The sequence below is a fragment of the Bos taurus genome, chromosome X, assembly GCF_002263795.3.
Source record: "Bos taurus isolate L1 Dominette 01449 registration number 42190680 breed Hereford chromosome X, ARS-UCD2.0, whole genome shotgun sequence".
Classification (NCBI taxonomy): Eukaryota; Metazoa; Chordata; class Mammalia; order Artiodactyla; family Bovidae; genus Bos; species Bos taurus.
The window spans coordinates 30,619,122-30,681,479 of NC_037357.1; the positions used below are offsets into that span (position 1 = coordinate 30,619,122).

General features: G+C 40.4%; 1 protein-coding gene and 1 non-coding gene across 15 annotated transcripts; one reads left to right on the plus strand and one right to left on the minus strand.

The window, feature by feature from the left end:
• Positions 1–6,226: 6,226 nt before the first annotated feature.
• Positions 6,227–46,463, plus strand: FMR1 (Fragile X messenger ribonucleoprotein 1). Of its 14 annotated transcripts, none has more exon segments than NM_001192150.1 (17): positions 6,227–6,517; positions 16,437–16,489; positions 20,602–20,695; positions 23,193–23,264; positions 23,541–23,689; positions 25,356–25,449; positions 25,540–25,656; positions 27,846–28,016; positions 28,112–28,190; positions 32,253–32,362; positions 33,038–33,172; positions 33,677–33,739; positions 36,331–36,417; positions 38,791–38,986; positions 40,520–40,702; positions 41,401–41,483; positions 44,041–45,561. In NM_001192150.1, coding segments are annotated over 17 exon segments (1,899 nt in total). In that variant the 5' UTR covers positions 6,227–6,466; the 3' UTR covers positions 44,203–45,561.
• A 6,072-nt stretch (positions 46,464–52,535) lies between these two features.
• Positions 52,536–52,625, minus strand: MIR11988 (microRNA mir-11988). The gene has a single exon (NR_162288.1). It is a non-coding gene; the product is annotated as a microRNA mir-11988 (primary transcript).
• Between the last annotated feature and the right edge of the window lie 9,733 nt (positions 52,626–62,358).

Sequence of the window (62,358 nt, forward strand, 5' to 3'; positions counted from 1 at the left end):
TAGGAAGATTCATTACTGATAAATTGTCACTTCTTCCCAACTTGTTCTATAGATTCAAGTGTGATCTCAATCAAAATACAGCCAAGTTATTTTGTGGATATTGACAAACTGATTCTAAAGTTTATATGGAAAGGCAAAAGACTCAGAATAGCAAACTATATTGAAGGACAAAGTTGGAGGACTGACTTTACAACTTACTTTAAATCAACAGTAAAAGCTAACACAACATTGTAAAGCAACTATACACCAATAAAAAAATAATTTTAAAAAAGCAACAGTAATCAAGACAGTGGTATTAATGAAAGAATAAATACATCAGTGAACTGAACAGAGACCAGAATTAGACCCCTACAAATATAGTCAAATGATCTTTTACAAAGGAGCAAAGGCAATCAATGAAAAACAAGTCTTTTTTTAAAAAATGGTGCTAAAATCATTAGACATCCATATGCAACAAATAAGTCTAGCCACAGACCTTATACCTTTCAGAAAAAGTAACACAAATGGATCACAGACCTAAATGCAAAACACAAAACTATAAACTTCTAGAAGGTGACAAAGGCGAAGATCTAGGTGAACTTAGGTTCACTGATGACTTTTGGGGTACAATACCAAAAGCATAATCCATGAAAGAAAGAATTGATTAAGTTGGAGTTTTCAGTGAAAAACCTCTACTCTGTGAAAGACAGGTGAAAGAAAAGACAAGCCATAAATGGGGAAAATATTTGGAAAACACAATCTGATAAAGAGCTGGTATCTAAAATATGCAAAGGACTATTAATATTCACCAATAAGAAAACAATCCAATTTAAAAATGAGCAAAAGATCTGAGCTCTGGGACAACCCAGAGGGATAGGGTGGGAAGGCAGGTGGGATGGGGCTTCAGGATAGGGGGGACACATGTATACCTGTGGCTGATTCATGTTGATGTATGGCAAAACCCATCACAATATCATAAAATAATTATCCTCCAATTAAAATTAATTAATTAAAAAATAAAAATGAGCAAAAGATCTGAATAGAGACCTTCTCAAAGAAGATATACATATAACAACAAGCGTACAAAAAGATGCTCAACATCGTAAGTCATTGTGAATGCCGCTCAGTCGTGTCTGACTCTTTGTGACCTGAATTCTCCAGGCCAGAATACTGGAGTGGGTAGCCTTTCCATTCTCCAGGGGATCTTCCCAACCCAGGGATTGAACCCAGGTCTCCCACATTGCAGGGCAGATTCTTTACCAGCTGAGCCACAGGGGAAGCCCAAGAATACTGGAATGGATAGCCAATCTCTTCTCCAGGGGATCTTCCTTATCCAGGAATCGAACCAGGGTCTCAGGCATTGCAGGCAGATTCTTTACCAACTGAGCTATCAGGAAAGCCCCTATTAGGGAATTCCAAATTAAAACAAAATAAGATTCCACTGCACACCCCTTAGAATGGCCAAAATCCAGAACACTGACAGCACTAAAAGTTAGGCTGGGCTGGTGAGGATGTGGAGCAACAGGAATACTCATTCATTGCCGGTGGGAATGCAAATGGCATAGCCAATTAGGAAGACAGTTTGGTGGTTTCTCCAAAACTAAACATCCTCTTACCATAGGATCCAGCAATCACACTCCTAGGTACTGCATTTACCCATATGAGTTGAACACATATCCACACAAAAATGCACACATGGATGTTTATAGCAGCTCTACTCCTGTCAAAACTTGGAAGCAATCAAGATGTCTTTCAATAGGCGAATGGATAAATAAGCTGAGATACATACAGACAACAGAATATCATTCAACCCTAACAAGAAATGAGCTATCAAATCATGTAAAGACATGGAGGAATCTTAAATGCTATCGCTAAGTGAAAGAAGCCAATGTGGAAAAGCTCCAAACCGTATGATTCCCACTCTATGACATACCGGAAATGGCAAGTGTATGGAGATAGCAGAAAGTTTGGTGGTTGCCTAGAGTAGGGGGTTGAGCTGATGAATACATAGGTGAAGCACAGGTAATTTTTAGGATGGAGGAACTATTCTCTATGATACTATAACGGGGGATACATGACATCATTCATTTGTCAAAACCCATACACTATACAACCAATGTACACGTGTGTGTTAGTCTCTCAGTTGTGTCTGGCTCTTTGCGACCCCACGGACTGCAGCCCGCCAGGCTTCTCTGTCCATGTAATTCTCCAGGCAAGAATACTGGAGTGGACTGCCTTTCCCTTCTCCAGAGGATCTTCCCAACTCAGGGATCACAGCCTGGTCTCCTGCATCGCAGGCAGATTCTTTACTGTTTGAGCTACAGGGAAGTCCATCTAAACTAATATATGGACTTCGGGTAATAAGATGAATCAATTTTGGCTCATTGGTGATAACAAATGTACCACAGAAATGCAATATGTGAATAATAAAGGAAACTGGGAGGGAGGTATCAGGGAAGCAATATGGGAACTCTTTTACTATCTGCTCAATGTTTCTGTAAATCTTAAACTCTTCAAAAACATAAGGACTATGATTTAATTTTTTTCCTAATGTCTAGTTCAAAGAAGATGTCAAAGTGAAGTGAATGAAGATGAATGTGTCAAAGAATGTGTCATGAAAAAAGTGAGGCTTTAGTTGGGTCCAAGAGAGTACATAGGATTTCAAGAGTTAGAAAGGGCAAAGGGTATCTCAGTTGGGATTGAGGCAGGAAAAACATTCAAAGGGCTCAAATTTCAAAGCAGCAGGAAATAACACAGAATAAATCAATGCAAAGACAACAGGTAACAATTTAATGGAAGCTAGGGGCCAAGGCAAGCCTAGAGGTGCTGAAGCATCATTCTCATATTGGGTAAATGTAAGTACGGTAGCAGATTTGACCCAAGCTACATCCTCAACATGGATTCACTCATTTCATAAATATTTAGTAGGTACGTGCTATGTTCCAAATGCTGTGGTAGGCACTGGGAACCAGCAGTAAATAAAAAAAAAAAAAATCTCTGTTCTCACTGAGCGTACATTTTAGTGATAGAAGACAGAACTTACCTGATGTTTTCAAGAGACAGCAAAGAAGCCAGTATGGCTGGAATGGAGATAAAGGAGATAAAAGGTGAGAGACAGAGGAGATAAGTGAGGCCAGTGACTGAAGGGCACTGAGGCCAGAATGAACAAGGACTTTGGCCTTACACTGAGGCATTTAGGGTGCAACTGGAAGGTTCTGAATAACAGAGTGACTTGATTGACACCTGAATAGGGTCAATGTCTGTGCTGATAACAAACAGAGGCTAAGAGTGACTGCAGGGAGACCAGGGAAATTGTTAAAATAATCCAGGTAAAAGAGGAAAAGGACTTGAACCATGGTTTTAGCAGCACAAGTGGTGAGAAGTGTGGACTCTGAAAAGATTTGCTGATGGATTCAATGCATGAGAGAAAGAGAGGGTCAGAATGACTGTTTTAGGTCTGAGCAATCACCTGGAAGAAGGGGTTGCTAGTGACAGGGAGAAAGAATTTGGGAGTAACAAGGTCATGAGTGGGACTGAGCCCGTGTCTGAATTCAGCTGAGCTGTCTTGAACGTGGGCATTTCAAGGACCTAGAGATAAGAGCAAGGCTGAGACTGAGAGTTAACTGGGCAAGACCAAGTCATAGTACATAGAGGCAGTGAGGATAGGCATGAATTCATTCATCCAAGATTTCCTAAAATCAACCTCTGAATGTGTCAGGGACGTAAAGATACCTAAGACATCTCTCCTGCCCATAAGGCACTCACAGTCCAACAAAGAAAACAGAAATGTAAATAAGTGATGATAGTACATTAAGCATCCTAGGTGAGGTATTCAACATCAACTGAGTCCCTTCTATATGCTGAGTTGTGCAGTGAGAAACAGGAGGCATGTACAAAGTCTTTAAGAGCACAAAAGTGGTTCTTGCAAAGGTTCGTAAAGACACACACAAGGATTTTCACCACAGAGTGACATAAAGGAGTTGGCAGTATCCTAGACGCCCATCACTAGGGAAATTGCAGGAATGTGGATATAGCTCAAGAACGTAGCATTGAGTGAAAACAGTGGGAAATAAGAGATTTACAGTCCAGGACCATCTTCATAAGTGTAAAAGGCATGCACGAAACCCCATGTCTTAAATGATCAAGAATCCATACCAAACATATTGCAGTTTGTATCTAGAAGATGAATGGGAGTGGGTATTGAGAAAGACAAGGACAAATAATTTAACCAAAGTAAAACAATATAAATAAGAAAAGGGCCTTGCAGGGACTGATGATGACAACGTGCTGAGAATTGTGGAGCAGAGTAAACTCTCTGCACCTGAGATACAAATAACAAGCTAATGGGAATCCAGCCGATAACCCTAATGAGAAGATTTCTGGGGGCCAAGAAGCACTGGGATACATGAAGGCACGAAAGTGCATCAGAGCTTCAGGGAACAGCACCAGGTTTAGTGTTGGTTGCAGTGGTTATGAAGAGCTGATAATATTTGAATGCCTGGAGTAAACTGAACAACATCCTACACGTGGAAGTTACAATCATCCGTATCAATCTGTCCCCCTTCTTTATATCGGGTTTAAGGCTGATGCTCTGCTCTGCTTCCATCCAGTCAACAGTGATAGTCTCTTTTAGCTGCACTGGGATCTTTGCATCTTGTGACGACTCCAGAAATCCTAGTTCAACAAATCACTCCTGTTTATGTGGCCTCAAGGAATGTGGCCTTGATCTGAGGCTTTCATGCTGGAGCTCCACCAGAGGCAAGGCGGCTGCTCTGGCCAGGAGTGGGCTGGGAAGGGAACTGGAGGCCCAAGGATGCCTCGCATTCTGGGGCATCTGCCTGGGGCAGTTCAACCGCCTCCATCAACTCAGTGCTGCCAGTTAACTCTCACTGGTCACATTCCAGGTGGAGTTTCCCAGCCGTGACCACCCTCCCCCCACCCCACACTGGGTCCTGCACCACTATCATAGGTGCACCTATCCTTCAGAGCCTTTATCACAGCTGCCACTCCAGATTTTCTTTTCTGATAATGTATGATCATCTAGGTTCCTCTATGTTCCAAGTTCAGTGAAGGTGGTCTTTTATTTTTTTTCACTTTTTTTTTTCTTTCACCAATGTTTCACTAGCACTCAGCAAGCCGTCTGGCACATAGTTGTTGTTTAGTCACTAAGCCGTGTCTGACTCTTTGAGACCCCATGGACTGCAGCCTGCCATGCTGCAGGCTCCCCTATCCGTGGGATTTCCCAGGCAAGAATTGGAGCAGGTTGCCATTTCCTTCTCCACTGGCATAGGGTAGAGGCTCAATAAACTTCTCAGCGGAATACAAGCCTTCGAAAGGAAACCGAGGTCGAGGTGAATACAAGCATGGTGCAGAAGCAAAAATGTGAAAAATTTAGGGTTTGTTTTACTGTGAGGGGTAAGCGGGGAGAGCTGCAAAGAGGTGCACTGGCCCCTGTAGATAAGTCACCTCCAGTGCAAGGCGGGCATGTGGTAGGTGTGAAACAGTAGGGAAATTAACTGTAAAGAAATCAACGAGTGTTTAGCGCATTTTTTAAAACCTGTGTCAAAACGGTATGAAATAGAATAGAGGGAAGGGGAGCACGTGCGTCAGAGTTGCGTCTGAGGAAAGACATTTCCAGAGGTCCTGACACAATCCACTGCCCCTCCTAGCACACGGGGCGGCTCAAAATCTCCTGGGGAGGGGAGAGCATTACTGTCACCTTCTAAGGGTCACACAAGCCCGGTCACCACTGTTGCCACTGTTACCAGTTTAAAGTCTTCGTCAATCTAATGTTTCACCTCTATTCTTGTCTCCCACTCCACCTCCAGCTCCATTAGGCTCTGCCCCACTTAAAAACACAAAACAAAAACCACCTCCGACCCAAGCCAGTCCAGATCTGGAGAAGTGAACACTCTTGTTCGCTATGGGAGGCCCTTTCACACGCCCTTGGCTTGACCCCCAGCCCTCACTAACGGAACGGGCGCTCAGGACCCTGCCAGGCCACGCCAAAAGGCGCGACCTCGGCCAGCGGTGCGACCTGTCGCCGCCCTTCCCGCCTTCCCGCCGGCCGCCGAGCCCGCGCACGCCAAGCCCGCGCGCCTCACGTTGCACTCGGCCCCCCCTGGCCCATCCAGAGCAGCGCGCAGGCGCGCGCTCCTGGGCCCGCCAGGGGAAAGAGGGCGGGGCCGAGGGGCCGAACCCGCGGGGGGAGGGGCGGCGTCGGTCACATGACGCGGTTTCACTGTTTACACGCGGAGCGGCCGGATCCTTCGGCCTCAGTCAGGCGCTCGGCTCCGTTTCGGTTTCACTTCCGGTGAGGGGCTGCTTCGGAGCGGGCGGCGAGCCGAAGGCGAGCGCAGGCGGCAGCGGTGACTGCGGCGCCGCTGCCGGGGGGCGTGCGGTAACGCGGCGGCGGCGGCTGGGCCTCGAGCGCCTGCAGCCCACCTCTCGAGGGCGGGCTTCCGAAGCGAGCAGGGCGGACGAGAAGATGGAGGATCTGGTGGTGGAAGTGCGGGGCTCCAATGGCGCTTTCTACAAGGTACTTGACTCCAGGGCAGGCCCCATCTTCGCCCTGCTTTCCCTCCCTTTTCTTCTTAGACTCGGCCGGAGGCAGGCCTGGAACCCTCTTCGCGAGCGCCGCGCCCGGGGCCCGGGGCGCACTCGGCGGGATGTTCTTGGGGAGGGAGGGAAGGACCGGACTTCGGGCCTTTGGGAAACCCCTCGAGCCCCACTGCCTCTCCAGTGTGAGGCCCCAGCGTCTGTCGGAATGAGAAGCGAGCAAGGAAAAGAGGGTGCCCTTTTGGGAGCCGAGCCCCAGCAGGGAGCGCTGGGGGTGGGCGAGGGCCGACGGCAGGTAAGAGATCCGGGCGGGAAGCACCAGTATCCGCGCGAAGTGACGGTGAAGGCTTATTTCTGTTTTCTTAAATATCCTCTTCCAGTGGGATCCGGGCCTGACGTGTGGGTAGTTGCCGAGGAGCGGGGGGCGCTTCCGTCAAGCCGCCTTCTGCCTTGCAAGGAGGGTTTGCGTTCTCCTTTGCCTTCTCTTTTCCGGTCCAGCATTGGGACTTCGGAGAGCTCCACTGTTCTGGGCAAGCGGTGTGAAGAAAGAGTAGTAAGAAGCTGTAGTTGGTACCAAATCACAATGGCAACTGATTATTAGTGACTTCTCTTTGTGGATTTCAAAAGAGAGTTTAGATTCAAAAGTTTTCGGGAAGACCCTTACATATCCGAGTAATGGATTGAAGACTTCGGTAATCTTGAATGTTTGCGCCCCCCCCCCCCCCCCGTTATAAATATTCTGGAATACAGATGCTTCAGCGTCTAAAAACATTGGCAACTCTGCTACTTAAGAAAAAAAAATTAACCCTCCAAAGGCCTGGATATATGCCATGAAACTTTAGAAAATGTACTAAGCATGTATCATTCCTATGGAATTTTTTTTTAAGTGAGTGGAAATGATTGTTTTGTGCTTCAAACGCTTGATTTATCTTCTCTGAACGTTTAATGTTGCAGCTAACTATATTGTTGCGGTTTTAAATAGGCATGCATGGCTTTGGTTTTGCTACGGGCTTTTTAAAAGTTACAACATTTCAAATCTCACTAATATCTTACACTTTCAAAAAGAGAATTAATAATAATTTCATATGTCAGGTGGTGCCTCTGTTGGTTCATACTTGCTGTAGATCTAGCAATCTAAGTCCTCGTATCCTCTTGAATGTCTCTCTGTAACTTCGGTGGGCGATGTCCCACCTTACTACAGTATTTTGGAAACAGAAGGTGCATATGGAAGAAAGTGGAAATTAAATATTGCCATTGTCCAAGCGCCATTCTTAAATCTACATAGAAAAACATAAACGTTTCAAACTAGGAATAGGCAAGTAAACACTGACTTGACTATATATGTGTTTACCTATTTCATGGAGAAATTTGGAGAGCATTATATTTCATAAGTGAGTCAAGTATGTAAACTCTTCCATGCTTTTAGCAAAATGATAAAATCTTTTGCTGTAAAAGGAGGAAAAATTTAACCCAGGATTTTTGTTCCTAAATCTCACCAATATAGAATTCATCCAGTTAACTCTGCAGTTTCTGGTTGCATTTATTTCAGTGATCCATAATTATTGCTGGTTAGTTTGTGTAGAACCCTTCTGTTTCCTGCTGCTGCTGCTAAGTCGCTTCTGTCGTGTCTGACTCTGTGCGACCCCATAGATGGCAGCTCACCAGGCTCCACAGTCCCTGGGATTCCTAGGTTGGTAGTTTTGCCCACCAGATTTGGAACGCTAAGTATAATAAATATGAGTAGGGGCTAAAGGTGGAGCGGTAGTCTAATCTGTGATATTAGATCGGATATCACTCTTACTGTCTTTCAGTGGAGTTTGCTTGCTATAGAGGGCAAGCACATCCTAGTCTTGAAGGATTTATTGTTCTCTTCCAAGCAGCCTATGATTTGCTTTGTGATTTTACTTGCAAACTGATTGGAATATAAGAAACTCCCTCTATCTCTCCTCTTTATCACGCCCTCTTTTTTGGTTTTTTTTTTTTTTTTTTTAACAAAAGTTGCTTAATATGAAGGTGAATAGAAAGAATGGGTTGTCTGTTCCTTGAGGGGAAATGTTAAATGGTGAGCAAACACATGCAGAAAAATTGCTGAGATGCTTATTTAATTAAGGTTTTGTTTTTAAGAACGCCGCAAATGGTCTGTTGATAGAAAAATAGTTTCTAGAATGAAAAAGGTTTAAATTCTTATCAGACTCAATACTGATTTGAGTTATAAAAGTAAAGCAAAAGTAAATCAAGTTGTCCAGTGGGATGGACAGAAAAGATGGGAAGTAAAGACAAAAAATGCACTATTATGGAGAAATGTTACATTTACGAAAAATTAGAAACCTAGGTTCACCGGATTGAAAAGGCTTAAGAAACTAAACAACTCGAAGGACTTCAGTATAATTGCATTCAGACTTTGATTTGCCTACCAGAACCACCATACTGGAAGGTGCAGTTCTCTGTCTTCTGAGCACATGGTCCACATTTGCAGTATAAACTGGATAGAATGTATGCTGGTAACAGGTAGGTTTATTCCTCTAAAAAATTAACTTAAACTTCAGATTCAGAATTAACAGAACCATGAAATCTAAACCTAAGATCATAACAGCTCATTTCTGTTTTTCCCTCTGGTCTTTATTCTTAAAAACTTGAAAGTTAAATTTAGTAACTGTCAGAGCCACTATTTTTATGCTTAGGTATTTCTTTGACTTTGGAAAAGTCATGAGTACACCATATAGAGCCTAGGTTACTTAAGACATGAGAACACTTGAATTATACCTCACAAAATTTTTTACAAAACATCTCCTAAACAAAGAATGTTGAAAAAGGTCTTTATCATCAGGGCATCTGCCTAAAAATGTATGATCAAGAGGAAATTTTTTAAATGAACATTTTCTTCATATTTTCTCTGAAGTCTTCTGTACTTCAAGGAAGTACAACTTTAGGTCAACTGCATTTTTTTTTCTTCCCAGTCTAAACACCCTTTTTAGTGTTTTGGAAGCAGCATTATTACCCTTTTGAGCATTTTCCAACTTCATATTCAAGCACTCTGAAAATCTCCATAGATTATTAATTAAATGTAAAATTCAGTATTACAATAGTTGGATTTCTGATTCCTGACCGCTATGAGAATGTGGTTCCTGACATAACTATGAGCATTAACTGTTAACAGATACTGAGAGCTTTCTAGGTGTCAGGCACTGTTCTAGGTGCTTTACCTCTTTTAAATTTGTTTAATCACCTCCCACAACGGTGAGGTACTATTGTTACTCCCATTTTAGGTAATAGATAAGGACATAGATGTACAAAGAGATGAGGTAGGTGACTTATTACTAAGTGTCAGAGCCAGTAAGGGTCAGATTGGGGCTTTGAGATGAGGTACTCTGACTTCCTGAAGCAATGAAATTTAACTTAAAGAAATGAACTGGATTTCCTGGTAGCTCAGATGGTAAATAATCAGCCTGCAATGCAAGATACCCAGGTTCGATCCCTGGGTCGGGAAGATCCCCTGGAGAAGGGCATGGGAAACCACTCCAGTATTCTTGCCTGGAGAATTACACGGATAGAGGAGCCTAGGACGCTATAGTCCACGGGGGTCCCAAAGAGTCAGACGTGACTGAGCAACTAACACTTTCACTTTCAATTTTTCATTGTACTTTTTTTAATTGTAATTGTTACTATAACACTGTCTTAACATTATTCTGGACTTCACAGGTGGCACTAGTGGTAAAGAACCTGAATGCCAACGCAGGAGGCGTAAGACATGCAGGTTCAGCATTATTCTATAAGTTCATACAATGACATCATGAAAATACTCTGTTTATATGTAGGCCTCCTTTTTAGTAACTCCGCACACAGTAATTCTTCATGTGAATGCCTGTTAATGAAAGATAAAGTTTGAAATCTTTGATTTTCCTATAATAATTGCTTTTGTTATGTTAGGGGCAGGTAAGAACTGATGCATTCAAAAGAATACATAGGCACAGGAAAATTAATAATTCATTTCATACTATTCTTTCTGTACCTGTGTGTTGTCTTTGGGTCAAGGTGAACCAGAAAGAATGCATTTTTCTCAGAATTTGTGGTAAATGCCCAAATGAAGTCAAGTATTCCTAGTCATGCACTGCGGTTGGAAGAATTGTTGAGGAGTTTTATTGTACTTTGCCCTCTCCGTTGTTCATTCTCATATGTTGTTAGCGCCCACATTCAAAGGGTGGCAAAGCAATAACTCACTTTGTATGTGAAGCCTTGGCTTTGAATCATATTTTATCAGATTTCATATGTCCTTGTCATCTTATCTCCTACAGATTTTCTTGAGGAGGGATATTTTGCGATGCTTCTAAGTTTTCTCTAATGAGAATCATCATTGCACTACATGAGCTGTCTTCAGTGTTAATGTAATAGCTGTTCATTGCTGGTCAGTGGCTTACACTGAAATTTCTCTACACAGTCACCCCTCTCAATGTTTGTGAGAAGAGTTTGCCAAGGTGTGAGGTGTAGTGGGAGAGTAAAAGTTCACCAAAATGGGGACGGACTTTCTTTTGGTTTCATCAGTCTGGGTGATGTGATGTTGGAATTAGATAACTCTAGTCATGACACGCTTTGGCTAGTATCATGTTATGATTGCCTCTTTGGCCCAGTTGCCAGTAAGGTGGGTGGGACCCCATAATGATTTTTTTTTAAATTTTGTGTTTATTCCCCCTGATGATAAGTCCGTGTGTGTCTTTTTTTTGTTTTTGGAGTATAGTTGCTTTGGGTGTCTTGTCTTTAACTGCACTTTTAGCAGTTTCTCAAACCCCAAAGGTTTTTGTTACTTTTTTTTTCTTCTGAGTGTAAACGACCTGTTAGTACTTAGTATCTTTGAGGAAATATCCTTTTCTTTTTCTGTCCTAAGTTTTAATATCTTTTTTAAATGTATGATTTTTTGAGATGTAACTTTTTCAAGTGCAAGAGTGTTTATGGCTTTGCATCTTTTATAAAATATGCTCCTCTCTGGTTTACGTGTAACTTATCTTAGTGCCAACTATGTGTTAGGCCTCATGCTAGGCACTAGACATGTGTGATTTCTTTATTCACGACAGCAGACAGCAAGTCCAGTTCTGTATCCATTCCTTACTTATGCAGACAAGGCATACAAGGCCCAGAGACCACTTCTTGGAGAGTCCCACAGCTATTATGTCATAAAATCAAGATTTTGAACTTAGCTCTCATTCACAGCAAAACTCGTTTTTGTTTTGTTTTTCCTCAAAGGCTCTTTTCTTTATTGTTGTTGTTTGCATTTTTTATTCGTTTTGGCCATAGACCAATGTGGGATCTTAGTTCTCCATCCAGGGCTTGAATGTGGGCCCCCTGCTGTAGAAGCGTGGAGTCTTAACCCCTGGACCTCCAGGAAAGTCCCCACAGCAGAACACTTAACCACCAAGTTTACTGACTTTTGTAAGAGCCCTAGTTCTCATCCAGTTCCATGCAACTCTCTTCCTGTACTCATTCAAACCCTTTCAGTTGCCTTCTTTGGTATCCAACCCCACAGAAATTCCCTCAACCTATCTTCTCATCAACTTTCATGTGTGGATAGGTAGAGAGTGCAACCAACCTTAGTTTTCCACGTTGGTGGGTGGGGTGATAGTGCTCTGGGGGCAGCCAGGGAAGGAAAGGACATGATTATTGGGATAAGGGAGGAGCAGGGCCAAAAAGGAGAGTTATTGGAGAAGGTATGATGAGAAACAGAAAATTGGGACCTTTGTTGGCATTTTAGCAAAAGGCCTCTGAAGTCACAGGAGACCTTTGTGCTTAGCGAGTGTGTGAACCAGAGGTAACCTATGAATTTCTTTTATTCCACTAAAAATGACTGGTTTTGAAACAATCATGCAAACATCCATATATAGATAAGCTTCATTAACTCGAAAGCAGTGGCTCTGGTAGGCTCTGATGATTGCTTAAACCATTTTTTACACTGTATATCTGGAATTGTTTTTAAAGTCTTTGAGAGCTGTTTTTGTTTTTTTAAATAGTCACAACCATTGCAGATCTTCCTCCTTTGAAGGAATGTTTAATTTTAGGAAATAGGCAAATGCGGTGAATGAGTGTGATTAAACTGTGCAAAAACTTTGTTGCAAATAGAAAAACAAGTTAAAATGTAGCGGTGAAATAATGAGATGAACTTTTAGAGTGCTTTCAACGTGGATTTGAAATCATTCCCCCGGATTTCTAAGTGTCGAAATCAGTGCTGTGCACAGATCTGTCCATCTGTGGTGATGCAATGTGCTCTGCCTGTGCTGTCCTCTGCAGTAGGTACTAAGCCTTGTGTGGCTTTTGAGCACTTGAAATGTGGCAAGTATAACTCAGAGACTGATTTTTAATTTTATTTACTTATACTTTATTAAATAGAAATATTTATATATGACCAGCAGCTTCTGTGGTGAACAGTAGCACAGTTTAGACAAGGGCAGTAGTAGTGGAAAGATACCTTATTTAGTGAGAACAAATTTTCACCCAGCTGTAACAAGGTTCTCTTAGCTGACTAAAGGACTTAACATTTTTAGCATTTAATATACAGTGCATGCATGCTCAGTCACTTCAATTATGTCTGACTCTGTAACACTATGGACTATAGCCCACCAGGCTCCTCTGTCCATGGAATTCTCCAAGCAAGAATACTGAAGTGGGTTGCCATGCCCTCCTCCAGGGGATCCAACCCAGGAATGGAACTTGCGTCTCCTGCATTGGCAGGCAGGTTCTGTACCACTAGAGCCACCTGGAAAGCCCCATAATATGAAGTAAGGAACTAATATTTGTTACTGCCGTGACATGCAAACATAAAACTTTAGACAAGGATGAAGACAGAGGCCATGACATTTTTCGGTAAATAAGGGATTAGCTCCTAATAGAAGTCCCACCCTCAAAAAGCAAATTGTTAATTTGGTATTAGCCATCACTGTCAAGATGGGAGAAATTGAGGGCAGGGGGGCCCTGTTCTCCCTTTCTTTGTAATTTGTGGAAAACTAATTACTAAAACTAAAAAGGTAATTTTACTTTAGAAAACTAAATGTCCAGTTCCTCCAACTTTACTCAAAATCAAGCCTTTCTGTTTCTATAGTAATACTGAGGCAAACCCCTTAGAGCAGTACGGGCATGCGCCCTTACAAAATCTTGAGTATGTTTTAGGATATCATGGTCAGTATTTAACTAGAGTTCTCAACACTCTGTTGAAAATGTGTGTGATTTAAATATAGCTGAGGGAAAATAAGCAATATCAAAATGATAGGAAGAAAATGTGAATTCCCCCCACTTGAGATGAACAACTATAAAAATACAGACATACGTTTAATTTAGAAATAATTATTTAGGCATCTTGGATATAGCAGAACACCTAGATTCCATTACAGTCCACCTTGATCTTACAAGGAAACTTTCTTTTAGCATAGCTTTGCTTTATTCTTTACAGCATAATTACAGGAGTTTGGTGTCTCTGTTTAGGTTCAATGTACAGTCAACCCTTGAACACTGGGGCTAGGGTACCAAAAGCAGTTGATAAATGGTTCACCCAAAGGCAGGAAGGTGAAATAGCTTGGACAGAATCAAGACTCAAACCCAAGTTCCTTTGATTCCACATATTGTGACCTCTAATTGAACACAAACTCCGCCCCCCCTTTAGATAATTTAAATGTCTATGAAGTGAAAATATGGGTACTACACTTACTGGAAAAAAGTCCATGTGTAAGTGGATCCTCACAGTTCAAACCTGTGTTGTTCAAGGGTCAACTATAAATGGTTTCCAGAGCCCTGCCTTACTTGCCATTGTTTTTCTTAGGAGCAGCTATTTAATAGAAAAGGAAATGGCATCCCACTCCTGTATTCTTGCCTGGAGAATCCCATGGACAAAGGAGCCTGGTCGGCTACAGCCCATGGGGTCGCATAGAGTTGGACATGACTGAAGTGACTTCGCACAGCTATTTAATACTTGACTGATATGTTTTAATTTGATATTTTGAGAAGTTTTAGTTTTTAAACAATGCTTTAATTTCTGGCCTTTGACAATGTATTTGTTTATCAAGATATTTGCATTGAATCATTTGTTTAACTCATCTATTGGGCACCTACTGTATACCAGAAATTGTGCCAATTACTGAGGATACATAGAGAAGTTAAAGAAGGGTCTTACTCCAAGCTAGCTGTCTTAAGTCAGGGGGATTTACTACTATATTTTCTTGTAAGAGTTGTATAGTTCTAGCTCTAACCTTTAAGTCTTTGATATTTTTTAGTTGATTTTTGTATATGGTATAAGGTTAGGCCAAAATTTATTCTTTTGCAAGGGGATAATCCAGTTGTCCCAGCACCATTTGTTGAAAGCACTGTTCTTTTCCCCCCATTGAATTGTCTTGACTTCCTTTCCATGGAGGATTTATTTCTACCACAGCCCTAGCTGTTTCTCCAGGTCTGAGCCTTTGTTCCCACTGCCCGTTTAGGCCTGCTGCATAAGAACCTCAACCTCTTCTATTTGTCTTCCCTGATCAGCATCCCCACCCAGCCCCATCCCTTCAAACCACACAAATACTTTTCCTCCTGGAGGCTAGGATAAGAACCCTTTAGGCAGTGATCTATGATAATAACTATTCAGTGAACCCTTAATAGGTACTTTGAAGTTCAACCGTAAATAAAAGACACCCTCAGGAAGCTTACCTTTGGTACAAAAATGGGCAAAATACTCTAGTAGGGTAGTTTATAGTGGGGGATACTCATAAGATGCTCTAAGAAGTTTGAAGGTGAAATTGAACTTAGTCTTCTGGGTTTTCCCATAGGAGGTGACATCTGAACTGAAATAAAACCCATAGGAGATAGCTCAGTGAAAAGAGGGGAAGGACAGCAGGCAGGCAGGAAGAGAGGCCCAAGTAGTTTAGCATTGCTGGGTTACAGCCTCCAAAAATGCTCACCTCGGGTCACCACGGGCCTTCTACAGCTGGAGGAGTTTGACCAAAATCCTGTAGACAGAAACCACGAAAGCACAGAGACATGCCCAGAACACGCTGGAGTAAGAAGCTGGAATCTCTAAAACCATTTTAAAATGAATTAAGATATAAAGCCCCTTGGGTTTCTTTATCCTTTATCCTACTCCTCTAATTGTCACAACAAAAAACAAAGCCTCCTTTCCTGCACCTATTAAAAACTTAATTTTATAGAATTAAAGACAGCATGCTGATTAAAGAATTCTTGATAGTTAGCTGTTTTGTTATGTCATTTTATAGAATTAGGGACAGCATGCTGATTAAAGATTTCTTGATAATTAGCTATTTTGTTATGTCTTTTGCGGATTATTAGCAATTGCGTCATCAGATTTAAAAGATTTAAACGTCTGTACTTTATATTACTATTTTTTCCACCAAGTGCCTGTGAGATTGAGAATTTAATTAAACTCTAGTAATTGGACTTTTTAGTGGTATTAGCAGCATATTGTTAAAGAGAACTTAGTGTACTTGTGTTCACATAGATTTGAGATTATATTTAGTTATTTACTATTGTATTCTAAAATTGTATTAAGGAGAAAAAGATAGGTTACAACAGATCTATACTGACTGGTATATAGCTCTGTAACAAGTTTCTTAGTTTCTAAAACTTTTAATCTAAAGTATACCTTCAGCTTTGCATTGTAATTTTCAGTTTATTTATCTTTCTATTAGACGCTGAATTCTAGAGCAATTCTTTTTGCTCTATTTTAAATAATCAGTATTCCTAGGGCCTACCATGCTGTAGGTATGTAAATACAGATGTGATTCATGAATGAGTGAGCCTCGCAAACTAACAAACTTAAAGCTTCATTCTGTTGTTAAACATAAAATATTTGTATCACTGTAAAGTGTAACTAAAAATAAAAACGATACTTAAGCTTAGAAATTAATTTAACTGTGTTTTTTTAATAGGCATTTGTAAAAGATGTTCATGAAGATTCAATAACAGTGGCATTTGAAAACAAGTAAGTGTCTTGATATAATTTTAATATTTAGGTTCTTTAACATTTTATGCTAATTTTTCCTTTTACTCCTCATTAAAAAAAATTCAAGTCTAGTTTGAGTGTTTTTCAGGAATGGATCTTCATGTTAACTGACCAGGAAGTTCGTGAACAACTCAATATTAAACCAATGGAATGACTGTTCCTGCTAATGACCTTGGAGATCCCTTTTGTATAATCTTGACCCTTACATCTTAGTTCCTTTAAATGTGAACAAAGAAACCAGATTGTTCTGTGCTAGTAACTGAGAGTTTGAATAGAAATATTTGTAAATATTAAAAGATGAAAGTGAATGGATTCATGGGAATCCATTGGGAAAGTTGATGTGAATTTTGTAATGTTAAATCTAAAACTGATAGTTTTAGTCCTTTGGTATATTTTATTAGAAATAATTATGTTTGCCTATTAACATTTTTTATCTTTCATAAATTTAAAATCATCGAGAGCAGTAACTGATCTTTTCTGTTTACTGTTAAATGAGTACATAAAAATACTTAGAGGCCTAGGCACATTAGTTGTATATACAAAGGCATCAATAGTAGAGGTAGATGTTAACATTTTATTGGGGAGACAGGTCTTTTGACTAAAGTTTTTGAATGCTGTTAATGAGAGGTATTTTCATAGTAGCGATTCAAGATTCTAAAGTACGTATAAACTCCTTTGCCAAACCCAAAAATGTGATCATGATCTTAGGATTTTACTAAATTCTCAAGGATGGTCAGCAGTTATGATGTTTGTTTTTTATTTACCAAGAGAAATTAATTGTTGTTGTTCAGTTGCTTAGTCATGTCCGACTCTTTGTGAACCTATGAACTAGGAGCATGCTAGGTTTCCCTGTCCTTCACTGTCTCCCAGAGTTTGCTCAGACTCATATCCATTGAGTCGGTGATGCCATCCAGCCATCTCATCCTCTGTCGCCCTCTTCTCCTCCTGCCCTCAATCTTTCCCAGCATCAAGGTCTTTTCCAGTGAGTCAGCTCTTCGCATCAGGTGGCCAAAGTATTGGAGCTTCAGCTTCAGCATTAGTCCTTCCATTGAATATTCAGGACTGATTTCCTTTAGGATTGACTGGTTTGATCTCCTTGCTGTCCGAGGGACTCTCAAGAGTCTTCTCCAGCACCACAGTTCAAAAGCATCAGTTCTTTGGCGTTTAGAGAAATTAGTAGTGTATCAAAAACAGATTACAAATCTATAGAGAAAATAAATAAATTAGTGGTCGCTTGGGGCTCGTGGGAGTGGAAAGCCATAGCCAGAGTGTGGGATTTCTTTTTGAAGTGATGAAAATGTTCTAAAATTGACTGGTAATGGTGGTGGTTTAGTTGCTAAGTTGTGTCCGACTCTTTGCAACCCCATGGACTGTAGCCTGCCAGGCTCCTTTGTGGGATGTTCCAGGCAAGAATACTGGAGTGTGTTAACCATGCCCTTCTCCAGGGGATCATCCCCACCCAGGAATAGAACCTGGGTCTCCTGCACTATAGGTGTATTCTTTACCAACTGAGCTACCAGGGAAGTCCCTGGTAATGGTGGCACATATCTATGAATCTACTTAAAGTCACTGACTTGTATGTACACTTCAGTGGATGGCTTATAGGGTTATGTGAATTATATCTCAATAAATCTGTTAAAATACAGTATCTGACCAAGACATGGTATAAATAGAATGTTAGCAGGATCTTTTAGCTACCAACAGGACAAAGTACAGTTTACCCTTGACCAAGGATCATGAGTTTGAACTGTAAAGGACCAGTTGTATGTGGATTTTTTTTCAGTAGTAAATACTACAGTAGTACATGAATCAGAGTCATTTGAATCCATGATACAAACCATAAATCTCTGGATATGGAAAGTTGACTATAAATTATCCATGGATTTTTAACTGCACAAAGAGTGAGTTAGTGGCCCTAACCTCCAAGTTATTCAAGGGTCAACTGTAGTAGTCTCGGATGCCTAAAATTTAAGGGGACAGATAAAAGGATTTAGAGTATCCAATCATATTTTCAGTTCTAGACAAATGGTCTTGGTCCAAAATACAAGTTTGGGTAATAGAATACCTTTCTTTGAATACATAGAGCCAAAAGTTTCAGAATCTGCTTCATTACATGATTATCCATGCATTATAGACTGGATAACAGCATCATGCCTCTAACAGAGGAATCTTTAATAACTTGGAGAGGAATTTTTTTCTTGTACTTACACTCTTTATCTGCTTGCTTCCATCATGAGGTAAACACTATTTTCCATAAAGGGAGAGTTTTCTTTATTTGCTACTCTTTTAAAGTATTAAGCAAATACTTATTTCCTCTATGCATTTAAGAATGTGTTTGGTTTCTAGTTTTTACAGTGGTCAGTTCTCGTATGTTTTCAATCAGATTTCTACTATAAACTTAAAATTATTTTGTCTTTGGACCTTTTAGTTCTCTCCTGTACTATAGTTGTGTACAAGTTTCTCTTCTTACTGTCATGCTGGGAATTTGAAATAGATCAACTTTTTCCTTGTGTTTGTGTACTATGTATGTGATTCAACACTGGGTTTGAGCATGTTACCAGAATTTGATAGGTCCCTACCAAAGTAGTGTCTTTGCACTCCTTTGCATTTCCTTTTTGTTTTCTGATTTTTTAAAAGCAAGCATACAAAAACAAACCTGATGTTTTATAAAACTTCAGCTTATATCCTTTCTTTCCTTTCAATGATAAACTCCTATAATACCACATAATTTTAGATGTCTTCTTTTTGTCTTCCATGTGTCACATTAAAAAAAAAAAGAATTTGAATTTTTATCTCTGTATCCTTAAAATAATTCTTCCTTCTTTGGAATGAAGAAAATTATGTACTACTACATGCTTTACCAATAAAATTTAGCAATGAATCTGTGATATATATGTTTATCTGTAACATTGATCACTAATTTCAGTAAGTATATTAAAAAAAGTTTTTCTGCAGTAAAGACACTTTTTTGTTGTTGTTTTTGGCCACACTGCACGGCTTGTGGGATCTTAGTTCCTCAACCAGAGATCAAACCTAGAGTCCCAGCAGTGAGAGAGACGAGTGCTAACCACTGCACCACCAGGGAATTCCCTGAAGATAATTTTTTTTTAAGTTGCAGAGTTTTCAAGGGTTTATAATAATGCAGAAAATAGGTGCAGTGTAACATAGGCCTGAATCAGATTTCCACAAATTCTGACTTTACCTTGCTATCTTATATAATAGAATATAAAAAAAAAAATCCCCCAAAACAAATAGCAAATTTCTTGATAGGATTTTACTAAGAAAGCCCTTTAACAGAAAACCCAGAAATGACTGCTCTAGCAGTTGAATCTGCCAGCGTTTTGCAGAGTTTATCTTTTAATATTTCATATCATCATGATATAATAATTGGGTGTTTTCAAAATTGTTCCATATAACTTTAAATGAAAAAACATAGGCAACTTACTGAACTCCTGTAGGCTGTCTCCATTGGGTTTCTGTGGTTTAGGAGACCCCACCCGTCCAGTGCATGCTGGTACGTCATACTGATCAGCAGCCAGCTATCCGTGGCAAGAGTTGACCACCTCGCGGGATCTAAAATTTAAAGGGGGAAAAGTGAGTTGTGAATTGCTAATGTGCTGACCACCCCATTTTGCTTGGAAATTAGAGGGCATTAAGATCAGTTTCTGTGGTTGTTGGAATGTGGTTAAAATTCCTTTGCAAGTAGAAGTATGGTGATGACATTACTAACACATACTGATACTAACGTATTAAAGCACCAAAGGAAACTGCTGTCATGGCCTGAATTTTAGAATCCTTAGAAGTTGAAATTATTGGAAGAAAGACTTGTTAAGTTGTAATGTTGATCTATTGTGTTTAGAGAAATACTCCAAATAGAACTACAAGGCTGCTGTGTTGCATGCAGACTTTGTTGAAATGTCTGTATATTACCATTATGCCCCCACTCAGTGAAACACTGACAGTTTTAAAGCATTTGCTTCTTTAAACTAGAAAAACAAAGGGTTATACTTAACCAAAGGTTGATGGCAGCATAGTCATCCCTTCCGTTAAACCAGAAAACGTGTTAAATAATTGTGTTTGCTTATTTGCAGCTGGCAGCCAGACAGGCAGATTCCATTCCATGATGTGAGATTCCCACCACCTGTGGGTTATAATAAAGATATAAATGAAAGCGATGAAGTAGAGGTAAGTCTCCCCACCATCAAGTTATTAAGCACTGAAGAACTGGGAACATTTAACTTGTTTGCGCCGTTTGTATCCCTTGTCTTTAATGCTTTTCAGTCTACCTTGAGAATTATAGCTCTTATGCAAATAGGCTTTTGACTGCACCATCCTAGTAATGATTTGACATAATACATTATTGATGCTTAAATGTGGCTGCCTGAACAGCATTCAAGGCACAGTTTGGAAAGTCACTGATTTCCCTTGTCCACTAGGATTTCTTTTCCCCATTTCCTCAATTTCTGAATCTTGTTTGAATAATATATTGTTAGTTTACAACCATGTCCCCATTTTAAGCAAAATGAGTTAGGAAAAGAACCATGCCTTTCAATAGAGCAGCATCCTAGGATTTCTTTAAGTAGTGATAGAGCCTTCTGGGATATTTTTAAAAACTCATCTACGAGTTTTAGTATATATACCTATAGGTAAAATATCTTTTCACAGGAGATGCTGTGAACTAACTGCTTATGTGCCAGTAATGTCTTTGACCAAAAGGTGCTATGGAGATGTAACACATTGACAGAAAGATTGTGTTTGTGATTTCTGTAGCCACTGGAAATTTTTGTGAGACTTCAGGAACTTCGAGTCAGCTTTATGTTGTAGCTGGCCTGTGTAGTATCCTCTTCTTCACCCCCCTGCACATACTCAATTTTAAGGCGCTTCTCTTCTCCACAATGCCTTGTTAATGGTAGCAGTTTTATTTGCAGGATGATGGAAGCAGCTAAGAATCCATTTGTGCAGGTCGGTGAGGTGTACTAGGTCCTTGAATTCTTATTTTCTGTGCTGGGTACAGATGGTGCAGTGAAACAGAAGAGGCCCCAGCCTTTAACAGGTTCCTGTTCTAGTGAGGAGAGTTAATATTAGGGCCATTGTGAATAGGCCGAGAAAGAAAACCAAGGATGGAAGGTGATGTATGGGCAAGAGTGCCATTTTAAGGAGTGCTCAAGGAAGGTCTCGATGTCCAGCCTGTGTTCTTTTCTCAAGTGCTCTTTATTTACCCAAGATGTTCTCAGTACTTAAACTAGGTGAAAGGAACTGGGTTTGGTTTTGTCAGGACTCAAGTAGAGAGTACAAACACTGTACTTGAGGACCTTTAGTTGTTCACTTCCCCAGGAGACTACATGCCTCCTGAGGTCAAGGACCAGGACTTTTGGTCTGTCTGTATCAGAAGGCCTCATAGTAGTGTTTGGGTTGATAAAAGGGACTGTTTTTTCTTTATAGTGCTCAACTGAGTCACATGACCCCACTAACAGTGATACATAACTGAGGTTATCACTAGCTAGAGCAGAGATGAAAGGAATTGATGGTTACAAGAAAATGTAGGTTCAATCCAGTTATATTTAGTCACTGTATTGTATAACCATTAACTTAGGTCTTTTGGTCTGTCTACACCAGGAATGCTCATAATAGTAATGGATAGAGGGGACTTTTTGCGCACTTTAGTCACATGACCAATGGGAACCAATGAAAAGCTGTTGTTAGGATGACAAAACAGTTAACAAATAACTGACATTATTTCTCTGACTAGAGCAGAGGTGAAAGGAAGTAATGGGGGCAAGAGGGAAAGGTAGGTTGAGTTAAGTTGTGTTTCATCACTGTGTTTTGTCACTATGAACTTCAGTAGTAAAAGGGGGACCTGAGTTGTTTGTCTTCTGTCCTTTCCTCCCCATCCCCTTGTCCTCCCTGTCTTCTTTCTACTTCTGAGTATTTCTGTCACTCACCATGTGTCTCTTTCCCTATTAACCTTGATTTGCTAGTGTCTTCACAAAAGGTTCCATGCTGCACATCATAAGTGAACTTTGAAGTGGTCACCAGAGAGATCAGTTTAGAACTGATCCACAGTATGTGAGAGGAGAAAGGTGGTATCCAGAGGATTGCCAGTGTAGAGTTGTCCATTTTAGTGGAGAAGGGGACAGGAGACCAGAGAGTGACCCATTTAGTGTCCGTTTAGTCCCAGGAGACATGAACACCAGGTGGTATCCTTAGTGGGCTGAATAGTCAGTGGCCTTACCCATTTAGTGACCATGAGCCAGGCAGTAGGCCAGGGTCACTAACTTCCAGCTTGTTACTTGCTTATTAAAGTAAAACAAAAACATGTTCATCTTTACATGTTTAGATACATTTTCATAGCTCATAAAGTACCCAAAGAAAGCATGCCCAGCTTTATAAGTGGTCAGCTTTTCTCGAGCTTTCATATTCAGAATACTGATGATTACTGAGGCAGCACAAAGACAGCACAGAGAAATAGGGAAGCATATTTTACAGTACTCTTCCTGGTAACCAGGTAGTTTCTGAATGTCTCTGTCTAGAAGCAGGGGTGCAGTCTGGTTAAAAGTCTACAACTTAACAGATTTGCAAGATACCTAAGGTCATTTTAAGAAATTTTCCTTGATGTCTGATAATTTACAAATTTCTGAATGATTTTAATCGTGAAATATTCTATGTTGTAATTTTTGTGTAGGTTTATTCCAGAGCAAATGAAAAAGAGCCTTGCTGTTGGTGGTTAGCTAAAGTGAGGATGATAAAGGGTGAGGTAGGAAAATGCCTATTTCAATTGTTTTTCTTAACACTCTTCTCCTTTTCTAAATTCAGGTATATACATTTCTGTTTGGATTTCTATTTGAAAGTAATAGCTAGCTTGATTACCTTATTTAAATGTTTATATGTTGAGTATGTTTTGTGTGTTTCAGTTAGTTGATCAAATAGCTTTTTTTCCCTTTAAAGAATTTTAAAAGAACTGAATAGGTATAGCTTCTTGTTCTTAATTTAAACACTATGATCAGGAATGACTTTGATTTCTCTCTCACAGTTTTACGTGATAGAATATGCAGCTTGTGATGCTACATACAATGAAATTGTCACAATTGAACGTTTGCGATCGGTCAATCCCAACAAACCTGCCACAAAAGAGACTTTTCATAAAATCAAACTGGATGTTCCAGAAGACTTAAGACAAATGTGAGTTGATTTGCAAGAAAGGCTGAGAACTTAGAGGAGCTGTGCAATTAATTTAAAAGAATAATACATTTTCAAATAATAGGAATCAATTTTTAACCTCAGTGAACTTTGACATAAATGGCTTACAAAAGCAGTGGAAAAAAAAATTTAGCTTTTTCTGGTTATGTAATCAAGCCAAGGCAGGAGGAGAAGGGAACGACAGAGGATGAGGTGGTTGGATGGCATCACTGACTCAATGGACATGAGTTTGAGCAAACTCGGGGAGTTGGTGATGGATAAGGAGGCCTGGTGTGATGCAGTCCATGGGGTCACATAGAGTCAGACACAGCTGAGCGACTGAACTGAATCAAGCCAACATTCCAGTTGTTTAAACTTACTTGGCCACATAGATAGCTAATGTACATTTTTTTTCTAACATAAACATTCATCATAGAATTTTAAGATTTTTAAAACTGATTAATCCAGTTCTGTCATAAGTTACAAACCAATTTCTAGGCAATGTTGATTTCTCCAGGTTTTTTTCCCTTTTAGCTAGTATTCTGAGATACGTATATAACAAGTAGGGCTCAAAGAAGCTTCCAAAGGTCTTCTCTCATCATCCTTGATATGAAGTAATGCTTAAATAAGACTCTTTAGAGAAGAAAGAGCATATATTAAATTTGATTTAGACATTACACTTTAGATAAACATTAACTTCTATTAATAGTTCAAAATGCATAGAAATCCTACTTCTTAATTATAAAGATTGCATATGTATGTTTGTGCCTTCTGATTCATACACATTTTCTTCTCAAGCTAAAATTGATCAGCACTTTTTCTTTAGAAAAGAAACAGCAGAACAAAATTGGATACCCGGTAGCTATCCCCAAAAGTTTTTAACAGTTGACTCAAGAAAATTAGTGACCTACCGTATGTAACTAGGGCTTCCCAGGTGGCTCAGTGGTAAAATAATTTCCCTACCAATACAGAAGACACAGGAGATGCGAGTTGGATCTCTGGGTCCCGAAGATCCTCTGGAGGAGGAAATGGGAACTCACTACAGTATTCTTGCCTGGAAAATCCCATGAACAGAGAAGCCTGGTGGGCTCTAGTCCTCGGGTCACAGAGAGTCAGACACGACTGACCATGCATGCATCATGTATAACTGAAATCAGGAAGCCTGCAGAGGAGAGTGGTGGTCAGTCTCTGAGTTGTGTCCAAACTCTTTGCAACCCCATGGACTGTAGCCCACTAGGCTCCTCTATCCATGGGATTTTCTAAGCAAGAATACTGGAGTGGGTTGCCATTTCTTCCTCCAGGGGGTCTTTCCAACCCAGGGATCAAACTCTGGTCTCCTGAATCTCTTACATTGCGGGCATATTATTGACTGCTGAGCCACCAGAGAGGTAAGTTCCCCTAAAGATGTCATCTTTGATTATCTAGGACCACCAGTAATTTCCTAAGAGCATAACTGGTTTTTTCCTTTCTCTATAATCTCAAATGCTTGATTGGCCTGAGAAGCCCAGCAAAGAAACTGAATTTACAGATGGATATAGCATATTTTGCATAAATCAAGTTTAATATGAATCTACAATTCTACTAAGTGCAAATGTCTCTGCATATATTTATACCAGTAGTTGGTAATCATTCATCTTAACTTCACAATGGTTATTCTTTTTATTTCTAGGTGTGCCAAGGAATCTGCACATAAAGACTTTAAAAAGGCAGTTGGTGCCTTTTCTGTAACTTACGATCCAGAAAATTATCAGCTCGTGGTTTTGGTGAGTGTTTCTGAGTTGTCTATTTTGGTGTGCTTCATTTAGGGCATTTGCTTTGATCATAACTTTTTTTTTTTTTTAAATATCCTTCAGTCCATCAGTGAGGTCACCTCAAAGCGAGCACACATGCTGATTGACATGCACTTTCGGAGTCTGCGCACTAAGCTGTCTCTGATACTGAGAAATGAAGAAGCCAGTAAGCAGCTGGAGGTATGTGGTTTTCCCTAGCGATGCTTGTAAGGCTATCTAGAAATGATAACTGTGTGGTTACAAAACATGACTTTGGGCAGCTTGTCCTTTGTTTATTGTTCTTAGCAATTCCTTGTATTCTATATTTTAAAAAGTTAAACTGTACAATGCATAATCATACTAAAATTTTTATGCCTGAGGTTTCAGAATTAAGCAGCAGTTTATGTATGTTAAGGAACTTCTGGCCAACTCACTTTTTGCTAGAAGTTCATCAAAGCTGCTAATAAAGTGAAGCAATGCTGCTCCCATGTAACATGTTATCATTAAAGTACTAGAGAGTATTTAAATATCTAATCATATTCCTTTCATTATGTATGTTTATCTCTGTTTAAAAGGGTATAGAACTTCTTCATTCTAATTGGTTGTCACTCTTTAAAACTCCTGTCTTCAGATTCCTGCCAGAGGCTCTTTCCCTAACTTACTATTTCGTCTTTTAAGGTGCATTTTATCTACTTTTATTAATCTTCCAATAATTTTCATTACCATACATTTATTTTCATTGATAACTGTTTAGTACTTCCATCCATTACCATAGAAACTAAATGGATTTTAGTGTAATGTGCCAACTCCAGTATGTAATTGTCAGATTCCAGACTTCCTCATCATTATTCATTTCATTAGAGGGAAAACACCAAGCAGTTGAAATAGTAAAAAAAAAAGGAGTTCCAGACTGCATTTGAAGAGAAAAGGTGACCACTACTAAAGGCTGTATTCTTGTAAAAGTCTGTAAAACTTGCCACCTTCCAACTTAATTGAGATTGCTGAACACCTAGCCGGAGAGGAGACATTCATATCTCCTTTTGCTCCTTTATTTTCTTTTTGGCCATGGAGGTCTATTTAATTACTTTTTACTCTCATTCTTTCTTGATGTCCCTGTGTTCACAAGTTTGTGGTTTCTTTAGTGATTCTCTCATAGCTTTTAGGCCAGAACAGCCTCCTTACTTTCATTGTGAGTAATATGGAAATATACTCATTTACCTCTTCTTAAACATCTGATTCTTCTTAAATGATCTGTTATCATAACTTTGGCTTATCATTTATCAGTGAATTATCAGTGAAAAGAATGAACCAGGTGAATCAACCAGGAGTCAAAAAACATGACCTCTTGAAAAGTCCTAGGAATATTTGATTCACTTTTTTACTCTAATCTACAAAAAGGATTTTATACTTTTAAAATTGTTTATAGTAGTTAACATTCATTCAGATTATCAGGTATGTTTGAATAATGAGAAACTAGTGTGCATGCCTATCTTTCCTCACTACTAATATTAAAGAGATCCACATATTCAGATAAGAAATTTCCATTTTTCAACATGAGCCACTAATATGTTTGGTTTTCATTAATGGCATGCTAGAACTAAACATTAAATTTTGGTAATACTGATGATACTATCTAAAGAGAGTGATTATCCACAAGTTTTGGGGTGTCAGTATAATGTAGTTAAGTCATCACTGAATATAAAGAATTCATCATACTTGTGGATCCAGATCACAAGGTCTTACAGACTCTGATCTTGTTTTAGGTTGCAGACAGATGTGTAAGATAAGTTGTAAATCTCTGACTTTGTAATTATTCAGTTTAATGTACCAACAATTTTTATGATTCCTTTACTCAGGTTTGGGGGTGGTGGTAGGAGGGTGTCCTTTTAATGTTCATCAGAGAGGTATCTAAACCCACAGTATCTAGTGATGTTATATAAATGGCACCATTTCTAGAAAAATATACACACCAATATCCTTTAATAAAATGAAATGAATACAGTGTTCTGTGAAGATGGTATTTAAAATTTTTTTTTACTTAATATTGAGTCTGTCAGACCCAGTGAGCTGGTTTTTATTTGGGAACAGTTGATCTGCTTCTTAATTATTACATTGATGTCACTGGTTAAGTAAGGCAGCCTTGCAAATAGGTTTTCAAAGGTTACCTTGGAAAATTGTCAACAAGCCCTTTCCTGTTAACAAAAATATATCAGATGACATAGACCTTTAGTAACCTAAAAAGTACTTAAGCTGTGCAAAATATTTTCTTAAACCTGTTAGTTTCCAATAGAAACTGATACACAGGGTCAAGATAATTTACGTGGCTGACCTAAATACAGTTGTCTTAATAGTTGATAAAGCATACTAATCAGATGTGCATTTCTCTTCAGAGCTCAAGGCAGCTTGCCTCAAGGTTTCATGAACAGTTTGTTGTACGAGAAGATCTAATGGGTCTAGCTATTGGTACTCATGGTGCTAATATTCAGCAAGCTAGAAAGGTACCTGGGGTCACTGCTATTGATCTAGATGAAGATACCTGCACATTTCATATTTATGGGGAGGTAAATATTTTACTAAAGAGTTTTTTCTGAAATAAAAACAATATTTCAGATAGCTCATCTTCTGTTGATTTAAACCTTTTCCCCATTTTGATTAGGATCAGGATGCAGTGAAAAAGGCTCGAAGCTTTCTTGAATTTGCTGAAGATGTCATACAAGTTCCAAGGAACTTAGTAGGTGAGTCACAAATTGCTTTTGACACGCACTACAAAACAAGTTAGGTAAAGAACTTACTTATGCTCATAGAATTCCATTGTCACTCATTGTGGAGTCATTTGGCTGAAGCTTAGTCTTTGAAATAGAGTCTATTGCTGCAGTATACAAAAAAATACTGGGTTAAATACACTCAAAGATTACATTTTCAGAAGGCATACAAAAGATACTGCTTTGCTAGTTCAAACCTACTGGTTCCTGGAAGGATAAGTTTTGCACAGCCTTTTCGCTGTATATATTTATATGTTAAATAATGTTTTTTCAAAATGAATGCCATTTGGGGCCTTTTTATAATTTAGAGTAGATTGGTATTTGATCTCTCTAATGGGGCTATAAAATTAACAGTTACCTCAGCGTTGAAGATCTGAATATAGGTTATTTAAATCTAATAAATTCCAAAGCTAGAAGTAATTCTGAATGTCTCTTGGGCTTTCTGCAACATCAGCTGTAATTCTTCATTTTGACTTGAGTTCGTTTCATGACCATCACAATCATGTGTAAATAACATAGGAGCTCTCCACCCGTGCTCTTCAATAGTGCAGTTATCTTTAGTAAAATCTATCAGCAAAGTGGAGTTTTATCAGAATACTGCATATGTTTTAAATTTATCAATAAAATTGGGACATACTACATTTAAAAAATATTTTTGCTGCTGCTAAGTCACTTCAGTCACGTCCGACTCTGTGTGACCCCATAGACGGCAGCCACCAGGCTCCCCCATCCCTGGGATTCTCCAGGCAAGAACACTGGAGTGGGTTGCCATTTCTTCCTCCAGTGCATGAAAGTGAAAAGTGTAAGTCAAGTCGCTCAGTCATGTCCGACTCTTCGCAACCTCATGGACTACAGCCTACCAGGCTCCTCCATCCATGAGATTTTCCAGACAAAGTACTGGAGTGGGGTGCCATTGCCTTCTCCAAAAAAACATTTTTAACTTTGGCTAATTACAAAAAGTAATGCATGCCCTTTGGAAGGTTTAAAAGAGAAAATAAGGACTCTGTGCATTTTCTTCACATACTTTCACTTCTACTTAGCTTGCTGTTTTTGTCAGCATAGAATTGTAAACATCTTCCTATGCCATTATAAAAACACTTAGAATAGTATTTTTCACCCAAAGAAAATCAGTTTGAGGATAAAGTGTAAATACTAGTGAAATAATGCAGAATTATTTTCTCAACTATATACTACATACAGTCAACTAAAGAGCATGATGATGTAATGTCACTGCCAGTTGTGTGTATGGGAAATGTATGATTAGCACTCTCCTGATTACCTCAGGAGAAGTGGGCTTGTGAATGGTATTTTTTCCTCTTATTTACAGATTGTCAAGCAGTTGCATACATTTTATAGTTAGAATGAAAGTGAAAGTGTTAGTCACTCAGTCGTGTCCTACTGTTTGTGACCCCATGGACTGTAGCCCGCCAGGCTCCTCTGTCCATGGTATTTTCCAGGCAAAAATACTGGAGTAGATTGCCATTTCCTTCTCCAGGGGATCTTCCCAACCCAGGGATTGAACCCGGGTTTCCTGCATTGCAGGCAGTCTTTACTGTCCGAGCCACCAGGGAAGCCTTGGGGTCACAGAGAGTCAGAAGCAACTGAGTGACTAACACAACAATAACAATGGAACTGAAATTAATTATATTTTGTTCCTTTTATTCAGTAAAGTGTTTTCTAAAAACCTATCACTCAAAGTGCTAAAAAATCAGATTTCAAACAAGATATCTCTTATTTCCCACAAACTTTTCTAATAATTTGCTTGTTCTTCACCCATTTTGACATTGAATTTAATTGTTCAGTCGTAGTTAATACACAGGATATATGTATTTATATAAATACATAAAATTGTATATATCCTATCTATCTATATATAGGATTGTTAAGATATTAGTAGAAACATGTGCCAAAATCTCCTTTTTCCTTTTGCTAACTCATTTAAAAGACCTTTATTAAAATCAGCATCAATTCATGAAAATGTGCTACAGATTTAAAGAAAAAAAAAATGGGAAGACTCCATGTAACTTCCCTCCTCCTTCTTTCCCTTTTCATTTGAGGGGAAGAACAACAGAAATAAGTGCAGAAACACCTAGGTCAGGAGTCCTGATTTAGTGTGTCAGTTCTTTTCCCTGACCACTGACCAGGCAGAAGAGGTTGTGGGGGTAAATGAGACTGGCACACACAGCAGGAATACCAAGGCTATTCTGATTTGAAGAACCACAAGGTCTTGCTTTGAGAAGGCTTTCCCTGCATTTTTATCTAGGATTGGCTCAGCAAATTTTCATTCCTGTTTTTTTCCTTTATTGTTGTTCAGTCGCTAAATCATGTTTAACTCTTTGTGACCCCATGGACTGCAGCACGCCAGGTTTCCCCGTCCTTCCACAATGGACGTGAGTTTGAGCAAGCTCTGGGAGGTGGTAAAGGACAGGGAAGGCTGGCAAGCTGCAATTCATGGGCTCGGAAAGAGTCAGACGTGACTGAACAACTAAACAACATGTCCACTGAGTCAGTGATGCCATCCAACCATCTCATCCTCTGTCTCCCCCTTGATCTTTCCCAGAATCAGGATATCTTCCAGCGAGTGGGTTCTTTGCATCAGGTGGCCAAAGTTTTGGAACTTCAGTCCTTCCAATGAATATTCATTGGATTCATTTAGGATTTCATTTAGGATTTCTTTAGGATCCCCATCCCTACCTTAGATGAAGTGGTGGGGACTTCTTTGCATCAGGTGGCCAAAGTTTTGGAACTTCAGTCCTTCCAATGAATATTCATTGGATTCATTTAGGATTTCATTTAGGAATTCTTTAGGATCCCCATCCCTACCTTAGATGAAGTGGTGGGGCAAACCCATTTATGGGCATGGCCAGCTCAGCTTGCTTTAAGTACCTGGGAGTGCCCTTGCAATTGGATGTAATTCATATGTAGATTTCTACAATCAGTTGTTTTTAGTATTTGGAATGTCTTGTTTTGCTGGCTCTGAAAGCAGTCATTTCCCAGCTAAGTATATGATTAAATTTTTTAAAGTGAGAGAGATTTGAGTGCCTCTCTATTGCTGGTGTTTGAAGTCTTCAGAGTTTTAACAGATGATATGATAAAACTTAATCTGGAACTGGTTTTAAACTTTTTCATTGTGGTGTTAAGCTAAAGTGTGATTTCTTAATCTTTTATTCTGTAACTAATCACCTTCTAGCATACTAGTTTAATTTGTGAGTCACGCACAAGAGTAGTAGTCCACTAACACATTGGCCTGAAGAATGTGTACTTCTAGATGAATGTATAGCTGCTTATGGGCTTCCCTGGTGGCTCAGACGGTAAAGAATATGCCTGCAATGCAGGACATCAGGGTTCGATCCCTGGGTTGGGAAGATCCCCCTGGAGGAAGGATGGCTACCCCCTCCAGTACTCTAGCCTGGAGAATCCCATGGACAGAGGAGCCTGGCGGGCTACAGTCCATGGGGTCCCAAAGAGTAGGACACAACTGAGCGACTAAGCAGCAGCAGCAGCATAGCTGCTTATGCCGCTTTTAGAGTGTCTTATAAATGTGCCGTATAAAATTCTAAAAATATTTGCCATGGGCAAAGAAGCAGGTGTAAATCAGATACAGATAGGATTGAAATTGTGAAATAAGCAATTGTATTTTCTATTATTTATCCTTTTCGTTAATTCTTTTTATAGAGCTTTGCAGAAAGAAGGATACACACCACTCTATCTGAACATTTAAAGTGTGCCCTTGTATGCCAAATAAGAGCATATTTTGAACTGCCTTAAAAATGCAAAATTATCCTGACAGTTCACAAGTTGTGACTCAATTCATACCAGACCAAAGGAGTTTGAACTGTGATGACTTCATAGAATGAAAAACTGTGTTTGTTTGTTTGTTTTTGAAAAAAGTCTCTGTTTTGGTTTTGAGATAGAATTCAAATTATATGAAATTTTATACATATATAAAATGTTATAGTTTACAGTAGGGTGTGCTTACTGGTTTGAGGTGTGTGATTTTAAAACCAAACATGAATTATTCATTTTTTAACTTAGGCAAAGTAATAGGAAAAAATGGAAAACTGATTCAAGAGATTGTGGACAAGTCAGGAGTTGTGAGGGTGAGAATTGAGGCTGAAAATGAGAAAAATGTTCCACAAGAAGAGGTATGTTTCTAGTGCATGTTTTTGGTTTATCTAATAAAGTCTTTAATTTGACACAGTAACTTAGAGGCCTCTAATATGCACATAATGTGAATGTAAAACCTCTGTCAGGCATGCCAGCTAATTGGAGTTATAGATGACGGCCTCTTTCTAGTCTCTGATGCTGTGATTGTGTATTAGTCCCTTTAACTCCTTAAGTCTTATTTCTAGATTTTTAGCATGGGCCATCACAAATGTAAAAACAAAATCTGAAGCACACTTCAAATCACTTAAGTTACTGGTAGAGACAAAATTGGGATACTAATTAGGTTTTTGGCTTTCATCTTTTGGCTTTTTTAGTTTGTGTGTTTGTGTTGCCTTACATTTTTTGAAGTATTTGGGATGGAGGAGGTGAGGGCGTGCTCTTCTATACAATGATACTGTTTAAAATAAAATCCTTCCAAATTGCCATAATTTTCATATGTTGTCTAGTCTTTGCTTTTGTGAAAGGTTCTTTTAACTGCAATCTGTGTGCATTTTTATTGCACAGTTTTTGCATTCTCTAAGTTTGTTTACCAAAACTGTCTATAATAGTTTCTGTTCTTAAAAAAGATGATCATTGATACAATAATGGTGCTAAGTAAAATTTTAAAAATGGATCCTTTTTTTCCTCTTTTATGTTTTGTGTTTTTCACCAAGGAAATGATGCCACCAAATTCCCTACCTTCCAGTAACTCAAGGGTTGGACCTATTCCCTCAGAAGATAAAAAACATACAGATATAAAGGAAAACAGCACTCACTTTTCACAACCTAACAGCACAAAAGTCCAGAGGGTAAGAAATAATTGTCACTTGGAATTATACTGTAAGTAATTTCTTTGCCCCAAATGTCACAGTTGTTGTTTTGGGTATGTTGTCTGGTTAGGCTTATAGACTATTCATGCTATATCTGTTTCAGATCTGATTGCCAGCTTACAAGATATTACAGACCAATGAGATAATTACTTTTCAGTTTATTCACAGTGACAAATCTTATGCTGTAAACATAAAATATGGGGTTGCATTTAGTGGTCACATTTTTCTTCTGAGGGTGGACTTTCATTTTTTCATGCTCTAGCTCTTGAAATTTTGCAGGTTATAATATATCCAAATGTACCTTGTGTTAGATGCATAAATTGTTACCTAAAGCCATATTTTTAAACTGACTTTCAATATTTGAACTAACCGAATTGTTTAGAAACGAATTTAGAAGTCCTACAGTGAAAGTCCTGCGTTCAGGCTTCTGTGTATCATTTGTTATAGTTAATGACATCACTTGCATTCCTTATACTGCTTTAGGTGTTAGTGGTTTCATCCATTGTAGCAGGGGAATCCCAGAAACCTGAACTCAAGGCTTGGCAGGTAGGAAACCATTCCTTGAAAAATACATTTTAATTTTATATTTTAATGTTTATTCCCCTTGTTAAGAAAGACTTTCAAATGATCATCAGAATTGGGGCATGGTGGAGGTGTGTCTGTGGGTTTTTTTGCTCCATTGCCCTGGGGAGAAAGCTGATACTCCTTCCTGTTGCTTACAAGGCCTTTTTTTCACAGCCACCTGACCAATATCATCTCTTAACCACTCCTCTTCCTTGCACTGGAGAGAGGCTTGAGCCATACTTAGAGTTGTCCAAACACTGCTGTCTACTGCTTGTTGCTCCTAGATACATGCATATGCTTCCTCTGCCAGAAGCCCTCTGTTTTCTCCAGCTTGCCACCTTGCTGTGGGCTTATTCCATGTGCCTCTTTCCTTGTGTACTTGCCATCAGGTCCCTCCCCCTGAGCTCAAGAGCCTTTCTCCCCTTTGATAATCTGATGTGGTCATCCCTGTCTGTAGCACTTAGCACATAGATGTTTACTTGTTTTATCCTTACATTGTTAGTTTCTTGAGGGCATGCCGCCTCATCTGGCCTGTATGAACTGTTGATGGGAAGAAAAGTTATGAGTAACAAGAGATTAAAAGCGAAAATAGCATTTTATAAAGAGAAATGTAACTGCAAGTGGATTGGACATTCCTCTGTGCGGGGGAGTCCAGTTCTCATCCCAGATCAGGGGATCACTTTTTCCTGGTATCTACATTGAAGGTCACTGTTCTGCTCTTGCCTTTCTTTGTCTTAACTATTCTGGTCCACTAGTGCTGTGCTTAATAGAGTGGCACTTGGGTACATCATCAGTTTGGAAATGTTGAAAGATAATTTTGCTTTTCACTATTTGCTTCAAAGTTGATCAGCTAAATCTGTGGCATTAAAGCTTATTTTGATAGTATGTGATCCAAGGAGCAGGGCATAGCATTTCATCATAGGGCATTTTGGAAAATAATATGGTTAACTGCTTTGTAAGAAAGTCAGTTGGGGAAAAAAACTCAACAGTCAAAAATGTTTTTGACAAAAAAAGATCTGGGTCATAGGCCTGATTAATTCCATAGTTCATTCGGTGAAAAAAAGAAGCCCATGCGTTTTCAGTGGCACCTGATTCTTCAGGTGGTTCTAGTTACTAGGAAGCAATGACTTGCCTACCAGACGGATGCCAGTTTGCAAGCAATATTTCCTAATTATTCAGTCTTGTACCCTCTGAACAGCCATGTTCATGTGGAAGGAAAAAGAAAAAAACCTATTCCAACCCCACATACGTTTAAGGTGCTATATACTGAGTGCAAGCAAACAAAAGCAGCCTAGCAGTACCAACACCTATTGAACAAATGCTCTTTTTAAAAGAGTGATACTTGCTAAGTTTCTTGGCTTCTTTCACCTAGAAAATTCTAATATATCTACATCAAAACTACTGTGTACTTTTCTTTAGTCACTTGTGACTATCAGTAACCATGAGAATTTCATCAGTAGTGAAATACTGAATTATTCTCAGCTTTGAAGGTCATAATTGCCAGCTGTTAGTTTACAGAACTGGCCTGCTGCTGCTGCTGCTAAGTCGCTTCGGTCGTGTGTGACTCTGTGCGACCCCACAGACCGCAGCCCACCAGGCTCCCCTGTCCCTGGGATTCTCCAGGCAAGAACACTGGAGTGGGTTGCCATTTCCTTCTCCAATGCATGAAAGTGAAAAGTGAAAGTGAAGTCGCTCAGTCGTGTCCGACCCTCAGCGACCCCATGGCCTGCAGCCCACCAGGTTCCTCCATCCATGGGATTTTCCAGGCAAGAGTACTGGAGTGCAAGAGTACAAAAGTACTGGAGTACTGGTGCCATTGCCTTCTCCGACAGAACTGGCCTAGGCTTCCCTATAACTTGCCGCAAGAAACAATTTTTTTCCCCCTCATTTCTACTGATGAGCTAGAAGTACACATTTTTAGTATACTTGTTTTTCAAAAAATCTATCCTTAAAGTTGTATCATAGGGAGATCAAACTTTCTTAATGGTTCAGTCCTTTACAGTGTTCAGAGTACATTATATTGAAATGTTAAATTTTATGTTCATGAATATGCCCAGTTTCCCCCCTCTCACAGAATAATTACTAAGTGCACATTAATTTAGCCTAACTCTTTTTGTTTGTCTCTTATTTGTACTCTGTTGACTTGGTTAGCAAAGTTGATTTAGTTTTTATTTTTGTGCCCTAGTATCTAATTTTAATTTGGAATTTTGTCTAAATAAAACCTGCAGTAATTTAATAAGAGTATTTTAAAGTACTTATTTTGTTTATGTGTCTCATTTTCAAACTTGTATAATTTTGAGTTACATAATTTATAAGCTTGCCAACATTTAATAGTGTTTAAATCGTAGTAACCCTGATGGATTTAATGGTTGCTATGTTGATCTGTCCTTATACACAGGAGATGTGTAAAACATACTAACTACTCTTGTTTTTATGTATTTCATATTTTCAACAAACTTTTCTGTACCTACCGTTTGTCAGATCCTGTGCTAGGGATTTAGTCATTATTTGCATATTTCAGATTGTAATTCATCATTAATTTTATAAGATTATTGTTGTCATTTCTATTTCAGGGTATGGTACCATTTGTTTTTGTGGGAACAAAAGACAGCATCGCTAATGCCACTGTTCTTTTGGATTATCATCTGAACTATTTAAAGGTGAGAACAGGAAGAACTTTAACTTTGAATCTTTTTGCGCTAAAATAGAAATACTCCATAGTAAATCTTAACACAATTAAGATTTCTTCTAGCCTGTACATGATAATGAAAGACCTAGAAAAGATAAAACAAAAAAACTCATTTTGTTTAGCTTATTGTGTTCTTTCTGAAAACACAAGTCAGTTTTCCATCATTTAAAGAATCAGTATCCCCATTCTGAAGAAATTTCCCTATTTCCCATTATTCTTCTGTTAAACCCTCATATCCACTTTAGACAATCCTGTCTAAAATCCTTTTCATCCCATTGATCCTTTCTAGCCCTTGAGAGTTTGTTCCAGGCCAAATTTTATGTCTGTAACACTTGCTTTGTTGTCCCCTTTATGTCATTTATCAGGAATAGCCCAGAGTTTCATGAAGTCCTCTGTTTAAATGTGTACCCTTCATAATTTTCTCTATACTCCGTTTTACAAACTAGAAGCAATTTATGTCTCCTTGTATAAATGCTCATTTTAGTTGGTATTTGTACCACTGTGCCTACTCCAGCTTAGAATCTGGAAAGCAGGAACCAGGAGGCTGCAGGGCATAGCAGTAAAAGCAGTGGATTGGCAGTCCAGCACTTGATGGTAGTCTTCTGCCATGACCAGCTCTGTGTCTGTAGGCAAATCACCTCCCTAGACTAGGTGTTTTTTAAAATTTATTTTGGTCAACTGTTCTGTAATTCAACAAAATAGAATTTTACCAATGTCACTTTTATAATTCCATCTTTGTATCCACATGTATCAGAAACATACTGTAACGGGTACTAAATATTATTTTTAAAGTAATCCAACTTTCTGTTGTATTTATGAGGCTATCCTGTTAAGAATTTTTCTGCTGACTTCTTAAATAAAATGAAGCAATTTATAGTTACATGTAAATAAGGAAGAAAAACATAATAGCTAGGCACTTCTTATCCTTCTTATGGTGGTCAATTAATAATTGAAAATGGAGAGGTTTCATCCAGCAAGGTTTGTGTGGGTAGGATACCCCATTGATTTGCTTATTCACCTTTGTTTTAAAGTGTGTCTTATGTGTAATCTGTTGTATGTGTTTTTCTTCCTATTCTTAGCTTAAATAATGTTGAAGACCTGGAAATTTAAGGTTGCATTATGTCAGTCCCTTGTTCTTTTAACCAGTGTTCTTTAGATCTTTTGATTTATTCTTCACAATTGAATATCTTTTTGGATTATTAGCAGCTGTCCTGTTGCCATGCTTCCCATCACCAGATCTTCCCTTGAGTGGGCTTGGCGTCTCTCACCAAGTGATGACTGCTTTGCCCCCATGGGATAACCTGGACTACCATTCTGTTTTGCAAGATCCACCCATTCCATGAGCTATAACTGTACTTTTGGAGTAAGCCACTCACTCAGCGGCAGTCTCTCCTTTAATTAAGTCCTTTGTAAAACAATGTCTGGTTCAGAGCACAGATGGCACTCATCTAGATCCTTACCTGCCCTTTTCCTGAAACTGCTATACTAAGATTTTAAGAACTTAGCTTTACAGGGGCTTCCCCAGTGACTGTTCATGTGGACAGTCCCTATGATTGCCTCTGCTTGACTGAGACACCCAACCACTACTCTAGTTGTGGATCCAGTTCCCTGCAGCTAGTAAATCGATGTTTATGAATAAATTGGAAGGAGAAGGGTTAGAACTGAGACATCATCTGGTTTTGACAGAACCTAGCATATTGGAAGCATTGTGTGTGAGGGTCTATTAGTGGACCCCAGGTATATATTTTGATCAATTAACTTTATACTGTTCATCATATTTGTTTTAGCAGAGTTGTAGTCTTTAAGAGGTTTTCAAGGCATGATATCCAACTTTTTGGGTTAACTGTTAGATAGTTCCTGTTCTTTGAAAGTAGAAGATGGCCCACATTCAGTGTTTTATTAATTAAGATTATTTATAATGTGTGATTTTTAAGCTTAGCTGGTTAAGTCTTAAATGTCATTTATCTGTATTCATACATTTTAGAGTTATTTTATTCAATAACCTATTATCAAGAAGTCCCCAAACTACCATATTTGTGCCTTAGCAGATCTATTGGATAATATTGCCAAATTAAATAACTTTAAATTCTGTCAGTATAATTTTAATGCTGAGTATTTTTGTTATATCTCTTAATTCTAGACATCAATAATACGTTACCTATAGTAATTTTCTTTTTAAGGAGACCGTTCGATTTCCTGATAATTCTGTGTAACAGTGTTTACTATTAACTTAGAGCTGAAATTGAAATATTTCCAGTATACTTTTTATCTGATGAAAAGGAGAAAGGTTTTGTTAAGTAAAATGTCAAATTATTTTTACTGTTATCTTGTATATTTTAAATAGGAAGTAGACCAGTTGCGTTTGGAGAGATTACAAATTGATGAGCAGTTGCGACAGATTGGAGCTAGTTCTAGACCACCACCAAATCGTACAGATAAGGAAAAAGGCTATGTGACTGATGATGGTCAAGGACTGGGTCGAGGTAGTAGACCTTACAGAAATAGGGGGCACGGCAGACGCGGTCCTGGATATACTTCAGGTACAAACTAAGCATTTTACTCAGTAACTTTATCTGTTCCTAGACTTAATAGCTGCTAATCTCTAATATTCATTAGAACTCCATTGTAACAATTTCTCACTACATGGTTTCCAATTCACAGTGGGTCAAATTGTGTTGCAAGACACATAGAGTGAAAAACCTGATAATAACCCATAGAGTTCACAGGGCAGGTGTGAGTTCTGTCCACAGTGTGACTGGGGATAAATCTGCTTAAGCCCTTGTATGCTTTTCCTAAGGCCTTTCCTGATTTTATTACTATATAGCCAAAACTTTTTTTCATTTGTGTACTGTGGCTCATGTTTTGTCAGGCATGTGCTGGTCATACTTGCTGGATGGACTGTGTAAATCAGGGGTCTGCATCCTGTGGCTCATAAGGTGATTTTGAGTGGCATGGCCAAAGTCAGCCCTAGGCAAAGTCAAGAAGTAGGCGAAGCTTCTCTTTGCCTCCCCAGCTCTTTGCTCAGTGCTTCTTTCTTCTCTCCCAGTACCTTTCACTGAACGCTGTCCCACTGCCCGTGCCTACTGTCTTGCTCAACTGTGTATCTACTATGTAACTGGCTAATGATGGTATAAGGTATAATCCATCTCACAAATATTTGCGTTTCAAAAAGGAACTCAGTAAGATGGAAAAGCCTTCAAGATCCACAGGAATGAAGCTATAATGGTGAAGCTATAATTTCTCATTAGCTCCAACAGAGGAAGAGAGAGGTAGTAGAGTTGATGTTCTGGAGTGGGGGAGAGAGCTACCTACTCCTAAGGCCAACCTTGAACCTGAGCCCTCATCCCTTTCCCAACTGTCTGTTCTTGATGCTTTGGAAGGTCCCCTCTCACCAGGAAGTTCTTTTCCCATCTCCCATCCCCTGTGTCATTAACCCACCCACTCAGGCATAATAAGTTCACTACAGTAAATTCTTTCTAATGATCAGTTATTCCTGTGGGAGTGGGAGGGAAGGTTGTGGACCAAGCATCAGACAAGCATATCCCCATTCAGCGAGGTCCAGTCCCTGATCCCACAAGAGACCATTCCCTGAGATAGTAGCCACAATGGCCACCTTTGCCACTCTCTCTAAGATGACCAAAATTTGTGCATTCCCCTTTGTCCCTGGGCCAAACCTTGTTAAAAGGAACTTTCTTTCTAGAAGTTTTGTTTATCAAGGTATTGCATTTAATTGTTGTAGGCAACTTTTCCTCCAAAGAGCACAGATGTTTAAAGGAGCACAGCTGTTTAATGATGTGGCATACTCAGGTTTGAACTTAGATGGCTAATAGAATTCCTTTTTTTTAATGAGAACCAAAAATGTTTGAAACAAAAATGACCTCAAATATCATGAAAACCTTCATTTTAAACTTAAGATAATTTGTTTTACAAAATGGAAGGTGATAATATACTCTTTGGTGGGCTTATAAATTAGGAAGTGTAATGGATTACCCCCAGAAACGTCTCTGGAAGTTTCTGTTAACCTAACATTTTTTTAAGTCGGACAATGGTATATAACTTTTAACTCTCGATAGGAACTAATTCTGAAGCATCAAATGCTTCTGAAACAGAATCTGACCACAGAGATGAACTCAGTGATTGGTCATTAGCTCCAACAGAGGAAGAGAGGGAGAACTTCCTGCGCAGAGGAGACGGGCGGCGGCGTGGCGGCGGAGGAAGAGGACAAGGAGGAAGAGGACGTGGAGGCAGCTTCAAAGGTACGGAGGGTTTTTCATTTAAGAAATGAAGCTGAATTGTAACAACTGTCTGAAGTTCTATGAAAAAGCTAGGTGATTAAGTGACATACTATCAAGCCCCCATTTCTCCCATTTTGTACTGGTCACCATAAGAAAGGCTCATGTAATTAGCAATATCAGACAGGCTTCCTTACAATTTACAAACATATGAATAACCCCTGATAACTAGTTCAGCTTCTTTGGGTACTCTAAACATCACATCTAATCATTAGTTCAGGTTGACATATCACACAGTTGATGTAGGACTGTAATGGCTTAGAAATGTTTTCTGTAACATGTGCTGCTGTGCACTAAGCCGCTTTAGTCATGTCCAGCTCTTTGCAGCCCTGTGGACTGTAACCCGCCAGGCTCCTTTGTCCATGGGCTTCTCCAGGCAAGAGTACTAGAGTGGGTAGCCATTTCCTTATCCAGGGGATCTTCCTGATGCAGGGATAGAACTCAGGTCTCTTATGTCTCCTGCATTGGCAGGCAGGTTCTTTGCCACTAGTGCCACCTGGATGCTAGATTATTAGACAGTGTGTAACTAAAATTGCTAGGTTGTTGATTATATTTTAGATTCTGTGATTGGTCTAAATAAATTGAGGATGTGGGAACAAAGAACTCTCCAATAGGCATGTCAGAATCAGTGACCATTGAACCTTTTAAAAATGTCCCTCTAGGAAACGACGATCACTCCCGAACAGATAATCGTCCACGTAATCCAAGAGAGGCTAAAGGAAGAACAGCAGATGGATCCCTCCAGGTAAACCTTTGTGCCTCTTTTCATCTAAATTGTGCCAGTTACAGAAGTTTGAGATTTATGTGAATTTGCTATACTATATAGGTATCTGTGAAATACTTTCTTTTCAACATTACATTTGTGGTCAATTTTAGTCCTTTATGACAAGTATACAAAGAAGATTTCTCTAGAGAATGTGCAGTCTCAGTATTTGTAAAGATTTTGACAACCACATTATGACTTCAGTACCACATAGGTGGTCCTCCCTACCCCCATTCTCCAAGGAAAGAAACATCCAGGAATGTACTGAGAGAGACTTGCATAAGCCCTGTGGAACCCACATCCCTCCTCACCAGAGTTGCAAGGATAGGGTGTTCTCTGACTGGAAAGTAAGAAAAAGAAGGTATCTAGCTCACAATAGACAGGGCTGATGACACTCGGCTAGTACATGCTGAATCAGTCAGCTGCCTATTTAGAGCCAGCCTCTTCCCTGAGAACCCATCTCATGTGGCCAGCACCTGTGCTGAACACATTGTTAACATAATTTTAAAATGAGCCCCCAAGCACGGCCAGGTACCTTGGCTGGGTGTATTGTATCTCACTTAATGTTTGAACAGTACCCTGAGGTAAGAAGTTTTATTACTCTGTTTTATAGATGAGTAAACTGAAGTTTAGAAAGATTGAGTCACATAGTTAGCATACACTAGAGTGATATTTCGGAGAAGGCAGTGGCACCCCACTCCAGTACTCTTGCCTGGAAAATCCCATGGATGGAGGAGCCTGGTAGGCTGGTCCATGGGGTCACTAAGAGTCAGACACGACTGAGGGACTTCACTTTCACCTTTCACTTTCATGCATTGAAGAAGGAAATGGCAACCCACTCCAGTGTTCTTGCCTGGAGAATCCCAGGGATGGGCGGAGCCTGGTGGGCTGCCGTCTATGGGGTCGCACAGAGTCGGACACGACTGAAGCGACTTAGCAGCAGCAGCAGAGTGATATTTGAACCCTGGTACCTCATTCCCAGAACACATGATCTCTTCGGCTGCTGCTTTAACTCTGAGGACTTAGTCCAAGTAGTTGGGGGTCCTTTCATGACTATGGATTGGTTTGGGACCAGTACCTAAAATTAGTGAGACATAAATTTTAAGAGCAGAAACTTCATGACAGAATATTCCTTAGAATTCATAGCATTTGTAGAAAGAAAGAAAGAAATTGAAGTCGCTGAGTCATGCCCGACTCTTTGTGACCCCATGGGTAGTAGCCTGCACCAAGCTCCTCCGTCCATGGGATTTTCAAGGCAAGAAGTACTGGAGTGAGTTGCCATTTCCGTCTCCAGGGAATCTTCCCAACCCAGGGATTGAATCCAAGTCTCTCACATTGTAGACAGACGCTTTACCGTCTGAGCCACCAGGGAAGTCCTAGCATTTGTAAGTAGGTGTTAACTATTAGCTGGTGCTTAAGGATCATCACAGAAAAGATCTTAGACCTAGAGATTGATGAAATTATGTACACATGTGTTTTACACAAATGTAAGGTGTTTATGTACCAGTTTTATAATTCCCCTCTTGACAACCAAACAGTTAAAACACTCACCCAGGACCAACAATTAAACACACTTTGAAATTCGAGTGCACCATTTTGGGGCTATAGGTAGTCCCATTTGTACTTGAAGCATATCAGTACTTTTATTAATTGTTTTAGGCCTGTGTGTCAACATTATCTTTCTTTTGTACAGCATCTACAATTGCATTAGCAGTATTTTAAGTGTTCAATGCTGGCACTTAAAATATTATATAAATCTCAATATTATTTTTTAAATCATACTCGTCTCTGTCCTCTTCCTGGGATTCCAGTCCCACACATTAGTGTCTTCAAATTTCCCTGTACTATTCTTATTCTTCAGAGTTTAAGTTGTATGATCCTCTGACTTGCCTTACTGTAATACAAGCTACTAGAAACCAGTGTTCACATGAGGATATATAGTGTGTGTGTATATTTATGAGTATATACAGTATATGTGTATATTTATATACACACACACACATTGTAAGACAAAGGGAGCCCTTACTGTAGAAAAAGTTAATCATACTTATGATAGAAATGAAGATGTCAACTAAAGGCTAGTTAATAAGTGAGTTAAGTTATTGCTCTGGTAACATCAGAATAGGAAGACAATAATTTGTCTCTCTCCTCCTGGGTTTCATATCTTTGAAGAATAAACCATTTTTTTGAACAGACCTGTATATTTTGCATATATATTTTGCAATCCGTAATGGGAGTTCATTTTAACTATTTGTTTCTCATTGTTTTGTTCTACTTAGAAGAAGACACAGTAGGATTGTGAGTTTTTATCTAACTTTGGATGCAGTGAGATGACCAAGGTGTTCCAGTTACAGAAGAAGAGTGTTTTAGAATCATAAGCCAAATAAAGCTCCTACCTGACCTTAATTTCTCACACTTCTTCTATTCAAATCCCTTTTAACATGTGGAATATACACTTTGGGCTTAAATTTCTTGTCAGGCCAATTACAGATTACAACAGAATATGGTCTTTGTATATAACAACTATAACTTGTTTTAGATCAGAGTTGACTGCAATAATGAAAGGAGTGTCCACACTAAAACATTACAGAATACCTCCAGTGAAGGTAATCGGCTGCGCACGGGTAAAGATCGTAACCAGAGGAAGGAAAAGCCAGACACCGTGGATGGCCAGCAACCACTTGTCAATGGAGTACCCTAAACTGCATAATTCTGGAGTGATATCCCCTATACCATTTCCATAATTCTTATTCCATATTAGAAAACTTTGTTAGGCCAAAGACAAATAGTAGGCAAGGTGGCACAGGGCATGAAATGAACAATTCCGTTAAGAATTTTGCTTTTTTCACATTGGCCATAAGCAGCAATTTTCGAATTTGCACAAAATGAGGTCTTAAAATTTTTGAAACATTACTTTTAAATAATTAAGTATACTTAGCACTTCAGGACAGGATTTTCATTTGGTTTATTTTTTAAATACCACGCAGTGATATTCTTTGTTAATTTGGACCGTTTACCCTGCATTGGGTGATAACTCACTGGTATATTTCAGTTTTTCTGAATAATAGCATTTATGGTAATCATGTTAGACTTCTATTTTCAATCTCATATAGAAGTCCATAAAATACTATGGCATTTCATGTCCTGTGTCAGTTTATGTTTTGGTCCACTTTTCCAGTATTTTAGTGGACCCTGAGATGTGTGTGATGTGACGTTTGTCATTTTCATTAGCAAAAAAAAAAAAAAAAAAAAGTTGTATGATCTGTGCCTTTTTTATATCTTGGCAGGTAGGAATATTATATTTGGATGCAGAGTTCAGGGAAGATAAGTTGGAAACACTAAATGTTAAAAGATGTAGCAAACCCTGTCAAACATTAGTACTTTATAGAAGAATGCATGCTTTCCATATTTTTTTTCTTACATAAACATCAGGTTAGGCAGTATAAAGAATAAGACTTTTGTTTTTGTTCTGTTGCACTGAAGTTTGACAAATAGTGTTATTGGAGGGATGTGTAATTTTTCTGTATAGACCGGAAAAGTAGTAACGGTCTTTTCATTTGCAAGAGGCTCAAATGTTTTCAGCTAGGAATAAATCTTCCTGGTCGAAAGTTAGTAGGATACGCCTGCTCTTTGGCCTGATGACCAGTTTTAACTTAGAGCTGTCTTTTATTTTGTCCTCCCCGAGTTTTGTGAAGTTTCTCATTTTCATTTCAAGCTTATTTGGGGGAGGTAGAAAGGTCATTTCCATGTGTGCATAATAATCCTGTGAAGTACAGGTACTTTGTCTGAGAAACATTGGAAGCAGGTTAAATGTTTTGTAAACTTTGAAATATTAGGTCTAATGTATAAGCAGAATTGGAAAGCAGACTAGGATTGGTTAACACATGAAACTTTTTTCTTTAGTTTTTTTTTCCTTTTTTTTTTTTTTTTTGACATATTGGGTTTCAGTTTTGAGGGTTTTTTTTTTTTTTTTTTTTTTTTTTTTACGAGATTTACTGAGGAAAATATGTGAAGGACCTTCACTCTAAGATGTTATATTTTTCTTAAAAAATAACTCCAAGTAGGGGTACCACTGAATCTGTACAGTGCCGTACAAACCGAAGTTCTGCCTCTGATGTCTGTTGTGAGTTTGTTTCTTTGAATTTTCATATTACGGTTACTTTTCCTTGCATACAAATAAGCATATAAAAATGGCAACAAACTGCACATGATTTCAAGAATATTAAAAAGTCTTTTAAAAGTATTGCCAAACATTAATGTTGATTTCTAGTTATTTATTCTGGGAATGTATAGTATTTGAAAACAGAAATTGGTACCTTGCACACATCATCTGTAAGCTGTTCGGTTTAAAATACTGTAGATAATTAACCAAGGTAGAATGACCTTGTAATGTAACTGCTCTTGGGCAATATTCTCTGTACATATTAGCGACAACAGATTGGATTTTATGTTGACATTTGTTTGGTTATAGTGCAATATATTTTGTATGCAAGCAGTTTCAATAAAGTTTGATCTTCCTCTGCTACACTGATGTTGATGCAATCCTTACAAATGGTTGCTTTTAAAATTTTAAGATAGGAAAAGTCTATAGAAAAGTGTTCTGTTACAAAATGTATCTGTTACCATTGGAAATTTCACATGTCATAGGAAGTTAGCCGCTATCTACCAACTTTCAAGAACTTGATCTTGTTTAATAAGGTGAAAAATACCAACAAAATGGTACAAAAGCACATTGTGCCATTACAATATGCACTAAGTCTCTTTTTTACCACAGCTGAATTCAGCAAGGCGCTAACTTGCTTAAATGTGAATTACTAACTTCTAAAACTGTAATTTGAGTCACATGTTTTCATGTGGAGTTGGAGTTGATTCATATTACAATATTTGTGTGCTAAACATGTATGTTTTTCAGTTCAAAGTCATGATGTTTTTAAAATCTTATTAAAATTTCAAAAATCTGAAGATTGTTTATCTAGATGTAAATTTTTATTAAAAAGTTGCACTTATGAAAAAGCAAAAATTTAGTCTGACAGATGTTTGTTCCTGGTCTTAAATTTCTAAATGTAACAAAACTTAGAGATGGGGGGAGGTATTAATCATGCAAAGCATATATTATGCCTTGCAAATAATCTTTGATGTGCTTCTAAAAGGCAGAAATGTAGATAATTGAAAATAATTCTATATATTCCCAGTTAGAGGATTTGAACACATTAATTACATAGGATGCTACTAAACCATGTTAAAGACATGCTCCTGTCAGTGAACACATAAACAAACCTACTTGCCATTTGGAAATTATTAAATACGTCTATGAATCTTTAAAAAAAAAAATGTTGATGTCAGTAATAGAGAACGTGACAGTCTGTAGGTAGAATATGTCTGAATTGATTACTGTGATAACTTGATGGAAACTCTGGCACAACCTAGAAGAGTAGATAGAAATAGATGACGGTATCTAAGTGCTTCCCCATGTTAGAATCCAAAACGATCCAGTGATAAGCAGGACAGTCTCTCTATATATAATTGTGTGTTTTTTCTGGAGAAAAACCCATCTTTATTTTCTGGCTTTCTAGTTTTCATTCTGGTACTTTTTTTGAATTTCTGTTACCTGTTCAGCCTAGTTCTAGACTCTTGCACAATCCATTAGAGTTGGTAAGTAGCAACCATCCTCAGGTAACTTTGTTGGGTTTTCGTGGTTTCATGTTTCAGTGCTTGCTACATGTGAATACCCTACTGGTGGCAGCAGCCTGTCTTGTCTCGATTGGCTCACTTGGAGGCATTTCTCTCATCTGACTATGAACTTCCGGTTCCTGGTGGTTAGGAGTATAGTACCTTTTAGAGTCGATATACTGATTAGATCATTTTTGACCATTTTGCTTCATGGCCATAAATAGTGTCTTTGCGTCGTGACACTTCGAGCCTCTGATAAGCAGTTATTCTAAAATAGCCGTTACAAAATACTAGTCTTGATTGCTCAGAAGGCTTAATGGGTACCAGTAGTTAAATTTTGACCATCTTTCCCTCTGTTTATCTGAGGCTGTTTGAAGGGTTTTTTTGGGGGGAGAAGGTTGCTATTTAAAATTTTTATTTCCATTTCTCTCAGAACTTTCCATGAAGAAATATGTTTTATGCTAACGAGTCTCATGTTAATGGGAGACGCATTAAAAGTCTTTGCAAGTTGCACTTGCTAAGTGATTCAAGAGTAAGCTTCAAACTAAGTGCCTAAAGGTTTTCCCACCAATTTCTAAAACAGTACACTTAATTACAGGGGTAGGTCAAAATTAGAAGGAAAATTGTCAACAGAAAATGGTTACATGGAATCCTGAGAACTAGAGTATATTATTCAGTATCAAAGAGAACATAGATGGCTTATGGTAAGAGAAGAAAAGAATTCCAGTATTATTTTCGGTAAATAGTAAGGCATCTTTGTCAGATTTCTCTGGAGATCAAAGCCTGTAAGATACTGCATCAAAGAATACTAGTGCTCAAGGAATAAATACCATTAAAAGTTGCAAGTGCAGCCTGGATATTACATGATAAAAAGGAACCTAAAGAGTTAGGCTGTGAAGAGGGAGGAATCAGGAGGTAGATTCTACACTTGACCTGGGTGCACACTAGCTCTCTGGTTCCTGAAAGAGTCATTTCACCTCTTCATGTTCAAGTTTCTTCATTGGGTTAAATAAGTGGTTGCTAAGGTGTCATAGGGGCTTCCCTGGTGGCTCAGTGGCAAAGAACCTGCCTGCCAATGCAAGAGATGCAGGTTTGATCCCTGGGTTGGGAAGATCCCCTGGAGGAGGGCATGGCAGCTCAGTCCAGTATTCTTGCCTGGAGAATCCCATGGACAGAGGAACCTAGCAGGCCACTGTCCATGGGGTGCAAAAGAGTCAGATGCGACTTAATGACTAAACAACAGCAACATGTTTTACATGGAGAAAGCTAGTCATTGTTATTGAGCCACCCACCTGATTTCATCTGGTTCTTATTAAATATTCAGTGAACATTCACTGTATATCAGGCATTTCACAGGCAGCTTGGGGATAGAGAGATACTGTTTCAGGTTTTTAAGACGTTCAGTGTCAAGTGGGCGAACTTGGTAAGTCAGTGGGCAGTTCCAACACATGGTACGGTCAGTGTTCAGATGCACAGGGTGAGGTGTGTGTACACAGAAACAACCCAAATCAGGGTGGTGTGGAGTCCGTAAAGGGCTTCTCAGTGAAATGAAATTTACCGAAATCTGAGGACAGATTGGAAAGTTTAGCCAGGAGAAAAGGGGCCCAGGCCATTGATCTGGGCATGAAAAAGTCAATTGGGGGAGCTTCCAGAAGTTTCATTGTGGCTGGAACAGAGAATTTGAAGCAGAGAGTGAGAGGTGAGACAAGCAATAATGCCAAGGTAGGCCTAAGGGCGCCGTGTTAGAGGTTTGACTTGAAGGAGCCTCTGCCTCTGAAGGGTTTTAAACGAGGTCAGATTTATGCTTGAGGTGTGGAGGGACAGGATTGCCCACGATTTCAGGAGCCTCTGTCAAGTTGCCTGGTAACCAATGAGCAGGAGGGACTGGGCCCACATCCAACTTTGCGGAAGTTCTGCCGCCCGTGGTCCAAATCTGGCTTCCCACAAGGTCACAGGTGGTAGCAGCCTGTGTTCCCAGACAGCTCCCCTGACAGCCAGCATTTAAGCCCTGGTTTGAACTTCAGCCTGCAAGGCCACCAGCGTCAATGCTGTCCTGCAAAACAGTAACTCCCAGGGAAAACCTTTCCCTGGAGCCCAGCCCCAAGGATGCAGGCTACAGGGCCCCAGCCTTTGTCTGTGGCTCTGCTGGGAGCCTGGGCATCCCTGAGCCTCTTCTTCCTGAGCCTTGCTGGTAAGTTTCCCTCATTAAAAACTTTTCCTTTAGCATGCTGGTATGCTGTTTACCTTTGTTCACTGAGGCATAGATTGTGTCCCACAGGAGGCAAGCTCCTCTTCTTCCAGCTCTGGCTTTTGGGAAACCACAAAAGGGCTCAACTAAGCCATACCAGGGCTGCGTGACACCCCTCCTAGGTAGGGCTGGTGGTGGGAGACCTAGCTGAGCTGAAATCACTGGTGACGTGATTTCAGGGCTTGTCTGGGCCCACACCAGTTGCTACAAAGACCATGGAAAGCCCTCCATGGAGGGCAAACTGAGACCGATTCCTTGGCACTCCCTACAAGTCAGCCAGCCCTGTGAGCCCTAAGGAAAAAGAAGTTGAGAGAAAAGAGCCCTTGGTCTAAAGTGCTGTTGGAGCAGTAGATACAACCTGTCCTCGGATTTGAGACCTGTTGTACAGTATACCACCCAGGAGCTTGTGGAGAGGGTCGGGGGTTGAGGTCCAGAGAGAGGCTTCATCACACAGGGAATCCAACTCCCTGTAGTAGTCACAGAAGTCCACTGAGGCTTGAACTACTTACACATGATGAAGAAGCTACACCCAGGAGGTAAGTGGCAATGGATGGCCAGCATTGGAGCTTTACCACCAGATTCCCTTTTACCTACCAAGTGAATTGGCTGGTTCAGCCAAGCACATGTGCCTGCCCTGGGCTTATAATCAGGTGCTTGCAGGGAAGTCAGATTCACATACCACAAAGAGGAGACTTCCCTACTGAGGTTGCAGGTGCTTCAAGGCACTTGGGCTTTATAGATGGATTGTATGAAAACCCTGGGCCTCAGGGTTAACTCTTGAGCAAAGGACCTTAATTCAGAGAAGGTTGTAGAAGCGGATGGGATCTTATACGAGGAGGAAAGTGAAAGTGAAGTCGCTCAGTCATGTCCAACCCTCAGTGACCCCATGGACTGCAGCCTACCAGGCTCTTCCGTCCATGGGATTTTCCAGGCAAGAGTACTGGAGTGGGTTGCCATGGAGGACGTCCCTCTAATTTTGCTCCTCCTACCAGGAGTAAGGGGTGGGATGATCCCTTGGTGCTGATTTAGGCCCCACCCAAAAGAGTAAGAGGAAATAAGGGGGCTGTAAATTGTCCCATGTCTCAGCAAAAGTGAGAAGGCCCAGACCAACACTTCAGGCTTGCTGCAGTGCTCTTAGGGCTCTAGTCCTCAAAGGGATCCCTAAGGAAGGAGGTGGATGGGGAAAACCAAGAGTGGGGATCAACAACCCAAATCACCCTAAAGAAGATGTAGAGAGAAGATAGGGGTGTAGGAAACAAAAAAGACTCAATTGAGCGGGCATTAAGGCGAGCCCTGCGGAGAGCTGACACAAGGAGGTAGCGGATGTTGGAGGCCACTAGTATTTCCCACTGCCTAGCCAGGAAGTCTTCATAGCCTGTTGTGTACTTGGAGAAGGGTGCAGAGGAGGAAGCTGAGTACTTAGCCACATATTCATGCTGCTAGAATGAGACTCCCCAGGTCCACAGGCCTTTGTGTGATCCAGGAGACTTGATTTTTCTGGCCCAACTGCTAGAGGGCCGTTCAGTCCAGATTTGAGTCCCTTCCAAAGCAAACTTGGCCCTGGGCCTTCCTCTGCCCTCTTCAGAGGGATGGCTGACTTTTGCCCTTGTCCATACAGCCTGGAACATAGGTGCAGGGAGAATTATGCAGACCTACCGGGCACTGGTGCCCCAGTAACTGAAATTCTTGAACCTGATGGGTCCACAGTAAGTTTCCCTGACAGGATTTGGGACTGGTTTCACTTAGACCCAAGACACTTGGCACCATTGCTGCAGAGGCCTTTGGCTCCTTTGAAGGGACCATGCTTGGTGTCCCTACAACTGACTGCAGGACTAGTATAGACATGCTGGGTTCCCTCAGTCCATCAGAGTACACTCATCTGCTGGGTGGCTCTGGGCACCGCCATCCCTCCTGGTGACTTCAGGGCCTCTTAAATTTCCAAAGCCTGTCAGGATTGTGCCATTGAAACAAGTATCAAATACCAGTTGGTGACAAGACGGAGAAGGCTTATTCCATTGCCAGGAGGGAGTGGTAGCGCGTACTATCTGCCAGCTCCCAGCCTGGGTAGGCAGTCAGTTAAATCCAGTGTCTGATTACAGATCGTTGTGGCTTTAATAGTGGTCACCCAGTCACTCAAAGCACCTGATAAACCAGCAGGTGACTCAAATAACTGCCTCCATCACTGGCGCTCCATTTGTGGTCGGCAGCTGCACTGTCCAGGCCCTCAGCCACCAGCCACATGTGGCTGCTGACCACTCAAAGGCTGCTCTGAACTGAGATGTGCAATTCTCAGTGTAGAATGCACAACAGATTTTGAAGACTTAGTTTGAAAAAAGAATGAAAAATACCTGTTTTTTATATTTAAATGCTGGAATGTTACTATTTTGGATCTATTTGGGGTTAACTGAACCATGTTACTAAAATGAATTAGACCTGTCTCTTTTTACTTTCTATTTTAATATATAGTGACTACTAGAAAATGTAAAATTACATGTGGGGCTCACATTATATGACTCTTGGACAGAATTGCCCTGGACATTGCTCATGTTCCCTGCTTTTGATTTCTCCAGGAATTAAAAAATTGTTTTCACTTGGCAGAGCATGAACCTCACCTTAAAGACTATCCTCCCTCAGGCATATTGAACTTCTCCAGAAATACTTAATAACTGCAATAATCCATTGTTTATTAAAAGATTATGAAGATCAATAATCCATTGGGAAAGCCCATTGTCTTTCACTGATGGCAGCTTTGACAGTGGCCCCCAGAGAAAAGTTTTCTCCCTAATGCAAGCTCTCTAAGCGCAGCTGTCCATGGGTGGCAGGGCCTTGAATGAGGATAGAGGTCAGAGCGAGATCACTGGAGTACTTATGAGATATTCCAGAACCTCATAAGGAAAGCAGCAAGGAACTTCCCTGGTGGGCCAGTGATTAAGACTCCGCACTTCCAATGCAAGGGGCCCAGGTTTGATCCCTCAGTTCAGTTCAGTTCAGTCACTTAGTCGTGTCCGACTCTTTGCGACCCCATGAATCGCAGCACGCCAGGCCTCCGTGTCCATCACCAACTCCCGGAGTTCACTCAGACTCATGTCCATTGAGTCGGTGATGCCATCCAGCCATCTCATCCTCTGTCGTCCCCTTTCCCTAGTCAGGCACTAAGATTCCACATGCCTCGGGGAGCTGCTAAAAAGGGGGGGGGGCGGGAGGAAAAACTGCAACCTTACAGATACTACACAAAAGGAGCCCTCTTTGGGTATTAGAGGCAGCACTTCCTGCACATAGGAATGCTATTCAGGAATATATAAGTCACCAGTTGTTGTGTAGTCACTAAACTGTGTCCGACTCTTTTGCAACCCCATGAACTGTAACCTGCCATTGAGATTTCCTAGGTAAGAATAATGAAGTGGGTTGCCAATCCCTTCTCCAGGGGATCTTCCCAACCCAGCTATTGAACCTAGGTCTCCTGCAACTCCTGCATAGGCAGGTGATTCTTTACCACTGAGTCACCTGGGAAGCAGCTAAATTCGACCATGGGCCACAACAGTAAGAAGCCACAGAAGCAATACCTGCCTCTCCCCACCCCCAACTCATTCTGATCCCATGGAATTTTCATTATCTGTGACAAGCCTCACATCTGATGTCTCTGACAACAAGACTCTGCCAATATTGGGAGTGGGTCGTCTCACTGCTACTGAATGGTGCAGGCACTTTGAATGACAATTATTGGCCCCGGCGAATGGGAAAACTGTGACTCTCAGATCCAACATTCCCGTCCTACAGTGGGTTGTTACCGAACTGAATTCCATCACATGGGTGGATCCCTGATGGTCCAGTCGGGAAAACAGAAATCACATCCCAGTGATTTTAACAGAGACTTTAATGTAGAGATTGGTCTTAAAGGACTGAAAATGCAAAACTGGAGCATTAAGATGTCACAGAGTTGAGTTCTGCAAGTAACATTGACCATCTGAGGCCTGGATGAACAATGGGAGGAGGCCGGGATGATGAGCAGCCAAAAGCTCAAAAGCAAGACCCGCAGAGGTAAAAACCCAGACCTCAAGGAAAGGAGCACTGTTGGTCAGTAGTGATACCCCAGTAACATGTGGGAAATTAGACCACTGAGGACAGGGTGCCAGCCAACACTCTGGTGCTGGTGTGTCTGAGGAGACATGATGATGCTGATTCTGAGAGGGGTGGGAGTCAGAGGGTGAAACCTGGAAATTGGATTCAGCAGCTGCTACTAGACCCAACTATTCCTGCCAGAATGAAGAACCACAGTCTTCCAGTCTCCCTCTAGGGCCTCTTATCAGCAGAATCTAACAGGCAACACTGGCATAGGAGAAATGGGGTGTGCAGAATGCCAGCCCCAGCCTCACAAAGCAAAGTGTAGAAGGATTGTTTGGAACTGAGATAAATAATTGACAAAGTGCAGCAAGCTGGAAAAATTTCAAAACGGAAATGGTACATCCAAATGGTCAACCCAATTGCAAGAATAGGTGACTACCCACATAGTAGGTACTGAGATGGCCCTGTTGCCTGCCTTGCCTTAGCTACTGGCTTAATGTGGGCCTCAAGTTTGAGACTTGGTACCAAACACAGAAGCCTGTTTCACTGATGGGTTAACAATTTTCAGTGGGATACTGCTAAGCCATTTGTTACATGATGATAAATGCTGACAACCCCTGGCATTGACTAATCTGCACAATGGGTGGAAGTGCAGTGCTTGGGTAATAAAGCATTGAAATATCCCTTTACACAGACTCATGGGCTGCTGCCTCACTCTTTAGTCAGGAGTCAGGTCATTGAGTCACCCAAAACTATTAAAGTTATACCTGGTAGAAACAAATACAACTCACTCACAAGCCCAGTTAATAAGTCACATATATATTTGTCTCCTAGAAAAGACCACATCCTGGGAAAAAACAAAGCATCTGCAATGAGAAAATCAACTGGACCTCTGAGCCCTCTTATCCATAGTGCTTACTGGATCTATATCCCACTGTGCTCGGTTATTGACTGGAAGTAGTCTACAAGAAATATGACCTTGGAACAGACTCAGTGGAGGATCGTAAAGACAGTGCCTGGGACTGTAAGGCTCTAGACAACAGATTGAAGTGGCATACTTGTGTGGCTGCCACACTGCACAGTAATCATTTCCCTCCTTTTTTGGACCCACACTGACCATGGCGAGTAGCTGGGAAGATTTTACCGCATGAATCACAGAAATGTGGATGAACACAAATGTGGAATGGCTTCTTGTGTTCTTTCCCACTGGGCAGACAACTCTGATGTTGGGTTAGCCACTCACTTCCTCTGAAAGTTGGGGGATACTTCTGTTAAAGCAAAGTCACCTTTGTCCTGAAGCCTTCTTCCTTAATCTGAAGAGATTGCTTTGGGTAAAAGAATTGTTAACCCTGGGTCTCTGTGCAGTTTTTCATTCCAGGATGTAAAATTAGGTCTGGTTAATTCTTGCCTGGAGAATTCCACAGACAGAGGAGCCTGGTGGGCTATGGTCCATAGGGTCACAAAGAGTCAGACACGACTGAAGCAACTTAGCATGCACACATGATGGACCATAGCCCACCAGGCTCCTCTGTCCATGGGATTCTCCAGGCAAGAATACTGGAGTGGGTTGCCATTCCATCTTCCAGGGGATCTTCCCAATTTAGGGATCAGAATCATGTCTCTTATGTCTTATGCATTGGCAGGTGGGTTCTTTCCCACTAGCACCACCTGGGAAGCCCTACAGCCTACAGTCCATGGAGGTGAAACTATATATATATATATATATATGTTTATTTATTTGACTGCACCTGGTCTTAGTTGTGGCATGTGGGGTCTTTGTTGTATCATGCAGGATCTTTCATTGTGGCACATGGACTCTCTAGTTGTGGCACAGCAACTCAGTAGTTGTGGCACACAGCCTTAGTTGCCCCATGGTACGTGGGATCTTAGTTTCCCAACCAGGAACTGAACCCACATCCCCTGCATTGTATGGCGGATTCTTAAACTCTGGGCAACCAGGGAAGTCCAGTTCATTCTTGAGGGTAGCTCAAGGGCCCCACATGGACAGATTCAAACCTGTGAAGCCAGTAGAGCACTAAAGAGGACATAACCTCTTCGTTTTCCTAATCCAGTTATGGACAGACTGTACCAGTCTGGGGCAGTGACCATAGTACCGACTATCACAAGGCTAGATCTGTCATCCCCTATTTCATTTGTCTATAAGGGATCTTACCAGCATTCCACTATCAGACAATGTCTCAGGCATCACTTCTCCCAGGCAGTGGCGTCAGCCACAGTTTTCCTTCGCCTTCCACACTCATGCATCCACACCCCATGATGTCCATGCTAAATAGATGCAGAGGGTCACCTTGGAACCAACTCGAAGCAACATGATGTGCTTCCCACCCACTTCAGGACTAGATTTTCTGGGGGCTGAGACAGCCTCCCTTGCCTCCACTGCCTTCCACTTGGAGACAGGGTGACCCACTTCATGCAGGTAGCACACAGTTCAGTTCAGTTGCTCAGTTGTGTCCAACTCTGTGACCTCATGGGCTGCAGCATGACAGGCTTCCCTGTCCATCACCAACTCCCGGAGCTTGCTCAAACTCATGACCATAGAGTCAGTAATGCCATCCAACTATCTCATCCTCTGTTGTCCCCTTATCCTCCTGCCTTCAGTCTTGTGCAGCATCAGGGTCTGCAGTGAGTCAGTTCTTCACGTCAAGTGGCCAAAGTAGCATACAACTCTTCAGTAATCAAAGATCCAATGGGCATAGGCTATATATGCCCAGTCTCTGGTTCCATCAGCAGGCTGGCCTTGGGGGCAATAAAAGATGCAGTGCATCACCATTTTATGTGCATTTCCCTCCATCAAGAGGTGTTTCTAAGGCTCATCTGGGAGATTACCAAAGAGATAGCTGAGAGTTACACTAGCAAAGATACTCTTGACTCCCTACCTCTGATTGTCTTGGATATCTGCATAGCTTTGGGTTATTACTGACTAGGCAGTGTGTATTGTGGTCAGCTTCTGGCTGAATAGCTCACTGCAAGCTTATAGGAGCTAGTTACGTGACTCTAAACCCCTCCCCATCTCAGCCCTAGGATTTTTTTCTCATGACTTGGCCTGGAGTCCATGACTAGAGGTTTTGGAAAACTCTATAGTTGAACTTTGTACTCTTTGCACAGATGAACTTTGTACTCTTATTTAGAACCCTCCTTGTTTTACAACATCTTCTTTGCCATCCTCACTAACGCCAGAAACCCTACTGAAAAATTCAATCAGTTTCTGTCACCAGAGGGAAGGCAGGTCTCACTGTGGGATGCTGACAGAATAAGAGACCACGTATGTCATCTTACTAACACTTGGGCTTTTAAGTTATCTCAATGAAACCTATTATTGTGCCCAGTCTCCATGATACAGTGGTGTTTTCTGTAACTCACCTTCCAAAGATGGATTACAGGGGGCAGGACTAGAGGCAGGGAGGCTAGGGTGTTGGAATAATGAGCCAGTGCAATGGCAGTGAGAATGAAGAAGGGTGAGACTGCTATGATATTTAGGACATAGAATTAGTGAGACTTGATGCTTATTACTTGTGGGGAAAAGGATAGGGAAGAAACTAATGTTATGATTCACAAATTTGTGCCTTGAGTTATAGTTTTCTTTTAGAGGAAAGGAGATTTATTCAATCAACTGTTTATTAAACATATACTATGAGTCAGGCAGTGAATTTGATGCTGGAGATAAAGAAGAAAAAGACATTGGCACACAGAAAAATTAGCATAAAAGGTAATTACAGGTACAAATAGATAGGTACTTCTTCATATGAAGCACTGAGAAAGGCAGAGCACACTTCGGTAGTGTTCCAGCTAAAAAACTTAATAAACTGAATCTAACCATGTGGAAGCATCACACATGCTAAAAAAAAAAAAAATGGACATTTTACAAAATAAATGGCTTGTGCTCTTCATACCTATCAAGGTCATGAAAGACAATACTGAGGAACTGTTTCCAGTCAAATGATACGAGGAAGATACGATAGTTAAATACAATATGTGATCAGGGATTTGCTTCTTGGACCAGAAAATCTTGTCTTTTGTTATAAGGGACATTACTGGGAAATTTGGCTATAAAGTAGATTACCTGGTGGCTCAGATGGTAAAGCGTTTGCCTGCAATGTGGGAGACCCGGGTTCGATCCCTGGGTCAGGAAGACCCCCTGGAGAAGGAAATGGCAACCCACTCCAGTACTATTGCCTGGAAAATCCCATGGACGGATGAGCCCGGTAAGCTACAGTCCATGGCCTCGGTTGCAAAGAGTCAGACACAATTGAGTGACTTCACTTTCACTTTCAAGTAGATTACATAGTAAGAAAATGTTGATTTCCCAGTTTTGAGAATTGTACTATGATTATGTGAGAGAATTTTCTTTAAAAAAAATAGATGAAGCAAAGGGCTCAGACATAAGCTGGAGGAAGTTTTGAGCAGTAGCATTGTGGCTAAGCAGGCTTAGACTTTGGGTTTAGACTCCCTGAGTTCTATTAATAATCTCAGCATAGCTGTGCACTACATATGAGACTTTGGATAAGTTATTTAAACATTCTATACATTACATTTCCTCATCGGTTTAAAAAAATATATATGATGTTAATAATAGTACCTGGGACTTCCCAGGTGGTGCAGTGGTCAAGAATCTGCCAGCAACGTAGGAAACACAAGAGATGTGTGCTTGATCCCTGGGTCAGGAAGATCCCCTGGAGAAGGAAATAGCAACCCACTCCAGTATTCTTGTGTGGAAAATTCCATGGACCAAGGAGCCTGGTGGATTACAGTACACGGGGTCACAAAGAGTCAGACAGGACTGAGCAACTGAGTCCACACACACACACACACACACACACACAGTAATAGTGCTTACCTTATAGAAATGGTATGAGAGTGAAATTAGTGAGGATATGTAAAGGCCTTAGACCCATGTCTGGCATGTATGTATAACTAATTTTGGCTGTATTTAAGCTATTCTGCTTCTTCCCTGTAAATACAGAGAGAAATGGGATGTGGTTCCCTTGTTCAAGCTGCCATAGTCCAGTGGAAGAAATTAGAAGGTTAACAGGTAATATTAATAAATTCATGTGATGAGTGTCCTGATAGGGATTTGAATTGAGTGCAACTGAGGCTGGGGCAATGAATTATGCAGGAGGAAGTCAGAAGTTTCATAGAGGACTTCCCTGGTGGTCCCATGGCTAAGATGATCCCAATGCAGAGGGCACGAGTCCCTAAGAGTTTGAATGTCACAACTAAAGATCCTACATGCCACAGCTAAGACCCGGCACAGCCAAAAAAATAAATAAATAAATAATTTTTTAAAAAGAAGAAGTTTCACAGAGAGATCTGGTTAGAACTGGGTCCCAAGGAGTGAACAGGAGTTTGATAAAATACACTTTTGCCAGGACAGGAACATCAGAAGTGTCAAAACACAGGGTTCTGGAAAGGGCATCGAGTACTGTGGTGTAGTGTAGGTGATGCAGTCTGATTGGCAGAATCACCTGCCAGGTGTGCGTGGGCAGAGGGGCAGCTTAAATATCACCTGTTGCCTCAAAAAGGTTACATAATCTCTCTGAATCTCTGTTTTCCCTAAAAGTGGAGATATTAACACTGACCTCAGGTCTGTAAGGAGGATGAGTGAAATGTGCTTAGCAGAATGTCCAGCATATGGCACCTCCTCAGTAAAGGACAGCTGTTAGCAACGATGCTGGTGTTAAATGTTTCTAGGGCTCACCCAACTTCCTGGATCCTGTTTCCTTCTGAGCATGTGTCTCCCTCAAGTGACACGTGGCCCTATAACTTCCTTCAGCCAATAAGGTGGAAAGAGAAAGACTATATGTCCTTCCTGAGCGCTCGCTTTCCTGACACGGCAATTTGGAAGCTCAAGTGGAGATGGTGGCATCACAAAGCAAGCCAGGTCTCAGTGATGACAATCAGCAGAATGCCCCTGTCAATCTATGCTGGGCCGGGGATCTAACCTGATCTGAGGGTTAGGAAAGTTCTCCTGAAGAAGTATGGACAAAGATGATGTCACACACACACACACACACACTGGAATGTTATTTAGCCATAAGGAAAAAGAAAATCTGCCATTTGTGATAACATGAATGGAACTTGAGGACATCATGCTGCTGCTGCTGCTAAGTTGCTTCAGTCGTGCCCGACTCTGTGCGACCCCATAGACGACAGCCTACCAGGCTCTTGTGTCCCTGGGATTCTCCAGGCAAGAATACTGGAGTGGGTTGCTATTTCCTTCTCCAATGCATGTACGCGTGCTAAGTCGCTTCAGTCATGTCCAACTCTGTACGACCCTGTGGACAGCAGCCCACCAGGTCCCTCTGTCCATGGGATTCTCTAGGCAAGAATACTGCAGTGGGTTGCCATTTCCTTCTCCTGAGGACATTATACTAAGTTAAATAAGGCAAATACTGTGTGGTATCACTTATATGTGGAATCGCAGAGAAAAAAAAAAAAAGTGAAACTCAGAAACAGAGAGTAGGGGGCTGGTGGGCTGGTGGGCAGGGGAAACCAGGAGAGGTTGGTAAAGGGTACAAACTTTCACTCGTAAGATGGATAAGGTCTGAGGATCTAACATATAGCATGGTGACTATAGTCACTAACATTATATTGTATAATTGAAATGTCCTAAGAGGAGAACTTAAAGTTTCTCACCAACAAAAAAAGAGAGACAGAGATATGAGGTGATAGATGTGTTAATTAACTCGATGGTAGGAATCTGCTCACAATCATCACGTGTACACTTTAAGTATCTTTCAATTTTGTCAATTATAGCACACACAAAAAAAAAAAAACTGGGGAAAAAAGTTGACTTACTAGAACAATTAAATCAATGATTGAAAAACTAGTTATGATACCACCTCCGATAAAGCACACTCTGAGTCTGGGGTGCTGTCTGGCAGGATGTGTGGTGCATTCCGAACCAGGGCCAGTAACCAACATGAGGCACCATGTTCCCCAGACTCAGAATACACGGGTCTAAGGACTAAGGAATGATGATGAGAATGATGCCTAACGACACGCTAGTACAAATGTTTGCACTTTGCTTCTTATTCTCTGATTTCTGCTATTTTCAAAGCTTATTATTCAAGAGAGAAATATCTCTTTCAGGGAACACAACAGTGGTTCCACAGAATTAGAAGCTGAAACTGCCACCTTATGCCACTAGGCAGATACATCCCCCCAAAAAATAAATAAATAAAAAGAAACTGTGTCAGCTAAGGTGATTGATCCTGATCATCACTAAGTACTACCTATTAATACATTGCGGAAACAATTTGTTTCCACTTCCCTGCATCACAAGGCAAGCCAGGTCTCAGTGATCCTTTACGTTGTTTTCATCATAACAGTGAATGTTCTTGTACATGTCATGGGTGACAGGAGATATACCTAGAATTGGAACTTCTGTGTCACAGACAATGTGAATATTTAGCCTTTCAAGATGCTGTCAAATTACTGTCTTAAGTGGTTGTACCCTTTTGCACCTTCACCAGCAATGATTGAGTTCACATTTCTGTGCATTCTTGTGAATATTTATTAATTTTTGCCAATCTGACGAGCATAAATTATCTCATTGTTGATTAATTTGCATTCCCCTGATTACTTGTCTATAGTGATATTTTTAAAAGTGTCAATTCTCAATTGTCCACAAGAATGATAGTTACATTCTGAGCAGTGGATGTACCATCTCATGAAGCACTTCTTGTATTCACACCCATGCAACAGATTTTTCTCCCTAATTACATCTGGGTTGACTACTATCAAATTTTGTTCTTGTTGAGTCACCCAGTAGTCTCCAACTCTTTGCAACCCCATGGACTGAAGCATGCCAGGCTTCCCTGTCCCTCACCGTCTCCCAAAGTTTGTCCAAGTTCACGTCCATTCCATCAGTGATGCCATCCAGGCATCTCATCCTCTGATGCCCTCTTCTTCTGCTCTCAGTCTTTCCAAGCATCAGGGTCTTTTCCAGTGAGTCAGCTGTTTGAATCAGGTGACCAAAATACTGGAGCTTCAGCTTCAGCATCAGTCCTTCCAATGAATATTCAGGGTTGATTTCCTTTAAGATTGACTGGTTTGATCTCCTTGCTGTCCAAGTTACTCTCACGAGTCTTCTCCAGCACAACAGTTTGAAGGCATCAATTCTTTGGGATTCTGCTTTCTTTATGGTCCAGCTCTCACAACCGTACGTGAACCACTGGGAAAACCATAACCTTGACTATACGGACCTTTGTTGGCAGAGTGATGTCTCTGCTTTTCAACACACTGCCTAGGTTTGTCATAGCTTTCCTGCCAAGAAGCATTGTGTTCTTATTTCATGGTTGCAGTCACCATCCACAGTGATTTTAGAGCCCAGGAAGAAAAACTATCAAATTTAGTTCCCTTAAAAATACAGGATGAAAGAGGAAACCCAGTGCAGGATTTAAATCTCCATCTGATAGTCTATAAGGTGGATACTTCACATGGCTTTTAGTGCCCCCCACCAATCTTGAATTAGTGTTTTGTAAAACAGGAAGTGCCTAGGCTCAATCTTACAGATTTCACCCTCCTGAGTTTTTGTTAATAATGTAGATTTCTAGCAGCATAATGTGAATTGCTCACGAGTATTGCACTGGTACAGAACTGCCATGCCTTGCCTGTTGACAGCAACATCAAATGCTGCAATCAAGTACAAGTCACAGCGAGCCAGAGCTGAAAGACTCTTCACAACCAGGATGTCCACAGCCCATAATTTGCAGAAAGGAAAACTAAAGCTCAGAAAGCACAACCCGTGAAGTGGCAGAGAGCTGAGTTCTTAACGGTGTGCTCTAGCTTAGTCCATGAGAGATCAGGGTGGCTATGTGCACCTGGTCACAGGCTCATTTTCCACGGATTCTATGA

Bases quoted from the DNA above. Each gene is read 5' to 3' on its own strand.
- FMR1 (XM_005227568.4), top strand. From the start codon at position 6,467: ATGGAGGATCTGGTGGTGGAAGTGCGGGGCTCCAATGGCGCTTTCTAC. The intron at 16,490-20,601 runs GTAAGTGTCTTG...GCTTATTTGCAG, and splicing joins ACAGTGGCATTTGAAAACAA to CTGGCAGCCAGACAGGCAGA. The intron at 20,696-23,192 runs GTAAGTCTCCCC...ATTTTTGTGTAG, and splicing joins ATGAAAGCGATGAAGTAGAG to GTTTATTCCAGAGCAAATGA.